Source organism: Aegilops tauschii, chromosome 6 (genome assembly GCF_002575655.3).
Source record: "Aegilops tauschii subsp. strangulata cultivar AL8/78 chromosome 6, Aet v6.0, whole genome shotgun sequence".
Lineage (NCBI taxonomy): Eukaryota > Viridiplantae > Streptophyta > Magnoliopsida > Poales > Poaceae > Aegilops > Aegilops tauschii.
Genome location: NC_053040.3, coordinates 32,363,880 through 32,435,968, shown reverse-complemented (window position 1 = coordinate 32,435,968; position 72,089 = coordinate 32,363,880). Strand labels below are relative to the sequence as shown.

At 45.0% G+C, this 72,089-nt stretch overlaps 3 protein-coding genes across 3 annotated transcripts; all 3 read right to left on the bottom strand.

Moving 5' to 3' along the window:
* Positions 1 to 19,864: 19,864 nt before the first annotated feature.
* LOC141025745 (secreted RxLR effector protein 161-like) lies at positions 19,865 to 20,617 on the bottom strand. The gene has a single exon (XM_073501663.1). The coding sequence runs from the start codon at positions 20,615 to 20,617 to the stop codon at positions 19,865 to 19,867; it is 753 nt and encodes a 250-aa protein (XP_073357764.1).
* A 23,047-nt stretch (positions 20,618 to 43,664) lies between these two features.
* LOC141025744 (putative F-box protein At3g16210) lies at positions 43,665 to 44,651 on the bottom strand. The gene has a single exon (XM_073501662.1). It carries the CDS (start codon positions 44,649 to 44,651, stop codon positions 43,665 to 43,667), a length of 987 nt encoding a protein of 328 aa, XP_073357763.1.
* A 15,430-nt stretch (positions 44,652 to 60,081) lies between these two features.
* Positions 60,082 to 60,663, bottom strand: LOC109733814 (putative F-box protein At3g25460). The gene has a single exon (XM_020293028.1). It carries the CDS (start codon positions 60,661 to 60,663, stop codon positions 60,082 to 60,084), a length of 582 nt encoding a protein of 193 aa, XP_020148617.1.
* Positions 60,664 to 72,089: the final 11,426 nt, after the last annotated feature.

Sequence of the window (72,089 nt, the reverse complement as noted above, 5' to 3'; positions counted from 1 at the left end):
CACCATGTCCCTAGTAAGCCTCTAGTTGACTAGCTCGTTGATCAATAGATGGTTACGGTTTCCTGACCATGGACATTGGATGTCGTTGATAACGGGATCACATCATTAGGAGAATGATGTGATGGACAAGACCCAATTCTAAGCCTAGCACAAGATCGTGTAGTTCGTATGCTAAGAGCTTTTCTAATGTCAAGTATCATTTCCTTAGACCATGAGATTGTGCAACTCCCGGATACCGTAGGAATGCTTTGGGTGTACCAAATGTCACAACGTAACTAGGTGGATATAAAGGTGCACTACAGGTATCTCCGAAAGTGTCTGTTGGGTTGGCATGAATCGAGACTGGGATTTGTCACTCCGTGTAAACGGAGAGGTATCTCCGGGCCCACTCGGTAGGACATCATCATAATGTGCACAATGTGACCAAGGAGTTGATCACGGGATGATGTGTTACGGAACGAGTAAAGAGACTTTCTGGTAACGAGATTGAACAAGGTATCGGGATACCGACGATCGAATCTCGGGCAAGTAACATACCGATTGACAAAGGGAATTGTATACGGGATTGATAGAATCCCCGACATCGTGGTTCATCCGATGAGATCATCGTGGAACATGTGGGAGCCAACATGGGTATCCATATCCCGCTGTTGGTTATTGACCGGAGAACGTCTCGGTCATGTCTGCATGGTTCCCGAACCTGCAGGGTCTACACACTTAAGGTTCGATGACGCTAGGGTTATAGGGAATAGATATACGTGGTTACTGAATGTTGTTCGGAGTCCCGGATGAGATCCCGGATGTCACGAGGAGTTCCGGAATGGTCCGGAGGTAAAGATTTATATATGGGAAGTCCCGTTTTGGCCACCGGAAGAGTTTCGGGCGTCACCGGTAATGTATCGGGACCACCGGAGGGTTCCGGGGGTCCATCGGGAGGGGCCACCAGCCCCGGAGGGCCCTATGGGCTGTATGTGGAGAGGGACCAGCCCCTTAGTGGGCTGGGTGCCTTCCCCCCCAAGGCCCATGCGCCTAAGGGTTTGGGGGAACCCTAAGGGGAGGCGCCCCCCTTGCCTTGGGGGGGCAAGGCAACCCCCCTGGCCGCCGCCCCCTCCTCGGATTGGATCTGAGGGGGCCGGCCCCCCTCTCCCTTGCCCCTATATATATGTGGGGGGTGGGAGGGCAGCAGCAACCAAAAGTTCTGGCGCAGCCCTCCCCCTCTTCCATGTCCTCCTCCTCTCCCGGGGTGCTTGGCGAAGCCCTGCGGGATTGCCACGCTCCTCCATCACCACCACGCCGTCGTGCTGCTGCTGGACGGAGTCTTCCCCAACCTCTCCCTCTCTCCTTGCTGGATCAAGGCGTGGGAGACGTTACCGGGCTGCACGTGTGTTGAACGCGGAGGCGCCATGGTTCGGCGCTTAGATCGGAATCAACCGCGATCTGAATCGCTACGAGTACGACTCCTTCATCCGCGTTCTTGCAACGCTTCCGCATTGCGATCTACAAGGGTATGTAGATGCACTCCTCTCTCTCGTTGCTAGATGACTCCATAGATTGATCTTGGTGATGCGTAGAAAATTTTGAATTATTGCTACGTTACCCAACACTTGGCCCTCGGCCTGGCACCCCACCGCAGCAGGCGATGTACGCCGCTCCCTACGTGCCGCCGCCTGGTGGCTACGGCGCCCCGCCCGCGTACGCCCCTGCGCCAGCTGGGCTGCCTCATCAGCCGTGGGACATGGCTTCGCTCCAAGCCGCCCTGCACAGTGCCACCGCCGGCCCCTCGTCGTCCGGCAGCACCTCCGACTGGTACTTGGACTCCGGCGCAGCAACTCACATGTCCAACTCCTCTGGTAACCTCCACTCCCTTCTTCCTTCTTCTTCTCATTCGCACATCATCGTGGGGAGTGGTGAGCACCTGCCAATCACACACACCGGCATGGCGTCCCTGATCCAGGGCACCTCCCCCGTTCAACTCCGCAATGTGCTCGTTGGTCCCTCTCTCATGAAAACCTTCTTTCTGTTAGACAAATCTGTAGAGACAACCCGCTTTCTGTTGAATTTGATCTCTTTGGTTTCTCTGTTAAGGATCTCAGGACCAGGGCGGTGATCCTGCGCTGTGATTCCACCGGCGATCTGTACTCGGTGGCCGCTCCAGCACCGTCGCGCGCGCGTCCGTTCGCGGGCGCGGTCACCACCGATCTGCTTCACCAGCGTCTCGGTCACCCCGGCGTCGCCGCAGTTCAACACCTCGCCTCTCTACAACAGTTTAGTTTTAGCAAGTCTGCTCCGCATAGCTGTCATGCTGCCGCTTAGGGAAGCATGCACGCTATGCCATTTCAGCATTCTCAAAGTTGTACCTACTTTCCCTTTCAGTTACTACATCTTGATGTATGGACGTCTCCCATTACAAGCATCTCTGGTTATCAGTACTATCTCGTCGTGCTCGATGATTACACCCATTACGTGTGGACTTTTCCACTTAAGAACAAATCAGATGTGCTGCCTATTTTGCGCGAATTCTATGCATATGCTCGCACTCAGTTTCAGCTTCCCATCTTCTCTCTGCAAACTGACAATGGTCGTGAATTCGACAGTCACTCTGTGCGCTCTCTTCTCTCTGAACACGACTCTGTCCTTCGCCTCTCCTGCCCCTACACAAGTCAGCAAAACGGCAAGGCCGAGCGTGTGCTGCGCACTCTGAACAACAGCGTTCGCGCTCTCTTGCTTCACGCCTCCATGCCGCCTCGCTTCTGGGCCGGGGCTCTCAACACTGCCACCTACCTGCTGAACCGGAGGCCCTGCCATACCAGCACACCGCGCACGCCGCATGAGCTGCTTCTAGGCGTCGCTCCTGACTACAGCGTGCTTCGTGTCTTCGGGTGCCTCTGCTACCCAAACATGGCCGCTACTGCTCGCCATAAGCTCGACGCCCGCTCTGCCGCCTGCGTCTTCCTTGGATATCCGTCAGACCATCGCGGCTATCGCTGCTTCGATCTAGCCTCTTGCCGGGTTCTCACCTCGCGCCATGTCCTCTTCAATGAGGGCACGTTTCCTTTCGCTCGCCCCGCCGTCGCTGACGGCACGCCGCCTGCACCACTGCCTGCCGCGCCGCTTGTTTTGCAGGTGCCTGCTCCGCCTCACGCCGTCAACACCTCCCCCGCGCGCTCTGGTGGTTCAAGCGTAGGCGTCCGATCCCGATCGGATGCGCCTGCGCCCTCCTCGCCTGCCGCGCACTCGCTGGATTCAAGCGTGGGCGTTCGATCCTGATCGGACGCGCCTGCATCTTCCCCGCCTGCCGCGCACTCACTGGATTCAAGCGCCCGCGTAGGATCTGGGATCGATGGCTCGCGCAGCGCTGGTGCTTGCAGCAAGCTCTCCACTGGCTCCAGCACCGTTGCGTCGTCCTCGTCGCACGGCTCTGGTGGCTCGCCGTCCGGCGCGCCGTCCGCTCCTTCGAGCTCGTCCACCGCTGCTCTCGCGCCCCTTGCGGCGCCGCCCCGGCCGATGGTCACGCGGTCTCAGTCCGGCATCGTCCGGCCCAACCCGCACTACTATGATGCAGCAAAGGCTACTTCCACGATGGCGGTCTCGCCCGTGCCCAGCTCTTTTCGTGTGGCCGTGCACGACCCCAACTAGCTCGCGGCCATGCGCGAGGAGTACACAACTCTGGTCAGCAACCGGACAAGGGACCTGGTGCCGCGTCCGCCCGGCGCCAACTTGATCACTGGTAAGTGGATTTTCAAGCACAAGTACCGGGCGGATGGCTCCCTCGAGCGTTACAAGGCCCGCTGGGTTGTGCGTGGCTTCCGCCAGCGCGCCGGCGGTTACTACGGCGAGACCTTCGCGCCCGTCGTCAAGCCGGCCACGATTCGCACCGTCCTCACCATCGTTGCGTCGCGCTGCTGGCCTGTGCACCAACTGGACGTCAAGAACGCGTTCCTCCACGGCACGCTCGAGGAGGAGGTCTACAGCTGGCAGCCCACCGGCTTCGTAGACACCAGCAAGCCCGATCATGTCTGTCGGCTGGCCAAGTCGCTCTACGGTCTCAAACAGGCGCCCCGCGCCTGGTTCCTGCGCTTCGCCGGGCACCTCAAGACCATCGGCTTCGTCGCCGCGCGCTCTGACTCATCTCTGTTCACGCTGGCCCGAGGTGCGGACGCCGTGTTCCTACTACTCTACGTCGACGACGTTGTGCTCACGACGTCTTCCCCGGCTCTCCTCCAACACATCGTGCGCCAGCTCCCAGTGAGTTTGCCATCAAGGACCTAGGAGCTCTGCACTTCTTCCTCGGTATCCGGGTCACCCGCACTGCTGCTGGTTTCTTCCTCTGCCAGCAGCAATACGCCGAGGACGTGCTCGAGCGCGCCGGGATGGACAACTGCCGGCCCTCCCCCACGCCTGTTGACACCAAGGGCAAGCTGCCACAGGCTGACGGGCCTACCGTCGACGACGCCTCTGCCTACCGCAGTCTCGCCGGAGCACTGCAGTATCTCACCATCACGCGCCCCGAGCTCGCGTATGCAGTCCAGCAGATCTGCCTCCACATGCACGACCCCCGTGCTTGTCACCAGAACCAGATCAAGCGGGTGCTCCGCTACGTCCGTGGCACGCTGTCCCTCGGGCTTCATCTTCGCGCTTCACCAACGCTCGAGCTCCGTGCCTACACCGACGCCGACTGGGCCGGCTGCCCCGACACGCGCCGATCGACGTCCGGGTTCTGCGTCTTCCTTGGTGATGCTCTGGTGTCATGGTCTTCCAAGCGACAGGCCACCGTGTCCCGGTCCAGCGCTGAGGCAGAGTACCGCGGCGTCGCCAATGCCGTCACGGAATGCGTGTGGCTCCGGCAGCTCCTTGGTGAACTGCTCGCTCCGGTGACCACGGCCACGCTCGTGTTCTGCGACAATGTGTCGGCATCTACTTGTCGGCCAACCCCATCCATCATCGCCGCACCAAGCACGTGGAGCTGGACATCCATTTTGTGCGCGAGCGCGTGGCTCTTGGCCAATTTCGCGTCCTTCACATCCCCACGTCGCAGCAGCTCGCTGATGTGATGACCAAAGGTCTGCCCCGGGACGTGTTTCTTCAGTTTCGGTCCGCAAAGCTGACGACACGACTGGGGGGGGGGGGGGGTGATAGACTATACGTAGATAGCCTTGAGCATATGCTGTGTATGTATGCCACGATGCCCATGTAGTGGAGCACGATGGCATGAGTAGTGGCGCACGATCACCACCACGAGTGGCCCTCTGTAACTGTATATATACGGCCTCATCGATGAATGGAAGGTGCGCGTTGAGTCTCCAATTCCCTCTCCCTCAAACACTTGCTCACAAGAAAAGGTTCTGATTAAGACGTAAACCAAAGGCGAGACAATATTAGCACCTCTTACACATCGATGACTGCATCTTTGCTTTAAGACTAGCAAACTTTGACTTCAGCGATGTGATGAAGATAGATACAATGCATTTTATACCTAATGCTGCCCGTTTAACATCCTAATCCTATAGCCTAACAAAGCCTTCTAGATCTGACATTGTATCCTGCGGCTCGGAAGCCGTGCTAAGGTCCAACTAGACCAGCGCCATGGAGAATATGCCGCCATCGTAGAAGCCTTGGGTAGGTCGGAGATCCCAGTGCCAAACTATCTCCATAACAAACTTCGGCCAGCTTCCCACAGCAATAGAGAAAACAAAAAGAACAAAACCACCAGAGGCCGATCTATCACTCGGGGAGACACCCAATGGGAGATTAAAGGCCATAGTATCATTGTTGACCCAAAGACTGGAAACAAAGCAAAAACCCCAAAGGACTGCCTTCTGCCGTCGAAGCTATTGGTTGTCCGCAATACCAGCCTGATACGCGTCGGTGCTATACAAACTGTTTTTAACACCTTTCTGCGACGGCATTTGGAACCTTCGCCAAGTGAGTGCGGGCGATAGGGGGGTCCTTCCCACATGACCCATAAACCGGGGGGGATAGGCCCTCCTGGCATACAAGTTGAGGCAAAATGAGCTCGTGTGCGATCGGGCGAGGCATCGAAACCCAATCGTTTCCGTTCGTATGTACATCCCACACGATGAATCCCTGAAAAACATTTCCGTTCATATGTATATCACACACAGTCAATCCAAGGAATATGTTTCCGTTTTTATGTACATCCCACACAGTCAATATGGGGAAAACGTTTCCGTTCATATGTACATCCCACACAGTTTTATGTATAGGCTCGTGTGTGAAAGGTCTAACTATCACACATGCTCTGCCTTGGTTAACCGTTTGCTTTTATCAACTACATCATACACGATTTGATGAAGAAAACTGTGTGGCATTGGGCTATCTATAACAAGCGCTTTTACTGCTAGAACCGTTTACAAAGTTCCATGACCCATTTAGCAGCTTTATTAGTTTACAATTAATAATTCCAGTATTGCGCAAATCCACATTTCATATCGAACAGCTGTTTGCCAATTTCATATCAGGCACATAAATATATTTTAACATAACAGTACGATAGCTACTTGAAAACAGTACAATACAGCATATAGCTAGTTCAACTTCATAAGAACAATATTAGAACAATATATACATTTCCCTAATCGAGATATTATCCAGGCACGTCTTATCCACCTTTGCTTTCAGTTCAGTTAGAACCTGTTTTGCACTGTGCAACTGGGAAAGTGCCTCCTCCTTCGCCAACACCATCTTAGCAAAGTCTGATTTAAAAAATTTGAGCTCATTCTCCACCTTCCTCTTTTTATCCCGCATCTTCAAATATTCTTCAGCGTTGACAACACTTTCTCTAAGGCTACATCTGTTCTCTTCCTCATACATGCTCCAGAGCTTTGCTAGGCACATCTTCAAAGACGATGGCCACTCTTGATCAACCCACTCCAAGTAAGAACACTTTCGTTCATCCTATAATATTTAAAACTAGACCAGTAACAATTATAGGGGTAATGGGTTTAAAGCAAAATAGAAAATCACCAATACTTATTTTGAAAAACTGAAGAAACAGGTTAATTATGACATATCTTCTCAAAAAAATCAATGTGCAAATGAATTAATTGCTACTGAGACAACAACCAAATTCTGAAACATCAGAAGTTAAAATTAACTAGAATAACGCTACAAGTTCTTACTCATGTACTATAAATAACAAATTGAACATTTTATGAGGAAGGTAAATATAACTGCAATAGCATAGCGACAGTGCTTGGATGACAGCAAATTGATACTAACAGGTGTGTACATGCACAAACTTAGTAACATAGAACTAATAGCACTAAGGCCGTCTACTATGTATGCCAAAACTGGTGTAAGGACAATTGTTGCTACATCTCGCACCGGTTCCCTGCACTGGCGAGCTGATGCAGCGGAAAAAAATCAGGGACCCGGACTCCGGAGCACCTAGTTGCTCCGATGCCCAGTTGCTTCGTGCCATAAAGATGTAGTATTTTACTGTTTGGATGCTCGGATGTGTGGACCAAAGTTGGTTGCACAAACTACTGAAGCGGTGCCAAATAATTTTCTAATGGCACCGCTGATGAGATGGCAACATTTTTAGATACTAGGTACAAACTGTGACACTGTCTTAGGATGCGTTTGGTTCAAGGTGTGGTATGAATGGGTTGGGACCGTGACAGTGTCTAAATCACATCTAACAAATGATTTGTAACAACGAAAGAGGGTCTAACCTTCTCTGCACATGCCAGAAACTTCCTCCCACTGTCCACAGATTCAAACGCAACTAGCTTCACGCATGGAGATTGATGGTGACAACGAGCAGACAGATCTTCAGCCACCCCGCTCCATTCGTTGCAATTGATGGTCCTAGGGAGCTACAAGAGGAAGAAATGACTCAAATCGACCGCCGGGTTAAAATCCTTCATGCCAAGTCATAGCCCGAGAGTGAGAAGAGAGGCATACCTGGGTGGTGAAGGAGTCGTCGGAGGAGGAGAAACCGCTGGAGAGGTCATTGAAGAAGACCATGGCGACACTGGCGGTAGGATGTGAGACGGCAAGAGCGAGGAAGCGGCTATAGCTTAGGAAGGAAGGAAGGAAGGAGGAAGCAGGGGAAATGTGACTTGTGGTCGGGGAGAAAAGGGGGTGGGGAAGGGGGAGGGGCGCGGGGTAGATATTTTGGCAGTAGGCCAAAAAATGGAAATGTGGAGGGAAACTTTGCGCGCGGTGCCGCCGGACACCATTCACTTAGAACGATTGTGTGCATCGCAAATGATTCTTGTGCTTTACGCGCATGGGATGAGTTTGATAATTTAAATTTTGGTGGAAATTTCCCCGGGTATGTCATTGCATAATTTAACATCGCTTGCTAATTTGGGCACACAAAAGAGCGTACAACACACAAACCACACTTACTGAATCGAGCAATTTTAGTAATTAAACAGAGCCAGTTAACCTAAACATTGCTCTAACAAAAGACTAGCATTAAATACAAAGCCTAAGTACGCATAATTTTAACAAATCCACCGCTGCGCCGGCCTATGCATCGCCGGTGTGAGATGAGATGTCGATGACTTGTCCTGGCGAAATGCCGCCGTTGGTGGACTCCGCGTTCCCCTGCTGAAGTCGACCGCTTCCTCATCCTCGTCCTCGGGGCCGTCCTCAAGGTTGTAGTACTCGTAGTAGTGGCTGCGCCAGAGCTCACGTTGGTACTCCACCGCCGATTCCTCGATGGACAGACTCTTCTCTACCTCGGCCACGTGCAACTCCTCCTCCCGGCGCTCCTCGATCTCCGCCGCCTTCTGCATCTCAAGCTCCCGCTCGGCGATCTCATGAGGAAGAAGGTGCTCCATGGCCACAGCCGCCTTTTCGTACGTGGGTTGCTTGCTGGATTCCGAGGTGGCATGGAATATCTTGGCGTGTGCGTCCTCGATCTTGGCGTGGATGGCCTCGACCCGGGCCAGGGCGACATCGGTGGCACGGACGGCAGCTCAAGGCTCTCGGCGTTTGCAGCCGCCGTCACAGCAGCAGCAGCTGCAGCCGTCTTGGCTGCCGCAGCTGCCCTGTCGGCTGCCGCAGACACCCTCTCGGCGGATGCGTCCGCGTTCAATGCGGATGTGGCGGCACTCTCGGCGTAGGCGGCCGCGCTCTTGGCGCAGGCGGCAGCGCTCAGGGAGGACGCGGCCATCGTACGGGCCTTCATGAAGCGTTTCCATGGCGTCATCATTGCAAGAAGGGGGTGCGGGAATGGGGATCGGGATTCGTGGATCTGGGAGTTGCCGGCACTGGAGCAGACGAGCCGGCGAAGCTTAAGGAGGAAGACTTAAATAGACCCAGAAATTTTCATCGCAAACGGTTCCTACAAAAAAATTGTGACTGATATTGTGAGTATTTTTTATTAGCTATGAAAGATGAATTTGGATTAAAGTGGCAACGGATGGTGTTTTAAATGTATGAGAAAATTTGTATTACTAATGCAAATGTCATGTCAAATTTTGTAAAATTTCAGGGGGCATTTGACCTTTTAAGACATTTAAGTGATTTTCTAGCCATTTAATGACTGTAATTCAAATTTGAACTACATGTACATGCAACAGCTAACCATAACGGTTTGAAAAGTCATATTTTGTGTACTTGTGTTCGATTTAATTCCATGTGCAATAAATTGGAAGGAATTTTCAAACATATTGGTCTAACGGCTATGACACAATTCCAAAAAATAAAAAGAATGATCAGAAAAACATGAAACCTTGCTTGATGTGATGTCATGCCACCAAGATGATGTGATAAAAAATTGGCCTATTTGACAAAAGTTTGGAGACACACCCCTCACAAACCGGAGCAACTCACTAGAAGGCTCGTGGTTCCGAGAGGAACAATGCATGTTTGATGACGAACGGGAGATAACTTCCTCTTACGGCCTTCAAATATTTTCTACGTTTAACGTGCACTAATACAACTGTCATGTGAAAACTTAGAAAAATTTCAGGGGTCATTTGACCTTTTAAAGACATTTAAGTGATTTTCTAGCCATTTAATGATCGTAATTCAAATTTGAACTACATCTACATGCAACGGCTAACCATAACGGTATGAAAAATCATATTTGTGCACTTGTGTTCGAGTTAATTCCATGTGTAGTAAATTAGAATGAATTTTCAAACATATTGGTCCCACGGCATGGACACATGCATGGAGTGCCATGGCATTTTAGTTCCAAAAAATTAAAAAATGATCAGAAAAACATGAAATCTTGATTGATGTAAAGTCATGCCACCAAGATGATGTGGTAAAAAAATTGGCCTGCTTGACAAAAGTTTGGACACACGCCCCTCACAAACCAGAGCAACTCACTTGAAGGCTCGTGGTTCCGAGAGGAAACAATGCATGTTTGATGACGAACGGGAAATAGCTTCCTCTTACGGCCTTCAAATTTTTTCTATGTTTATTAACGTGCACTACTACAACTGTCATGTGAAAATTTAGAAAATTTCTGAGTCATTTGACCTTTTTAAGACATTTAAGTGATTTTCTAGCCATTTAATGACCGTAATTCAAACTTGAACTACATCTACATGCAATGGCTAACCACAACGGTTTGAAACATCATATTTGTGTACTTGTGTGCGAGTTAATTCCTTGTGTAGTAAATTAGAAGGAATTTTCAAACATACTGGTCTCATGGCATGGGAACATGCAGGGAGTGCCATGGCATTTTAATTCCAAAAATTTAAAAAAATGATCACACATGACACCTTGCTTGATGTAATGTCATGCCACCAAGATGACGTGGTAAAAAAATTGGCATGTTTGACGAAAGTTTGGACACATACCCCTCACAAACCGAAGCAACTCACTAGAAGGCTCGTGTTTCCGAGAGGGAACAATGCATGTTTGATGACGAACCGGAGATAGCTTCCCCTTACGGCCTTTAAATTTTTCCAACATTTAACGTGCACTAATACATCTGTCATGTGAAAATTTGGAAAATTTCAGGGGTCATTTGACCATTTAAAGATATTTAAGTGATTTTCTAGCCATTTAATGACCATAATTCAAATTTGAACTACATCTACACGCAACAGCTAACCATAATGGTTTAAAAAAAATCATATTTGTGTACTTGTCTGCGAGTTAATTCCATGTGCAGTAAATTAGAAAGAATATTCAAAGATATTGGTTTCACGGCATGGACACATGCATGGAGTGCCATGGCATTTAAATTCCAAAAAAATGATCAGAAAAACATGAAACCTTGCTTGATGTAATGTCATGCCATCAAGATGATGTGGTAAAAAAATTGGCCTGTTTGATGAATGTTTTGACACTCCCTCACAAACGGGAGCAACTCACTAGAAGGCTCGTGGTTCCGAGATGGAACAATGCATGTTTCATGACGAACGGGAGATATCTTCCTCTTACGGCCTTCAAATTTTTATCTACGTTTAACGTGCACTAATACAACTCTCATGTGAAAATTTGGAAAATTTCACGGGTCATTTGACCTTTTAAAGATATTTAAGTGATTTTCTAGCCATTTAATGACCGTAATTCAAATTTGAACTACATCTACATGCAACAACTAACAATAACGGTTTGAAAAATCATATTTGTGTACTTGTGTGCGAGTTAATGCCATGTGCAGTAAATTAGAAGGGATTTTCAAACATATTGGTCTTACGACATGGACACATGCATGGAGTGCATGGCATGTTAATTGCAAAAAACTAAAAATGATCAGAAAAACATGAAACCTTGCTTGATATAATGTCATGCCGCCAAGATGATGTGGTAAAAAATTGGCCAGTTTGACGAAAGTTTGGACAGACACCCCTCACAAACCGGAGCAACTCACTATAAGGCTCTTGGTTCCAAGAGGGAATATTGTATATTTGAGCACGAACGGGAGATATCTTCATCTTGCGGTCTTCAATTTTTTTCTATGTTTATTAACGTGCACTACTACAACTGTCATGTGAAAATTTAGAAAATTTGAGAGTCATTTGACCTTTTTAAGATATTTAGTGATTTTCTAGACATTTAATGACCGTAATTCAAATTTGAACTACATCTACATGCAACGGCTAACCATAACGGTTTGAAACATCATATTTGTGTACTTGTGTGCGAGTTAATTCCTTGTGCAGTAAATTAGAAGGAATTTTCAAACATATTGGTCTCATGGCATGGGAACATGCATGGAGTGCCATGGCATTTTAATTCCCAAAATTAAAAAAATGATCAGAAACACATGACACCTTGCTTGATGTAATGTCATGCCATCAAGATGATGTGGTAAAAAAATTGGCCTGTTTGACGAAAGTTTGGACACCCCCCTCACAAACCGGAGCAACTCACTAGAAGGCTCGTGGTTCCGAGATGGAACAATGCATGTTTCATGACGAACGGGAGATATCTTCCTGTTACGGCCTTCAAATTTTTTTCTACGTTTAACGTGCACTAATACAACTCTCATGTGAAAATTTGGAAAATTTCACGGGTCATTTGACCTTTTAAAGACATTTAAGTGATTTTCTAGCCATTTAATGACCGTAATTCAAATTTGAACTACATTTACATGGAACAGCTAACCATATCGGTTTGAAAAATCATATTTGTGTACTTGTGTGTGAGTTAATGCCATGTGCAGTAAATTAGAAAGAATTTTCAAACATATTTGTCTTATGACATGGACACATGCATGGAGTGCCATGAAATTTTAATTCCAAAAAATTAAAAATGATCAGAAAAACATGAAACCTTGCTTGATATAATGTCATGCCACCAAGATGATGTGGTAAAAAATTGGCCAGTTTGACGAAAGTTTGGACACACACCCCTCACAAACCGGAGCAACTCACTAGAAGGCCCGTGGTTCCAAGAGGGAATAATGCATATTTGAGGACGAACGGGAGATATCTTCCTCTTACGGCCTTCAATTTTTTCTATGTTTAACGTGCACTACTACAACTGTCATGTGAAAATTCGGAAAATTCTAGGTGTCATTGACCTTTTAAAGACACTTAAGTGATTTTCTAGCCATTTAATGATCGTAATTCAAATTTGAACTACATCTACATGCAACGGCTAACCATAATGGTTTGAAAAATCATATTTTTTGTACTTGTGTGCGAGTTAAATAATCATCAGACGATGTAAATATCAGGTGTTCAAAAAAGAAAATGTAAAGATCTAGCAAGACAACCGGCCCACACACGATTGGCACTCTAGTGATTAAACAAGAAACTAAAAGATTCGATTGCAAGATCTAAAGATTTATACCTTCAAGCTCTCACCTCCCCGGCAACGGCGCCAGAAAAGAGCTTGACGTCTACTACGCAACCTTCTCCTTGTAGATGTTGTTGGGCCTCCAAGTGCAGAGGTTTGTAGGACATTAGCAAATTTCCCTCAAGTGGATGGCCTAAGGTTTATCAATCCGTGGGAGGCATAGGATGAAGATGGTCTCTCTCAAACAACCCTGCAACCAAATAACAAAGAGTCTCTTGTGTCCCCAACACACCCAATACAATGGTAAATTGTATAGGTGCACTAGTTCGGCGAAGAGATGGCGATACAAGTGCAATATGGATGATAGATATGAGTATTTGTAATCTGAAAATATAAAAACGGCAAGGTAACAAGTGGTAAAAGTGAGCGTAAACGGTATTGCAATGCTTCGAAACAAGGTCTAAGGTTCATACTTTCACTAGTGCAAGTTCTCTCAACAATAATAACATAACTGGATCATATAACTACCCCTCAACATGCAACAAAGAGTCACTCCAAAGTCACTAATAGCGGAGAACAAACGAAGAGATTATTGTAGGGTACCAAACCACCTCAAAGTTATCCTTTCTGATCGATCTATTCAAGAGTCCGTAGTAATATAACACGAAGCTATTCTTTCCGTTCGATCTATCATAGAGTTCGTACTAGAATAACACCTTAAGACACAAATCAACCAAAACCCTAATGTCACCTAGATACTCCAATGTCACCTCAAGTATCCGTGGGTATGATTATACGATATGCATCACACAATCTCAGATTCATCTATTCAACCAACACAAAGAACTTCAAAGAGTGCCCCAAAGTTTCTACCGGAGAGTCAAGACGAAAATGTGTGCCAACCCCTATGCATAAGTTCATTGAGCCTGCAGGTTGATCACCAAAACATACATCAAGTAGATCACGTGACATCCCATTATCACCACAGATAAGCACATGCAAGACATACATCAAGTGTTCTCAAATCCTTAAAGACTCAATCCGATAAGATAACTTCAAAGGGAAAACTCAATCCATTACAAGAGAGTAGAGGGGGAGAAACATCATATGATCCAACTATAATAGCAAAGCTCGCGATACATCAAGATCGTGCCAAATGAAGAACACGAGAGAGAGATCAAACACATAGCTACTGGTACATACCCTCAGCCCCGAGGGTGAACTACTCCCTCCTCGTCATGGAGAGCGCCGGGATGATGAAGATGGCCACCGGTGAGGGATCCCCCTCCGGCAGGGTGCCGGAACAGGGTCCCGATTGGTTTTTCGTGGCTCTGGAGGCTTGCGGCGGCGGAACTCCCGATCTATTGTGCTCCTCAATGTTTTTAGGGTATATGGACATATATAGGCGAAAGAAGTCGGTCAGGGGAGCCACGAGGGGCCGACGAGGGTGGTGGGCGTGCCCAGGGGGGTAGGGCACGCCTCCCTGCCTCGTGGCTTCCTCGAAGCTTCCCTGACGTCTACTCCAAGTCTCATGGATTGCTTCCGTTCCAAAAATGACTCTCCCGAAGGTTTCATTCCATTTGGACTCCGTCTGATATTCCTTTTCTTCGAAACACTGAAATAGGCAAGAAAACAACAATTTTGGCTGGGCCTCCGGTTAATAGGTTAGTCCCAAAAATAATATAAAAGTGCATATTAAAGCCCATTAAACATCCAAAACAGATAATATAATAGCATGGAACAATCAAAAAATATAGATACGTTGGAGACGTATCAACTATTAAGTTCACACACGGATCTTGCTGCGGGAATCCTGTGTAATTCAAGCTACAGTAAATTCCGGCGACCGGCGTGTGTACTATTCCCGTCGATCTAGATTCCGGCCGCCAATAAATACTACCTTGCTCACGTCGTCCCGCCTGCATTCTCATCTACATCCTCCCCTCGCTCGCCCCCCCCTCTCTCTCTCATATATCTGCCATGACGCTGCCGATCTGCCCACGTGCCGACGAGGAGTCGCTGCCCCCCGAGGACGCTCACTCGAATAGCAGCGACGAGGACCCTACGCGCCGCAGGACGAGGTTGCGCCGGACCCTCCAACTTTGGATTGGTTTTGGGGCCAGTACAATCTTTGTCTTTGGAAGTCGCTGCCGCCGGCTGTGAAAGCCAGGCAAGTGGCTTTCAAGAAGGAGATGGCAGATGAGGAAGCCAGGTACCAGGCGGCATGTGTAGCCCGTGATGTCTCCTGGAAAAAGAAGGCGGCGGAGCTTTGGGGGTGGGCGCGTCGTCGTGCGGAGGAGGTGTACGAGGACGGTACTTCGCGAGGAAGGTCAAAAGCGCTGGGCGCCTCATCGCTGCATGGAGGTGGGCCGATAAGCTCCAGCGTGCCACCGACGAGGAGCTCCGGTGGGCTCCCAACGAACTAGGAAGATCGTTCGCGCTCGTCCGCCAGCAAGAGGCAGATTGGTACGTCAAGCGCTGCGAGGCGGAGGGGGCGGAGTACTGCCTCCGCACTGGGAAGACGCCGCGCACCAGGGAGCTGCTGGCGAGGGGCTGCAGGAATACTGGCTCCAGGAGGGATTATTAGTTTTAGTATTGTTCGTTTTCAATTTTATGCATTGTACCTAGTAGTTAAATATGATCACGTATATGTGATGAACTAATGAATAATATAAATATATATATATATATTATGAATTCCATTTTCTATCTATTTTTGTATACTAATTTGAATCTAGTTGTTATCATCCACATATACAGAATGGAAAGCGTAATACACACATTGAAACAGAACATATTAGAATGGAAAACAGAGAACACACATTGAAACAGAGCAATACTATGATTGCTGTGAATACATAGCTATCCACATCGAAACGACTCAACAAATAAAACATGTTTATGAGACCATGACCAGCAGCCCTTGCTTACGGTAGCTCTAGACTCTGCATGAACTCGTGCAAGCGTTCGTCCAAGCAGTCGACACGCTCGCGGTTCATCTGGAGCGCGATCTCGAGATCCAAGTTGGCAATTTCATCAGAGATCACCAGCTCGAGGATGCAACGGCCATGTTCCTCTATTGCGCCTAGGTGGACACCTGGGCTAAGGAGGAGATCGAGCCTACCGACCAGCGCGTTCGCATCGAGCGGGCCGCGGACAAGGTGAACGGCGCGACCCATGCGAACGGCGCGGCGGGCGTCCGGTGAAGTACGGCGCAGCCGGCCTCTGGTGCAAGTACGTCACAGAGGGCCTCTGCCCACTCCTGGCGAGGAATCGGGGTACTGACGGGACGTGTACCCAGCTGCGACGCCCTGTCAACAGCAGGCAAGCGCCGATGGATCCGCTCTTGTTGTGCGGCGCGCCACACCTCTCGCTCTGCAGCGCTCCAACGGTCTCGCCGTGCGGTGAGCCGTAGCCTATCGGCGCAAATGCTCCTAGCTTGCTCTACGGCGCCCCATCGATCATATTGTGCGGCGAGCTGCAGCCTCTCGGCACTGACTTGCCTATCTTGATCCGCGGCACTGAAGAGCCATGCGCCAGGGGCCTGCTCAACCCTGGCGATGACGCGCGTCATGGCGTCGTCCATCTCGTTACCGGGGAGCGCCTCGGCCTCGACGGGCCATGGCGCCTGCTCGTTTTTCTCGTCGACGAGGTTGATGGCAGAGGCGGTGATTTGGTGGGTTCGCATGTTTCGAAAAGGTGGATGTGCTACAGGCTCCGCTTGTTGCCTCCGTGGGTTGGCAAGCTTCGAAAAGGTTTATGCGCAATATCGCAGGGTGGCGGGAAACCGGTGAGGAAATGGCGGGAAACGGTGGCATGTTCATAAAATGCCATCAATTAATGTAAACTTAGAATATGAGGAACATTGAGCTAGCACGAGAAGAAGATGATGATCAGATAATCATTTATCCTAGTTAATTATGCATGTAATAGTTTACTTTGGTGTGTGGAAATGTCATGTGTGTACTAGCCACCTATGTAATTGGATGTTTGCCGCGTATTACACACATCTTGTTTATGTGAAACGTTTCTGTTCTCTTGGCTCAACACAAACAGTTTATCGGAATGAACTGTATGCCCTCCATTGCACACACCTTGATCTGATTGAACCGTTTCTGTTGTGTTGCCTAATCGAAAACAGTTCATCCGAGTGAACCTTACGCCGTATATCGCACACACCTTGATCTGGCTGACTGTTTCTGTTGTGTTGCCCAATCACCAACAGTTCATCCGAGTGCACGATAAGCTGTATATCACACACGCCTTTATCTGGTTGCCCGTTTCTTTTGTTCTGCCACATCGCAAACAGTTAATTGAACTGAACAGTATGCCCTACATCGCACACGCAACTAAAATCTAAACCATTTTTATGCATTCGTCATCGCAAACGTTTTGCACCTTTTTTTGATGGTTTTTACACCACCGTTTGCGATTAATGTATCACACACAATTTCGTCAAAGGGTCTCTGATAGTAGTGTCGCATTAGCAGCAACCTGCAGTAGTGCCAGTGTAGGGGAACGCAACAGAAAACGAAAATTTTCGGTATAGCGAGCACGCCCAGGACCACTATGGAGACTGCATACAAGGTTTGATCTGATCCGTACCGACTCGAAGCGCGGCGGAAGAAAAGTCGGTGTAGATCGTCGGTGCAGGTCCCCGCAGCTAGGATTTACAACCTCCCAACCGCGAGGATGTACTCCCTCCCCGGACAGCTCTTGGGGAGGCGGTCGGACAGTCCCCCGGACGATGTCGCGGACAGCCCTTCGGGAGGACCTTCAAAACTCGGACGGAGACTCGGACAGCCTATCGGGAGGACACTCGAACAGCCCCTCGGGCAAAAGATCGAAACTACAATCTCTCTACGGGGTCAGCTATCCGGCAGGGCTTCGTCGTCCAGGACTAGTTCCTGCCGGAACCCAGACAGCCTTACGGCTCTACGAAACTCTTTTCGTGGGAGGGAGAGAAGAAGCCAGATAATGCATGGCATGTGTATGAGAGCAAGGGATGAAGAGATGGCAGCCCTCACCTCCTCTATTTATAGGAAAACGAAGGGGTAGTGTGCCTCCACAAATTACCAAAAACCCCCATGCATTAGGTCACACATGAGGGTGTTAAGGACAAAATGGGATGCCATGTGGAGCTCCAAGGAGCTCCACCACCCATGGCCGGCCACCCCTAGGGGGCCCCCCAAATGGGGTTCCTTCCCTTGTAAGCCACTTCCTTCTAGAACTTTGACCAAGTCCAAAAAGGTGGCTCTCCAAAAATATCCCAAAAAGCACTTTCACTATTCACGACGACATTTTTCAGCGTCCGTTCGAACTGAAAATACTTATGTGGGCTTAGAACATTTCCAGTACCCACTAAAATAATTTTCAACGCGTTCCGAAACAATTCCGGTTTAGTGATTTTCATCTGCGAAACGCATCTGAAGTGGCACCGGCAGCTCCGGAACATTTCCGGTTTTTATCTCAGAAAATTCCAAAAAGCTTCCAGAATGATTCTGGCACCCTCCAAGAATTATCAGGCATGTGCCGAAACCAATTTGACTTAACGGTATATCCCGAAACAACTTTTCGGTATCATCGAAACTTATCCGATGACCTCTCTCTGCGGTACGATTCCGCTGTCCGAAACCATTCCGGTGTCCGAAACTTTTTTCGGTGATTTTCTCTCAGACTCCCTGTCTAGTCTTCAGCAGATAGATGACCCTTAAGCGTGTGACCCTATAGGTTCGGTGAAGTATAGACATGACCCAGAACCCCTTCCGATCAATGATCAACATCGGAGCCGTGGACACCCATATTGACCCCTATACCCACACGAATAAATATTCGAGTGAACCTCCAGTTGCAGTGAGCTATTCCTTTTGCTTCGCGATATGTCACAAACACCCGAGGTGAGACATGTTGGCATTCCCGTGGATCAACAACTTGTCCACTATGCTAGTTACCTCGTTACCGGTATTGTTCTCTTTTCTCGTTATCGTGTTCCGGCATCCCGTGATCAAATCACAAAGTGTCTGGCCAGACGATGATGGATACCGTAACACCGAGAGGGCCCAGAGATATCTCTCCATTGTCGGAGGAGCAAATCCCAATCTTGAGCTATTAAGTTACTTGCCATACTTTTCCATGAACCCGTAAGCCGTCGTAATAGCCACCCATTTACGGATGACGTTTAACAAGCCCCAAAGTTCATGAAGCAAGCATGAAGGAACTCGATACTCTCATGGTCTAAGGAATTATGCAAACATTAACTTCTCTGTGTTATTAACCATTAACTTGTGGCGAATGTATCTCATAGCATAACATCAAATTGGGTCGATTCAACACAAGTGTTCTACCAACATCGTGCCCTCATAATTGCCAGCATAGACATGCCCATGATTAGGAAAACATGATCATCATGCAATACATGAGCCAGTCTTAGAGGCAAGACAAGGAATATATTTTACCGCTTAGTATACCACACGTGCACATGAGTTTTCCTTCGAGCCTCGTGGATATTGTAGACTCGAGAATCATTGCAGTTATAGCATGGAAGCTAAACATTCATTACAAAATTTGGAGATACAAAATAACTATTATTACTGCCTCTAGGGCATATCTCCTACAGACTCCCACTTGCACTAGCACCAATGGCTATCTGGTTACATGGCTTCCCTAACACCAATGGCTATCCGGGCTGCTCATGCTTTGCTCGTGGTAGAGGCTTTGTCATCGGGTCTGACACATTCAGATCCGTGTGAACTTTGCGTACTTTCACTAAACCCTCTTTGACATGATGTCGAATGAGTTTATATTTGCGTTGAATATGTCTTGTCTTATGGTTCGAACTTGGCTCCCTTGCCTGAGCCACGGCGCCACTATTATCACAATAGATCTCCACCGGGTCCTGGGCACTAGGAACCACACCAAGGTCTTCAAGAAATTGCTTGATCCATACCGTCTCCTTGGAGGCTTCTGAAGCAGCAACATATTCCGCCTCCGTCAAAGAATCCGCCACAGTCTTTTGTTTGGAACATTTCCAATCAACTGCGCCGCCGTTCAATATGAAAACATAGCATGATTGAGATTTGAAGTCAACTGGGTCAGTCATGAAGCCTGCATCAGTGTAACCACTTACAATGAGCTCTTCATCACCTCCATACACAAAGAGTAAATCCTTGGTCCTTCTGTGGTACTTAAGAATACCCTTGACTGCGGCCCAGTGTTCCAACCCTGGATCACTTTGGTACCGGCTGCTAACACTTAGCGCGTAGGAAACGTCCGGTCTTGTACATAGCATGGCATACATAATAGAACCAACTCCCGAGGCATATGGAACATCATTCATTTTCACTCGCTCATCGAGAGTCCGAGGACTCTGATTCTTGCAAAGCACTGTGCCAGGTGACATGGGGAGTAGGCCTTTCTTGGAGTTCTCCATGCTGAACCTTTTCAACACCTTGTCAATGTACGTGCTTTGGCTAAGCGCTATCAGGCGTTTTGATCTATATCTACAGATTCTGATGCCCAATACATATGCCGCTTCGCCTAAGTCTTTCATTGAAAAACTTTTCTTCAATGAGTCTTTTATTTCGCTAAGAAAATTCACGTCATTTCCAATCAATAATATGTGATCCACATACAAGATTAGAAATGCTTTTGCGCTCCCACTAAACTTCTTGTAAACACAAGATTCTTCGTCATTCCTGATGAAGCCAAATTCTTTGACCACTTCATCAAAACGAATGTTCCAGCTCCTTGACGCTTGCTTCAGACCATAAATGGCTTTCTGAAGTTTGCATACCTTTCCAGCATCCTTATGAACGACAAAACCTTCTGGCTGTATCATGTATACATCCTCTTTGAGGTTTCCATTTAGGAAAGCCGTTATGACATCCATCTGCCATATTTCATAATCGAAATAAGCAGCAATTGCTAGTAATATCCGAACAGACCTACGCATAGCTACGGGCGAGAAAGTCTCGTCGTAGTCCACTCCTGGAACTTGTGTGAACCCTTTCGCGACAAGTCTAGCTTTGTGGATAGTAATGTTACTCTCCGCGTCCGTCTTTCTTTTGAAAATCCATTTACAACCAATGGGCTTTACGCCTTCTGGAAGTTCTTCCAAGTTCCAAACTTGGTTTTCGTACATGGATTCCATTTCGGATCTCATGGCTTTGTGCCATTATTTTGAGCTGGGCCCCGCCACTGCTTCCTTGTAGTGCGCAGGTTCATCGTCTTCAAGAATGAAGATTTCATTATGAAACCACTTAGGTGGCTGGATAGCCCTACCTGATCTGCGCGGTTCAGTTACAACATTGTCTGAAGTCTCCGCATCACATGCGACAACTTCCGGCTTGGTTGTAGGGATAATTAGCGGAATTTCTTCCAGTTCCTTAGCCATTTCAATGGTTGCCGAAGATTCAATAATCTCATTAAGTTGTACTGTCCTCCCACTCACTTCTTTAGTGAGAAACTCTTTCTCAAGAAAGACTCCATGTTTTGCAACAAACACTTTGTTCTCGGAGGCGTGGTAGAAAGAATACCCAACTTTCTCCTTGGGATAACCTACAAAGTAACATTTGTCTGGTCTGGGATCAAGTTTGCTTGGCTGTAAACACTTTACATAAGCTTCACAAACCCAAATTTTGAAAAACGACAGGTCGGGTTTCTTCCCGTGCCACATCTCATGTGGCGTCGTCTCAACAGATTTAGACGGTGCTTTGTTTAGTGTGTGAGCAGCAGTAAGTGGTGCGTGACCCCAAAAAGATATCGGAAGATTTGTAAGAGACATCATTGACCTTACCATGTCCAACAAGGTTCGGTTACGTCGTTCCGATACTCCATTTCTCTGTTGAGTTCCGGGAGGCGTAAGCTGTGAAACGATTCCACGATCACTCAGATGTTGGCCAAACTCATGACTAAGATATTCGCCTCCGCGATCAGACCGCAGAAACTTAATCTTTTTGTTATGATGATTTTCTACCTCATTCTGAAATTCTTTGAACTTTTCAAAGGTTTCCGATTTATGCTTCATTAAGTAGATATAGACATACCTACTCAAATCATCAGTAAAAGTCACGAAGTAAAAATATCCACCCCGTGCGACTGTGTTCATTGGACCACATACATCACTATGTATTATTTCCAATAATTCACCCGCCCGTTCAGGATGAACCGTGAACGGCGTCTTGGTCATTTTCTCCATCAGGCTAGCTTCACATGTGTCAAATGATTCAAAATCAAGGGACGGTAAAACTCCATTTTTATGGAGTCTTTGCATGCGTTTCTTACCGATGTGGCCAAGCCGACAGTGCCACATGAAAGTGGTGGTGGTATCAGCCTTCTTAAGGCGTTTAGCATTCACGTTAAAGACATCATTTCCACATTCAAGATTTAGTATGAAAAGGCCCCCAACAATGGGTGCAAATCCATAAAACATATACTTACAGTAAAGTGAACAACCATTGTTCTCAGACTTGTACGAATACCCATCATGTACCAAACATGATCCGGAGATAATGTTTCTACACAACAGTGGAACAAAATAACAGTTACTTAGTTCTAAGATAAATCCTGAAGGGAGACGTAGAGGCATAATGCCGATGGCTTGAGCAGCGATCCCAGCGCCGTTCCCGACGCGCATCACGACTTCATTATTTGCTAGCTTGCGCACCTTCCGAAGTCCCTCTATCGAGTTGCAAATGTGAGCAACCGATCCGGTATCAAATACCCAAGACTTAGAGTTTTCGCTAGCAAGCAAAACGTCAATGACATTAACTTGTATTATAACCTTTCTGGTTTTCCCGGTCTTCTTATCTTCCAGATACTTCTTGCAGTTTCTCTTCCAGTGTCCTATGCCCTTGCAGTAGAAGCACTTAGTTTCATTCTTGGCTCCGCCCTTAGAGTTGCTTTGGGAGCAGGTCTTACCGGTGCCCTTGCCCTTCTTTGGCTTGCCTTTCTTCTTTTTGAAACTGGTGGTTTTATTCACAAGCAACACTTGCTTGCGATTTTTCCGCAGTCCTTCTTCTGTAGTTTTCAGCACGGCGAGCACTTCTTCCGGTGTCTTCTCCATCCCTATCATGTTGTAGTTCATGACAAAAACCATCGTAAGACGGGGGGAGTGAAGAAAGCAACATGTCCATCATATGGCCAGGTGGAAGTGGAAATTCCAGGGTTTTAAGCCTTTTAGCATAGCCAATCATTTTGACCACGTGTTCGCCAACTGAAGTACCCTCAGCCATCTTGCAATCCATCAAAGCCTTCATGATATCATATCGTTCAGACTTTGCGGTTTCCCTGTACAGAGCATCCAATTCCCAGATCATACCAAGGGGATTATGGAATTCAAAACATTTTTGAAGCTCTGGACTCATGTAAGCTAGCATGTGGCACTGCACTAAGTTGTGATCATCATCCTTAGTGGCCCAGACATTTTGTACATCTTTCGGGGCCTCTGCCGCGGGTTTAGCTGGAAGATCATACTCTACCACATACAATTTCTTAGCGCTCCTGAGGACAATCCTCAGGTTGCGGACCCAGTCCGCATAGTTGTTTCCAGTTGCAGCTAACTTCTCTTTCTCTAACATTGGGCCTAAGTTGAACGCGGTGTTGCGAGCCATTTGATCTACAACGAAAACACAAGTTTCACTTAGACTTTGTTTATATTGAAATTTGCAATAGTGAATAAACATTTTATTCCAAAATGCACTCCCACTCAAATCAATATCTCTCAAAATTGATTATGAGTGATTCAAGATCCGTGTCTTGATTGTTCGCCATTGGTGTAACACCACTGATGAAGAAAATCTTAACTGGTAGGCCAACTTGCCAATCACATCACTATGTGACTCTTGTTCATCTTTCGATGCGTGTGTTCCGAGCTCATGACGGTCATGCCTGAACGTCAAGACAACCAAGTGATCTCGCTGCGAGGTCTCAACTCACCCGCCTCACACTTCTCTAATCGTTCGTACCCGTGTGACACGGCGCACCCCGAAAAGATAGGTGCCGTGACGGTGCTACACTTGGGAGAACACTATCTACTTGATATCTTTAAGTGAGAGATCACCCTAATAAAAGCGACTACCGCGCAATCAAGAAGGGTGCATCATAGGGGATAAACATCTCAGGCAATTCATAATTAGCATGATATGGTATAGCCCTTTCTGACAGAGAAGTCTTTCAATTCTTCGTCTTCGGCATTTGCGTCGGTGTTCACCTTCGCGAAGATTGCCACCACCTTGTTGATGCACCAGATAATATTGCTATCTCCATAGCTAATAAAATAAGTGCATTACTTAAGGTTGACACGCAGGTCATTAAAGTGCAATCATATGGCTCCAGCCATCATGCAGAATCATGACACGCAGGTCATGTTAGTTACATCATATAGTCATCTCATACATAATCAAATTGAATATGAGCATTGCTATACCACATCACATGCACATCCTGCAAAACCAAGTTAGACGCCTCTAATCGGTTTATGCAAAAATTTATTTTACGTGGCTTCTAAGGTTTTGACTTAAACCGCAGCTACCAACGTTTTATCATCAAGTATGATTATTCAAGTTGCTAGATTAACATCTCGGGGTGTATGAAACACGAGATAATTAAATCTCGAGCCCCATACTAAACTTCGTCATACGCATGACCCCCGTGCAGATCATATCTGCAATGCCCTTTCATTTGCGAATTTCATCTTTCTTTTGACTACGGCAGAACCCAAAGAACTGATAGCACTTCCATGATCAATCAGGATCACGGATTGCCAGAACTTTGTCAAATTCCACCATGCTGTCTCGAGATTGAGCAAACGCAAATTCTAGGGAAGCAACAAGAACTTCGGGTAACAGATTTCATCTGTCACCCGCATAAATAAACTTCAGCAATAGATCTCATCTACTACCTAATTATTTTATGCAATACCCATACATCTCCATGTATTCTAGATCGAAACATGCATCTACGCGTAGCACGACTCTTGATGCCACTGTAGGGGAACGCAACAGAAAACGAAAATTTTCGGTATAGCGAGCACGCCTAGGACCACTATGGAGACTGCATACGAGGTTTGATCTGATCCGTACCGACTCGAAGCGCAGCGGAAGAAAAGTCGGTGTAGATCGTCGGTGCAGATCCCCGCAGCTAGGATTTACAACCTCCCAACCGCGAGGATGTACTCCCTCTCCGGACAGCTCTTGGGGAGGCGGTCGGACAGTCCCCCGGACGATGTCGCGGACAGCCCTTCGGGAGGACCCTCGAAACTCGGATGGAGACTCGGACAGCCCTTCGGGAGGACACTCGAACAGCCCCTCGGGCAAAAGATCGAAACTACAATCTCTCTACGGGGTTGCACACATACGGTGTCAGCTATCCGGCAGGGCTTCGCCGTCCAGAACTAGTTCCTGCCGGAACCCAGACAGCCTTACGGCTCTACGGAACTCTTTTCGCGAGAGGGAGAGAAGAAGCCAGATAATGCATGGCATGTGTATGAGAGTAAGGGATGAAGAGATGGCAGCCCTCACCTCCTCTATTCATAGGAAAACCAAGGGGTAGTGTGCCTCCACAAATTACCAAAAAACCCCATGCATTAGGTCACACATGAGGGTGTTAAGGACAAAATGGGATGCCATGTGGAGCTCCAAGGAGCTCCACCACCCATGGCCGGCCACCCCTAGGCCCCCCCCCAAATGGGGTTCCTTACCTTGTAAGCCACTTCCTTCTAGAACTTTGACCAAGTCCAAAAAGGTGGCTCTCCAAAAATATCCCAAAAAGCACTTTCACTATTCACGACGACATTTTTCAGCGTCCGTTCGAACTGAAAATATTTATGTGGGCTTAGAACATTTCCAGTACCCACTAAAATAATTTTCAACGTGTTCCGAAACAATTCCGGTTTAGTGATTTTCATCTGCGAAACGCATCTGAAGTGGCTCCGGCAGCTCCGGAACATTTCCGGTTTTTATCTCAGAAAATTCCAAAAAGCTTCCAGAATGATTCTGGCACCCTCCAAGAATTATCAGGCATGTGCCGAAACCAATTTGACTTAACGGTATATCCCGAAACAACTTTTCGGTATCATCGAAACTTATCCGATGACCTCTCTCTGCGGTACGATTCCGCTGTCCGAAACCATTCCGGTGTCCAAAATTTTTTTCGGTGATTTTCTCTCAGACTCCCTGTCTAGTCTTCAGCAGATAGATGACCCTTAAGCGTGTGACCCTATAGGTTCGGGGAAGTATAGACATGACCCAGAACCCCTTCCGATCAATGATCAACATCGGAGCCGTGGACACCCATATTGACCCCTATACCCACACGAATAAATATTCGAGTGAACCTCCAGTTGCAGTGAGCTATTCCTTTTGCTTCGCGATATGTCACAAACACCCGAGGTGAGACATGTTGGCATTCCCGTGGATCAACAACTTGTCCACTATGCTAGTTACCTCGTTACCGGTATTGTTCTCTTTTCTCGTTATCGTGTTCCGGCATCCCGTGATCAAATCACAAAGTGTCTGGCCAGACGATGATGGATACCGTAACACCGAGAGGGCCCAGAGATATCTCTGCATTGTCAGAGGAGCAAATCCCAATCTTGAGCTATTAAGTTACTTGCCATACTTTTCCATGAACCCGTAAGCCGTCGTAATAGCCACCCATTTACGGATGACGTTTAACAAGCCCCAAAGTTCATGAAGCAAGCATGAAGGAACTCGATACTCTCATGGTCTAAGGAATTATGCAAACATTAACTTCTCTGTGTTATTAACCATTAACTTGTGGCGAATGTATCTCATAGCATAACATCAAATTGGGTCGATTCAACACAAGTGTTCTACCAACATCGTGCCCTCATAATTGCCAGCATAGACATGCCCATGATTAGGAAAACATGATCATCATGCAATACATGAGCTAGTCTTAGAGGCAAGACTAGGAATATATTTTACCGTTTAGTATACCACACGTGCACATGAGTTTTCCTTCGAGCCTCGTGGATATTGTAGACTCGAGAATCATTGCAGTTATAGCATGGAAGCTAAACATTCATTACAAAATTTGGAGATACAAAATAACTATTATTACTGCCTCTAGGGCATATCTCCTACAGACTGCACCGCGAAGAGCATGATGAAGATGACTATTACCTTAACACCAACACAAACACATATGAAGCGTCTGCCAAGACTGAAGGCGATGTCGACATTGCTTCCTAGATTCATAAACTATTAAACACCATATTGCATAAGTTCATTCCAATTTGAATACAAAGAACTGAATTAAAGAAGTCATAATAACTAATATAGTGATTAAACATCACAATAGCGCATAATTAAACATCAAGTGAACTATAAAAGTTGTAGAACTTAACAGAGTGGTTAAGTTTCATGGGTTTAGGAATGTAAATGAATTTTTTGCATCGGTTTCACGTCAGGGGGCCACGAGGGAGTGACAAGCCTGGCCGGCGCGCCCTGGGGTGGAGGGCATGCCTCCCAGGCTTGTCGCTTCCTCGTGAGGCCTCTGATCCTTCCTCGAAGCTTCGGGGGTCTCTTTTGGTCCATAAAAAATCATCGTAAATTTTTAGCCCATCCCGAGAACCTTTATTTCTGCACAAAAACAACACCACGGTAGTTCTGCTGAAAACAACGTCAATCTGGGTTAGTTCCATTCAAATCATACCAAAACCATACAAAATTGTTGTAAACATGGCATGAATACCTCTTAAATTATAGATATGTTGGAGACATATCTGCGATCTACACCAACAACTTCGCCGCCGACAACACCAACTCTCTCCCCTCTATGCAGGGATGTAACACCTCTTTTGCCCGCTGTAATCTCTACTTAAACAAGGTGATTCATGCTATATATTATTACCCAATGATGTATGGCCATCCTATGGTGTTTGAGTAGATTCGTTTTGTCCTATGGGTTGATTGATGATCGTGATTGGTTCGAGTTGTATGTTTTATTTTGGTGATGTCCTATGGTGCCCTCCATGTCGCGCAACCGTGTGGGATTACCGTTGTAGGGTGTTGCAATACGTTCATAATTCTCTTACGATTGATCGAAACACAAACTTGAGTAAGGGGGTTGTTGCGTATGGGAGAAAAGTTGACTTGTTACTTAATGCTATGGTTGGGTTTTACCTTAATGATTTTTAGTAGTTCCAGAACTTTCTAGAGTTCCAATCACAAGTTCATATGATCCAAGTACGAAAAGTATGTTAGCTCATGCCTCTCCCTCATATTAAATTGCAAAAATGATTATTGGTCTAGTTACCAATTCCCTAGGGAAAAATCTTTCTCTTTGTGTTACAAAAAATCTCGCTACTAAAACAAAATAATTTTTATTATCTCACAAAGTACTTCTAGTTTTATTCTTGCAAACTTACCTTATAACTTCTACAAAGTAGTTTTATTCTTGTTCTAGGTAAAGTGAACATTAAGTATGCATAGAGTTGTATCGGTGGTCGATAGAACTTGAAGGAAATATTAATTCTACCTTTAGCTGCTCGTTGGGTTCGACACTCTTACTTATCAAAAAGGGCTACAATTGATCCCCTATGCTTGTGGGTTATCAGCGGGCGCTTCCCCACTGATACATATGCAACGTATCTATAATTTTTGATTGTTCCATGTTGTTATATTATCAATCTTGGATGTTTTATAATCATTTTATAGTCATTTTATATCATTTTTAGGTACTAACCTATTGACATAGTGCCAAGTGCTTATTGCTACTAAGGATAAAACGATGGGGTCTATCTCTACATAGATAGATCTTGTCTACATCATGTCATCGTTCTTATTGCATTACTCCGTTTTTCCATGAACTTAATACACTAGATGCATGCTGGATAGCGGGCGATGTGTGGAGTAATAGTGGTAGATGCAGGTAGGAGTCGGTCTACTAATCTTGGACGTGATGCCTATGTAATGATCATTGCCTGGATTTCGTCATGATTATTTGAAGTTCTATCAATTGCCCAACAGTAATTTGTTCACCCACCGTTTGCTATTTTCCTCGAGAGAAGCCACTAGTGAAACCTACGGCCCCGGGTCTCTTTATCATATATTTGCCTTTGCGATCTACTTTTCTTTTGCATTTATTTTCAGATCTATTAAACCAAAAATACAAAAATACCTTGCTGCAGTTTATTCTTATTTATTTTATTTGGCGTTCGATCTATCAATCTAATACAATTTATCTCACGTCCGTTTTGCCTATCTTAAGGCGCCGTACCGGAAGGGATTGACAACCCCTTTTACACGTCGGGTTGCGAGGATTTGTTATCTGTGTGTAGAGGATGTTTACGTTGTGTTGCTTGGTTCTCCTACTGGTTCGATTACCTTGGTTTCATATCTGAGGGAAATACCTACCGCCGCTTCAAGCGACATCAGCCACCATCAGGAGAGAGGGGCAGAGAGCCCACCTCCATTTTCTTCTTTCTTGGCCTCCCCCTAGATGGGAGGAGAATTTCCCCTCTGGTCCTTGGCCGACATGGCTCCCAAAGGGCAGGAGCCCCTCCGAGATTGGATCTCTCTCTCTCTCTCTTCGTTTCTCTTCTGTTTCGCTTTTTTGTTTCTGGCCCTTCACCATTTCTTATACTCTTGGAGATCCGTAAGTCCGATTGAGCTGAAATTTTAACATTATTTTTATCCAGATATTAGCTTCCTTGCGGCCGAAGGACACCTCCAACCGACATACGGGGTAGCCATGAGTCTGCTCGGTGCACCCTAGGGTACAGAGAGCGCCGTTTGAGCTTGTAACTCCCTCGAGCATTGTCTCGCGTTGATTCTTTCTCCAAAAAAACACATGCATTCCAAAAAAACTCCGTAAAATTTTATCGCGTTTGGACATCGTTTGATATGAATTTTCTGTGAAAAAAAAACATGCAAAAAACAGGAACCAGCACTTGGCACTGGATCAATATGTTAGTCTAAAAAAATCATATAAATTTTTGCCAAAAGAATGTAAAAGTTATGGAATATTGGCATGAGACTATAAAAAATTATAGATACGACAGAGACGTATTAGCCCCGCACCCTCTTCGCACACGGGACACATCCTAGCTCGAAAGGTAAATCCATGCCAGACAAGGTCTTGTCTGCACTAAGCCTCCATGAAGGCGTATCTGAAATGGCCTTCGATTTTTACCACGGCCTCCAAGGGCCGTGGGAAGACGCCATGCCAGGTCCCGTGAATTTCGGGGAATTTATATGGCAGCAACACGGGCGCTGATGGCACCCCGTGCCCCCTCCCCCCTGAGAGGGGCCCACCCTCTCGGCTGTGTGCGCGCGGCCTTGCTACCTCTTGAGCACAGCGTTGGTTTTCCCTTGAAGAGGAAAGTGTGATGCAGCAAAGTAGCGTAAGTATTTCCCTTAGTTTTGAGAACCAAGGTATCAATCCAGTAGGAGGCCACACACAAGTCCCTCGTACCTACACAAACAAATAAGAACCTTGCAACCAACGGGATAAAGGGGTTGTCAATCCCTTCACGGCCACTTGAAAAAGTGAGATCTGATAGAGATAATAAGATAAATATTTTTGGTATTTTTATTTTATAGATCGGAAAGTAAAGATTGCAAAATGAAGTAGATCAGAAACATATATGATGGAAAATAGACCCAAGGGCCATAGGTTTCACTAGTGTCTTCTCTCAAGATAGCATAAGTATTACGGTGGGTGAACAAATTACTGACGAGCAATTGATAGAAAAGTGCATAATTATGGGAATATCTAGGCATGATCATGTATATGGGCATCACATCTGCAACAAGTAGACCGAAACGATTCTGCATCTACTACTATTAATCCACAGATCGACCGCTATCCAGCATGCATCAAGAGTATTAAGCTCATAAGAACAGAGGAACGCATTAGGCAAGATGACATGATGTAGAGGGATAAACTCAAGCAATATGACATAAACCCCATCTTTTTATCCTCGATGGTAACAATACAATACGTATCGGTTCCCCTTCTGTCACTGGGATCGAACACCGCAAGATTGAACCCAAAGGTAAGCACTTCTCCCATTGCAAGAAAGATCAATCTAGTAGGCCAAACCAAACTGATAATTCGAAGAGACTTGCAAAGATAACAAATCATACATAAAAGAATTCAGAGGAGATTCAAATATTGTTCATAGATAATCTTGATCATAAACCCACAGTTCATCGGATATCGACAAACACACCACAAAAAGAGTTACATCAAATAGATCTCCAAGAGAATCGAGGAGAACTTTGTATTGAGATCCAAAGAGAGAGAAGAAGCCATCTAGCTAATAACTATGGACCCGAAGGTCTGAGGTAAACTACTCACACATCATCGGAGAGGCTATGGTGTTGATGTAGAAGCCCTCCGTGATCGATTCCCCCTCCGGCGGAGCGCCGGAAAAGGCCCCAAGATGGGATCTCATGGGTACAGAAGGTTGCGGCGGTGGAAATAGGATTTCGTGGTGCTCTCAGATGTTTTCAGGGTATATGGGTATATATAGGAGGAAGAAGTAGGTCGGTGGAGCTGCGAGGGGCCCACGAGGGTGGGGGCGCGCCTAGGGGGGCAAGCGCGCCTCCCTGCCTCGTGGCCTCCTCGCTTCTTTCTTGACGTCCACTCCAAGTCCCCTGGATTGCGTTTGCTCCAAAAATAACACTCCCAAAGGTTTCATTCCGTTTGGATTCCGTTTGATATTCCTTTTCTGCGAAACACTAAAATAGGCAAAAAAATAGCAATTTGGACTGGGCCTCCGTTTAGTAGGTTAGTCCCAAAAATAATATAAAAGTGTATAATAAAGCGCATTAAACATCCAAAATAGATAATGTAATAGCATGGAACAATAAAAAATTAGATACGTTGGAGACGTATCAAGCAACCCCAAGCTTAATTCATGCTCGTCCTCGAGTAGGTAAACGATAAAAACAAATTTTTTGATGTGGAATGCTACCTAGCATATTCCTCAATGTAATTTTCTTTATTGTGGCATGAATATTCAGATCTGAAAGATTCAAGATAAAAGTTTAATATTGACATAAAAATAATAGTACTTCAAGCATACTAACTAAGCAAGCATGTCTTCTCAAAATAACATGGCCAAAGAAAGTTCATCCCTACAAAATCATATAGTTTGGCTATGTCCCATCTTCGTCACACAAAATATTCAAATCATGCACAACCCCGGTTATGCTTCATTTTCGTCACACAAAAATGCTCTCATCATGCACAACCCGATGACAAGCCAAGCAATTGTTTCATACTTCAGAATTTTCAAACTTTTTCATCTTTCACGCAATACATGAGCGTGAGCCATGGACATAGCACTATGGGTGGAATAGAATATGATGATGCGGGTTGTGTGGAGAAGACAAAAAAGGAGAAAGTCTCACATTGATGCAGCTAATCAACGGGCTAGGGAGATGCCCATCAATTGATGTCAACGTAAGGAGTAGGGATTGCCATGCAACAGATGCACTAGAGCTATAAATGTATGAAAGCTCAATAAAAGAAACTAAGTGGGTGTGCATCCAACTTGCTTGCTCACGAAGACCTAGGGCATTTGAGGAAGCCCATTGTTGGAATATACAAGCCAAGTTGTATAATGAAAATTCTCACTAGTATATGAAAGTGACAAAACAAGAAACTCCCTATCATAAAGATCATGGTGCTAGTTTGAAGCACAAGTGTAGAAAAATGGATAGTAGCATTGCCCCTTTTTATCTCTTTTCTCTTTTTTTGGCCTTGCTCTTTTTTTGGGACAATGCTCTACGAATGATGATCATCACACTTATTTATTTACAACTCAATGATTACAACTCGATACTAGAACAAAATATGACTCTATATGAATGCCTCCGGCGGTGTACCGGGATGGGCAATGAATCAAGAGTGACATGTATGATAAGTTATGCATGGTGGCTTTGCCACAAATACGATGTCAACTACATGATCATGCATGGCAATATGACAATGATAAAGCGTGTCATAATAAATGAAATGGTGGAAAGTTGCATGGCAATATATCTCGGAATGGCTATGGAAATGCCATAATAGGTAGGTGTGGTGGCTGTTTTGAGGAAGATATAAGGAGGTTTATGTACCGGCGAAGATATAAGAAGATATCACGGGTTTTGGATGCACCGGCGAAGTTTGCACCAACTCTCAAGGTGAGAAAGGGCAATGCATGGTACCGAAGAGGCTAGCAATGATGGAAGGGTGAGAGTGCGTATAATCCATGGACTCAACATTAGTCATAAAAAACTCACATACTTATTGCAAAAATCTACAAGTCATCAAAACCAAGCACTACACGCATGCTCCTAGGGGAAGGGTTGGTAGGAGTTGACCATCGTGCGATCCCGACCTCCACACAAAGGATGACACTCAAAGAACACTTCATGTTTCAAATTTGTTACACAGCGGTTACCGTACGTGCATGCTACGGGACTTGCAAACTTCAACACAAGTATTTCTCAATTTCACAATTACTCAACTAGCACAACTTTAATATCACTATCTCCATATCTCAAAACAATCATCAAGTATCAAACTTCTCATAATATTCAATGCACTTTATATGAAAGTTTTTATTATATCCATCTTGGATGCCTATTATATTAGGACTAATTTCAACCAAAGCAAATTATCATGCTGTTCTAAAGGACTCTCAAAATAATATAAGTTAAGCGTGAGAGATCAATAATTTCTATAAAATAAAACCACCACCGTGCTCTAAAAGATATAAGTGAAGCACTAGAGCAAAATTATCTAGCTCAAAAGATATAAGTGAAGCACGTAGAGTATTCTAATAAATTCTGATTCATGTGTGTCTCTCCCAAAAGGTGTGTACAGCAAGGATGATTGTGGTAAACTAAAAAGCAAAGACTCAAATCATACAAGACACTCCAAGTAAAACACATATCATGTGGTGAATAAAAATATAGCATCAAGTAAAGTTACCGATGGACGAAGACGAAAGAGGGGATGCCTTCCGGGGCATCCCCATGCTTAGGCTTTTGGTTGTTCTTGAATTTTAGCTTGGGGTGCCTTGGGCATCCCCAAGCTTAGGCTCTTGCCACTCCTTATTCCATAATCCATCAAATCTTTACCCAAAAACTTGAAAACTTCACAACACAAAACTCAACAGAAAATCTCATGAGCTCCGTTAGAGAAATAAAACAAACCACCACTTTAAGGTACTGTAATGAACTCATTCTTTATTTATATTGGTGTTAAACCTACTTTATTCCAACTTCTCTATGGTTCATAACCTCCGATACTAGCCATAGATTCATCAAAATAAGCAAACAACACACGAAAAACAGAATCTGTCAAAAACAGAACAGTCTGTAGTAATCTGTATCAAACGCAAACTTCTGGAACCCCAAAAATTCTACGAAATTAGGAAGTCCTGGGTAATTTTTTTATTAATCTACTTCAAAAAGAATCAACTGAAAAGCACGTTCCTGTGATTTGTTAAAACTAATCTCACGCGCGCAAAGTTTATGTTTTTTACAGCAAGATCAAATAACTATCACCGTAGGTTATCCTAAAGGTTTTACTTCGCACAAACACTAACTAAAACACAAAAAACACAATCATAGAAGAGGCTAGAAGAATTATTTATTACTAAACAGGAACAAAAAGCAAGAAACAAAAATAAAATTGGGTTGCCTCCAAACAAGCGCTATCGTTTAACGCCCCTAGCTAGGCATAAAAACAAGGATAGATCTAGGTATCATCATCTTTAGTATGCAATCCATAAGTGGATCTCATAATAGATTCATAAGGTAATTTAATTTTCTTCCTAGGAAAGTGTTCCATGCCTTTCCTTAACGGAAATTGGAATCTAATATTCCCTTCCTTCATATCAATAATTGCACCAATCGTTCCAAGGAAGGGTCTACCAAGAATAATAGGGGAAGTAGGATTGCAATCTATATCAAGAACAATGAAATCTACGGGCACATAATTCCTATTTGCAAAAATAAGAACATCATTAATCCTTCCCATAGGTTTCTTAATGGTGGAATCCGCAAGTTGCAAGTTTAAAGAACAATCATCAAATTCATGGAAACCTAACACATCACACAAAGTTTTTGGAATCGTGGAAACACTAGCACCCAAATCACATAAAGCATAGCACTCATGATCTTTTATTTTAATTTTAATTTTAATAGTAGGTTCCCACTCATCATAAAGTTTTCTAGGGATAGAAACTTCCAATTCAAGCTTGTCTTCATAAGATTGCATTAAAGCATCAATGATATGTTTGGTAAAAGCCTTATTTTGACTATAAGCATGAGGAGAATTTAGCACGGATTGCAACAAGGAAATACAATCTATTAAAGAACAATTATCATAATTAAATTCCTTGAAATCCAAAATAGTGGGTTCATTGCTATGTAAAGTTTTGACCTCTTCAATCCCACTTTTACCAATTTTTGCATCAAGATCTAAAAACTCCGAATTATTGGGACGCCTTCTAACTAAAGTTGACTCATATCCAGTCCCATCATTATCAAGGTTCATATTGGAAAACAAAGATTTAATAGGAGACACATCAATCAATTTTAGATCTTCATCCCTATTATCATGAAAACTAGAAGAACACGCTCTTACAAAGCAATCTTTCTTAGCACGCATCCTAGCGGTTCTTTCTTTGCATTCATCAATGGAAATTATCATGGCTTGGAGAGACTCATTGATATCATGCTTAGGTGGAATACATCTAAGTTTCAAAGAATCAACATCAAGAGAAATTCTATCCACGTTCCTAGCCAATTCATCAACCTTAAGCAATTTTTCTTCAGGCAAAGCATTCAAATTCTTTTGTGAATTCATAAAATCTTTAACACTAGTCTCGAAATCAAAGGGCAACTTATTAAAATTTCCATAAGAATTGTTGTAGGAGTTACCATAATTATTAGAGGAATTACTAGGAAACGGCCTAGGATTAAAGTTTCCTCTATACACGTTGTTACCAAAATTGTTCCTACCAACAAAATTCACATCCATAGATTCATTATTATTCTCAATCAAAGTAGACAAAGGAATATTATTAGGATCAATAGGGGCACTCTTATTAGCAAACAACTTCATAAGTTAATCCATCTTTCCACTCAAAACATTAATTTCTTCTATCGCATGAACCTTTTTACTTGTAGATCTTTTGGTGTGCCATTGAGAATAATTAACCATAATATTTTCTAGGAGTTTAGTAGCTTCTCCTAAAGTGATTTCCATAAAAGTGCCTCCCGCGGCCGAATCTAAAAGATTTCTAGAAGCAAAATTCAATCCGGCATAAATTTTTTGTATGATCATCCATAAATTCAAACCATGTGTAGGGCAATTACGTATCATTAATTTCATTCTCTCCCAAGCTTGTGCAACATGCTCATGATCAAGTTGCTTAAAATTCATAATATAGTTTCTAAGAGAGATGATCTTAGCGGGAGGAAAATACTTAGAGATAAAAGCATCTTTGCACTTATTCCAAGAAACAATACTATTTTTAGGCAAAGAAGAAAACCAAGCTTTAGAACGATCTCTAAGCGAAAACAGAAATAGATTCAATTTAACAATATCATTATCCACATCTTTCTTCTTTTGCATATCACACAAATCAACAAAGTTGTTTAGATGGGAAGCGACATCTTCACTAGGAAGGCCGGAGAATTGATCTTTCATGACAAGATTCAACGAAGCAGCATTAATTTCACAAGATTCAGCATCGGTAAGAGGAGCAATCGCAGTGCTAAGAAAATCATTGTTGTTGGTATTGGAGAAGTCACACAATTTAGTATTGTCTTGAACCATCGTGATAAACAAGCAATCCAACACACAAGCACACAAGAAGCAGGCGAAGAAGAGGCGAACGGAAAAAGAGGGCGAATAAAACGGCAAAGGTGAAGTGGGGGAGAGAAAAACGAGAGGCAAATGGCAAATAATGTAATGCGAGGGATAAGAGTTTGTGATGGGTACTTGGTATGTCTTTACTTGTGCGTATAATCCCCGGCAACGGCGCCAGAAATCTTTCTTGCTACCTCTTGAGCACAGCGTTGGTTTTCCCTTGAAGAGGAAAGGGTGATGCAGCAAAGTAGCGTAAGTATTTCCCTCAGTTTTGAGAACCAAGGTATCAATCCAGTAGGAGGCCACACACAAGTCCCTCGTACCTACACAAACAAATAAGAAGCTTTCAACCAACGCGATAAAGGGGTTGTCAATCCCTTCACAACCACTTGCAAAAGTGAGACCTGATAGATATAATATGATAAATATTTTTGGTATTTTTTTATAGATCGGAAAGTAAAGATTGCAAAATAAAGTGGATTGAAAACTTATATGATGGAAAATAGACCCAGGGGCCATAGGTTTCACTAGTGACTTCTCTTAAGATAGCATACGTATTATGGTGGGTGAACAAATTACTGACGAGCAATTGATAGAAAAGTGCATAATTATGAGAATATCTAGGCAAGATCATGTATATAGGCATCACGTCCGCAACAAGTAGACCGAAACGATTCTGCATCTACTACTATTACTCCGCACATCGACCGCTATCCAGCATGCATCTAGAGTATTAAGTTCATAAGAACAGAGTAACGCATTAGGCAAGATGACATGATGTAGAGGGATAAACTCAAGCAATAGGATATAAACCCCATCTTTTTATCCTCGATGGCAACAATACAATACATATCAGTTCCCCTTCTGTCACTGGGATTGAACACCGCAAGATTGAACCCAAAGCTAAGCACTTCTCCCATTGCAAGAAAGATCAATCTAGTAGGCCAAACCAAACTGATAATTCGAAGAGACTTGCAAAGATAACAAATCATACATAAAAGAATTCAGAGGAGATTCAAATATTGTTCATAGATAATCTTGATCATAAACCCACAATTCATCGAATCTCGACAAACACACCGCAAAAAGAGTTACATCAAATAGATCTCCAAGAGAATCGAGGAGAACTTTGTATTGAGATCCAAAGAGAGAGAACAAGCCATCTAGCTAATAACTATGGCCCCGAAGGTCTGAGGTAAACTACTCACACATCATCAGAGAGGCTATGGTGTTGATGTAGAAGCCCTCCATGATCGATTCCCCCTCCGGCGGAGCGCCGGAAAAGGCCCCAAGATGGGATCTCACGGGTACAGAAGGTTGCGGCGGTGGAAATAGGATTTCGTGGTGCTCTCGGATGTTTTCGGGGTATATGGGTATATAGGAGGAAGAAGTAGGTCGGTGGAGTTGCGAGGGGCCCACGAGGGTGGGGGGCGCGCCCAATGTGGCATGCGCGCCTCCCTGCCTCGTGGCCTCCTCGCTTCTTTCTTGACGTCCAGTCCAAGTCCCCTGGATTGCGTTTGTTCCAAAAATAACTCTCCCGAAGGTTTCATTCCGTTTGGATTCCGTATGATATTCCTTTTCTGCGAAACACTGAAATAGGCAAAAAAACAGCAATTTGGACTAGGCCTCCGGTTAGTAGGTTAGTCCCAAAAATAATATAAAAGTGTATAATAAAGCGAATTAAACATCCAAAACAGATAATATAATAGCATGGAACAATCAAAAATTATAGATACGTTGGAGACGTATCACGCCTCGGCATGGATAGAAGACCGCGTGCGGGGACACCCAGCCCATTCCGTCCATAAACCCTTGGATATGCGGGAAATGCACGGAATATGTCTGGCAGCCCCTGAAAAAGCCTAGGACCTGGCACGTGCCTTGAAACGGAAGCTCGCGAGTGCAGAAAAAGTTTTGCGGTCAACGGAGGAACGGCCCCCGCACCCCCTTCACAAACTGGACGCATCCTGGCTCGAAAGCCTAGATCCTTCACGGACAAAGGCCCGTCTGCACTAAGTATATGAAACGGCCTCGGACTTTTACCACGTCCTCCGGGGGTTGTGGGAAGATGTCGTGCCAGGTCACGTCAATTTCTGGCTCCCAGGAATTTCCGTGGATTGAAACGGCAACAACATTAATTCCAACAACTGCTAATGAGAAATTATCTCTATATACTACTGTAAAGTCGTGTTATTACATGCATCATAAACACTTTCAAATGGATAGTAGTAAGAAACACTTCTAGACCCAGGAAGCTTCTCGAACTGCAACGACTCAAGATGGAGCATGACGATGCCAATTATTGTCCCTAGGAACACCGTATTATTGTCCTCGGCAAATCCTATCACCAAAATATCTGGTCCTTCTTTCTTTGGATCCAAGGGAATTTTCACCGGAGGGGGGAGGAAAGAGGAGGGCGGAGGGAAGGAAGGGGGAGGCAGAATCCCTGCCCTTCCGTCTCTCTTCCCTTCTTTCCTTTCTCCTATGGTGCGGCCCATATGCCCCCTTTCTGCTTACCGGCAAGTCTCTTTACTCGTTCCGTAATACATCATCCCGTGTCTAACTCTTTATTCATTTGCTTGCAAGGCTATTATGATGTGAATTACCGAGAGGGCCCAGAGATACCTCTCCGATACTCGGAGTGACAAATCCTAATCTCAATCTATGCCAATCCAACAAACACCTTCGGAGATACCTATAGAGCATCTTTATAATCACCCAGTTACGTTGTGAGTTTGCTAGCACACAAGGTATTCCTCTGGTATCCGGGAGTTGCATAATCTCATAATCAAAGGAATATCTATTTGACATGAAGAAATCAGTAGCAATAAAATAGAACGATCAACATGCTAAGCTAACGGATGGGTCTTGTCCATCAAATCATTCTTCTAATGATGTGACCCCGTTCATCAAATGACAACACATGTCTATGGTTAGGAAACTTAACCATCTTTGATTAACGAGCTAGTCTAGTAGAGGCTTACTATGGACACGGTGTTTTGTCTATGTATCCACACATGTATCAAGTTTCCGGTTAATACAACTCTAGCATGAATAATAAACATTTATCATGATATAAGGAAATATCAAATAACAACTTTATTATTGCCTCTAGGGCATATTTCCTTCGGCTGAGGGTTTGTACCAGTAGCTATGTGTTTAATCTGTCTCTCTCTCTCTCTCTCTCTCTCTCTCTCTCGTGTTCTTGAGATGTCACGATCTTGATGTATTGCGGGCTTTGTTAATATAGTCGGATCATATGGTGTTTTCCCCTCTCTATCTTGTTGTGATGAATTGAGTTTTCCCTTTGAGATTTCGTTTTATCGGATTGAATACATTTATGGATTATCACTTGATGTATGTCTTGCTATGATACCCGGGGTGACAATGGGGTACCATATTGATTCACTTGATATGTGTTTTGGCACTCAACTCGCGGATTTCCGAGGTGACATTGGGGTAATCTATGCATAGGGGTTGATGCACGTTCTTGTCTTTATTTCTCCGATAGAAATCTTCAGGCACTCTTTGAGGTTCTTTGTGTTGGATTTAGTATTATGAATCTGAAATTGTTTGATGCATATCGTATAATCAACTCACGGATACTCGCGGTGGCATTGGAGTATCTAGGTGACTTTAGAGTTGGTTGATGTGTATCATATGGTGTTATTTCAGTACGACCTCTTGGTTAGATCGATCGGAAAGAATAGCTTGGTGTTATTTTAGTACGAACTCTAGGATAGATTGATCGGAAAGAATAGCTTTGAGGTGGTTTTGTACCCTACAAACAATTTCTTCTTATGTTGTCCGCTAGATAGGATCTTTGGAGTGATTCTTCATCACACGTTGCGGGATGGTTATATGATCCAATTATATTAGCATTGTTGAGAGATTGCACTAGTGAAAGTACGGGCCCTATGCCTCATTTTCAAGCATTGCAATACCGTTTGTGCTCCGTTTTATCAGTTGCTACCTTGCTGTTTTTTATCGTTCCTATCACAAAAACCAATATCTACTATCATTACTACTCTTGTATCACTATCTCTTTGCCGAACTGGTGCACCTATACAATTTGCTATTGTATTTGGTCTGTTGGGGACACAAGAGACTTTTTATTATTTGGTTGAAGGGTTGTTTGAGAGAGACTATCTTCATCCTACGCCTCCCATGGTTGATAAACCTTAGGTAATCCACTTGAGGGAAATTTGCAACTGTCCTACAAAACTCTGCGCTTGGAGGCCCAACACGAGTCTACAAGAAGAAGTTGTGTAGTAGTGATCGGAGGATTTCATGTATTCACTAAGTACTAATGCTTTGCTCCGGTTCTCTATTAAGAGGAGGCCTTAATATCCCTTAGTTTCCTCATGGACCCGCTGCCACGGGAGGGTAGGACAAAAGACGATATCATGCAAGTTATTTTTCATAAGCACGTATGACTATATACGGAATACATGCCTACATTACATTGATGAATTGGAGCTAGTTCTGTGCCACCCTAGGTTATGACTACTACATGATGAATATTATCCAACGCAATTATCATTGCTGATCCAATGCCTACGAGTTTTTCATATATTTATCTTCGCTAAGTTACTTTTGCCACTGCTACTGTTACAATCGCTACAAAACTGTTACTGTTACTATTGCCATTGTTACCGTTACTATCATACTACTTTGCTACTGAATACTTTGCTGCGAATATTAAGTCTTTCAGGTGTGGTTGAATTGACAACTCAACTGCTAATACTGCGAATATTCTTTGGCTCCCCTTGTGTCGAATCAATAAATTTGGGTTGAATACTCTACCCTCTAAAACGGTTGCGACCCCCTATACTTGTGGGTTACCAGGCCACTGCACGGCTCTTGAATTTCGTGCATAAACCCTTGGATATGCGAGAAATGCACAGAATATGTCTGGCGGCCCCCGAAAAAGCCTAGGACCTGGCACGTGCCTTCGAACGAAAGCTCGCGAGCGCAGAAAAAGTTTCAAGATCAACGGAGGAACGGCCCCGCACCCCCTTCACAAACAGGACGCATCCCCGTTGAAAGCCTAGATCCTTCGCTAGACAAAGTCCCGTCTGCACTAAGCCTTCGTGAAGGAGTATCCAAAATGGCCTCGGATTTTTACCACATCCTTCAGGGGTCGTGAGAAGATGCCGCACCAGGTCTCGTCAATTTCTGGCTCCCGTGAATTTCCGAGGACTGAAACGGCTGCAAGAAGGGCGCTGGCGGCCCCCCGGTGCACCTCGCGCTGGACCCACCCTCTCGGATGTGTCGCAGGGCCTGGGCATGGACAGAAGACCGCGGACGGGGACTCCCATCCCTTTCCATCCAAAATTTTGTGTGCCCACTGCCCCGCTCTTGAATTTCCCGCATAAACCCCTGGAAATGCGGGAAATGCATGAAATATGGCAGGCGGCCCCCGAAAAAGCCCTGGACCTGGCACATGCCTTCGAACGGAAGCTCACGAGCACAGAAAAAGTTTCAAGGCCAACAGAGGAACGGGCACCACACCCCCTTGAAAAACTGGACGCATCCCCGCTTGAAATGTAGATCCTTCGCCGGACAAGGTCCTGTTTGCACTAAGTCTCTGTGAAGGCTTATCCGAAATGGCCTCAGATTTTTACAACGGCCTCCATGGGCTGTGGGAAGACGCCGTGCCAGGTCACGTCTATTTTTGAGCTCCGGTGAATTTTCAGGGATTTAAATGCCAGCAAGACGGGCGCCGTTACCTCGTAGAAGTCCGAGTACCTGTTATCAGGGTCTCGGCAAACGTTGCCCACGGTCATGGGGCATCAGCTGCAAATGGCGGTGCCATGTGGCTCCTGTTTGCCGGGTGCATTCCAGCGGGTTCTCGGCATACTATGCATAATCCGAGTTGTTTTATGTTTGCCGAGTTTGTCTAGTACGGGGCTCGGCAGTGCTTCCCATGTTTCGTGTCCTTCTGTTTGCCGAGAGCAGCACTCGGCTTACATGTTTTTACCGTGATCTCATATTCCGGTACTCGGCAAACTGTAATGTACTCGATAACAATGATTTTTTCAGTAGTGAGAGCAACCCTTATAAATGGATTTCGACTCTACTGAGGTGGTACTAAACTTCCCGCCACCTTTTATACACCTACATGGGCCATATAGAGATTAACATGAATTATTGTCTTATATGAGCCAAAGCCCTTCTAACTTCAACAAGTTTTACCACGAGACCACAAATATTCACCGAATAGAATAACATTCTCTTGAAAATATGAATCTTCATACATATAATTAGAGCTGACATGCATTTTCACATATGTACTGAACCAACGAAGATGAAAACAAGAGATGTGACACTACTTATCATCGCTTTCTTGACATGGAAGGATCTGAACAACATTAATTCCAACAACTGCTAATGAGAAATTATCTCTATATACTACTGTAAAGTCGTGTTATTACATGCATCATAGACACTTTCAAATGGATAGTAGTAAGAAGCACTTCTAGACCCAGGAAGCTTCTTGAACAGCAACGACTCAAGATGGAGCATGACGATGCCAATTATTGTCCCTAGGAACACCAAATTATTGTCCTCGGCAAATCCTATCACCAAAATATCTGGTCCTTCTTTCTTTGGATCCAAGGGAATTCTCAGTAGTTTGTCGAGTTTAATAGTTTTTTAATCACCCATGAAGCAGCACCATTATATTCGGTCTTCCTCTGCCATAAGTGGGCGTTGAAGCCTGACAGAGAGAGGAAACCCAGCCCACCATCTTCCGCTTGCACAACCGAGAATCGGTTATTGCTCCCAATCGCACACCCAGTAGGCATACGCACTGGCAATCCTATCAAATCAAGGCTCCGTCTCTCCAAATCATACTCGAGAATTCCAACCGAGGCAGCTCCAAGCAGCCAGTATAGGGAATTCCTAACCAGCACAGCGGGGTCAAAGGATAAACCGTTAAAACACCAGTCGGGTAAAGGGTCTGTAGAAGACATCAGTAGCAACGATGTTGATGTAGAGACGAGATTGCTCCATACGCCGGTATCTGACGAGTAAACACTAGCGACCGCTCGTTTTTGGTCGCCGTTGCCTACCAAGGCCACCTGGAAGTGGTCAACATCTGCTGCAGCCCGAAGCACCGCCCCATTGAAGGGTTTTCCTGTGTCGAACCCCGGGGGAGTGCCTTGGCGATGCTGCTCACCAGTAACAGGGTTCCACACTAGAACATGGCGCTTTAGTGGTTCGGAGTTCCCGATACGAATCAGCACGAGGCCATGGCGGCATCCCAGGGGGGTGAAGTATTGGTCGTCGAGATGGCGCCGCAAGGACAATCGCCCGGGCGAGACACGGTTGGGGGCCTTCAGAGTAGGTACGAATGAGAGGTCTCGAAGATTACTGTCATAGAAACCGATGATCGGAGGGTTGCGATGATGGTGAAGACGGAAGCGGCGGGAGAAGCCCGGGTCGGAGACGAGGAGGCGCCAGTGCCTACACACGGCGGAGGCACGGGGAAGGGATGACGGGTGCGGAGGCAGGCGAAGGAGAATCTCGGAGAGCAAGTCATCAACTACCAGGGGCGCCCTGGGGTGTGAGCGAAGCAAGCTACTGCTCATCTCGCCCTCCTCACGGCTCATGCAGGATGCGGTGGAATCTGCGAAGCAACACCAGCCCAAAGTGAATCGCGGAGCACTGGCGCACCTTCAACTTGTAATATTAGCTGCCGGATGAACTGCTGAGCGGAACTCGCGAGTTTTTTATTGATCGATATACGAATCCCTAGTAGACGCTACAACCTACAATGATTAACTTCTTTGCAAGGAAAGTGACCGTACTGAAGTCAGACTCTATCCCAGAAGAACAATTCTGCACAGGGTTCAAACCGACACGTATACGAAGGAAGCACCGGAATGTATACAACACGAACTCTGATTCTTCTCCCGAAACTGCCTCACATACGATCAATTATCATAAACACAGAAAAAAAACCTGAACACCGATTCTAACTAGGACGCCTGCCGGGTGTACCCCACATAACAAGCTAACATGGTTAAAATCAGCCAAAACAGTGAACCTGTGGTTGGATGGTTAGAGGGACTGTGGTATGCCCATCCCACCAGGATTCAAATCCTGATGCTCACATTTATTCCTCGATTTATACGTTCCCGTCGACGAAAAGGTGCTTACGGTGACTTCGTAAATTTCAAGATGATATGCCAGCTCAGTCTGTTGGAGGTGCTCAGCAGACTACGAAGGAGATGGACTAGTTGATGGGCGCGGATTGTCGGAGCGGACGGAGCGTCGGATCAGGTGCACGCGAGTGGAGCACTCCATGACAGACCAGGAGGGAAATGAGGTGATCGGGAGGCAGGGAGAGAGTGGAGATGGGGGATGCTTTGTTGAGGGGTTGGAGATGGGTGGTCTGGGCTAGGGTAAGATCGGTCTTGGCTGGCTGGCCAAATAGACTGGTTAAGTGGGCCTTGCTGGGCTGGGCAGCTCTCTCGTTCCCTCTCCTAGTTCTTTTTCTATTTTCTATTTCGAATTTCTAATAAACAGAAACTTTGAGAAGATAAAGAGAAGGATAGAGGGAATCTCACAAGGAGACATATGTTTCTGGACTTACAAATTATGTAGGTTTTTATGGAATTGGTTTGAGTATTTTTTGGAAGATGACAAGTTTGAATAAAATTCAAACATGTTTGAATTTAGAAAACCCTTTAGATGGAATCCAAATAGGCTGGAATTTAAGGATGTGGATCAACATAATTAATATGATTTACGGGCACACATATGAAGTTTGTTTGAGCTACTAAAATGTGACTCAAATATCAAGAATTCAAAATAAAGGAAGCTGAAAGTTGCATTGGGGATTTAGAAGGTTCCATGGCCAAGAAGAAAGATGGTCATGGGTTTGGATATGAGTGGAAGTTAGAATAAAACTATGGAAGTTACAAACCAAATAATTGAAGGAAATATGCCCTAGAGGCAATAATAAAGTTGTTATTTATATTTCCTTATATTGTGATAAATGTTTATTATTCATGCTAGAATTGTATTAACGAAAAACTTGATACATGTGTGAATACATAGACAAAACACAGTGTCCCTAGTATGCCTCTACTAGACTAGCTCGTTAATAAAAGATGGCCAAGTTTCATAACCATAGACATGTGTTGTCATTTGATGAACGGGATCACATCATTAGGAGAGTGATGTGATGGACAAGACCCATCCGTTAGCTTAGCATAAGGATCATTAAGTTTTATTGCTATTGCTTTCTTCATGACTTATACATATTCCGTTGACTATGAGATTATGCAACTCTCGAATACCGGAGGAATACCTTATGTGCTATCAAACGTCACAACGTAACTGGGTGATTATAAAGATGCTCTACAGGTATCTCCGAAGGTGTTTGTTGGGTTGGCATAGATCGAGATTAGGATTTGTCACTCCGAGTATCGGAGAGGTATCTCTGGGCCCTCTCGGTAATGCACACCGTGATAAGCCTTGCAAGCAATGTGACTAATGAGTTAATTGCGGGATGATGTATTACGGAATGAGTAAAGAGACTTGCCAGTAACGGGATTGAACTAGGTATGAAGATACCACTCAAATCTCGGGCAAGTAACATACCGATGACAAAGGGAATGACAGATGTTGTCATTACGGTTTGACCGATAAAGATCTTCGCAGAATATGTAAGAACCAATATGAGCATCCAGGTTCCGCTATTGGTTATTGACCGGAGAAGTGTCTCGGTCATGTCTACATAGTTCTCGAACCCGTAGGGTCCACACGCTTAACGTTCGATGATGATTTGTATTATGAGTTATGTGTTTTGGTGACCGAAGATTGTTCGGAGTCCCGGATGAGAGCACGGATATGACGAGGAGTCTCGAAAAGGTCGAGAGGTAAAGATTGATATATTGTATGATAGTATTCGGACACCGGAAGTGTTTCGGAATGTACTGGTTACATATCGGAGTACCGTGGGGGTTACCGGACCCCCCCCCCTAGGGAAGATATGGGCCATATGAGCCATAGGAGGGAGGCAAGGCAGCCCACAAGGGGTGGCGTGCCCCTCCCCCCCTGCCAAGGGAAGGAGTCCGAATTGGACTAGGGGAGGGGGCGGCACCCCCCCTTTCCTTCTCCTCCTCCCTCTCCTTCCCCCTTTCCCCTTCCGATAAAGGAAAGGGGGGTGAATTGGAGTAGGAGCCCAAGTGGGACTCCTCCCACTTGGGGCACGCCTAGGCCGGCCTCCTCCCCTCTCCCTCCTTTATATACGGGGGCGGGGGTGATGTCTACTACGCAACTTTATTCTTGTAGACACGTGTTGGGCCTCCAAGCGCAGAGTTTTATAGGACAGTAGCAATTTTCCCTCAAGTGGATGACATAAGGTTTAACAATCTGTGGGAGGCGTAGGATGAAGATGGTCTCTCTCAAACAACCCTGCAACCAAATAATAAAAAGTATCTTGTGTCCCCAACACACCAAATACAATGGTAATTTGTATAGGTGCACTAGTACGGCGAAGAGATGGTGATACAAGTGTAATATTGATGATAGAAATATATTTTTATAATCTAAATAAATAAAAACAGCAAGGTAGCAAATAGTAAACGGGCACAAAAACGGTATTGCAATGCTTAAAAACAAGGCCTAGGGTCCGTACTTTCACTAGTGCAATCTCTCAACAGTGCTAATAGAATTGGATCATATAACCGTCCCTCAACGTGCAACGAAGAATCACTCCAAAGTTCCTATCTAGCGGAGAACATAAGATGGAATTATTTGTAGGGTACGAAACCACCTCAAAGCTATTCTTTCCGATCGATCTATCCTAGAGTTTGTACTAAAATAACACGAAGATATTCTTTCCGATCGATCTAACCAAGAGTTCGTACTAAAATAACACCAAAGCAAATTCAGATTCATAATATTCAATCCAACACAAAGAACTTCAAAGTGTTCTCCAAGATTTCTACCGGAGAAACAGAGACAAGAATGTGCATCAAACCCTATGCATAGATTACCCCAATGTCACCTCGGGAATCCGCGAGTTGAGTGCCAAAACATATATCAAGTGAATCAATACGATAACCCATTGTCACCACGAGTATTCAATTGCAAGACTTATATCAAGTGTTCTCAAATCCATAAAAGTATTCAATCCGATAACAACGAAATCTCAAAGGGAAAAACTCAATTCATCACAACAAGATAGAGAGGGGAAAACACCATATGATCCGACTATATTAACAAAGCCCGCGATACATCAAGATCGTGACATCTTAAGAACACGAGAGAGAGAGAGAGAGATTAAACACATAGCTACTGGTACAAACCCTCAGCCCTGAGGGTGGACTACTCCCTCCTCATCGTGGTGGCCGCCAGGATGATTAAGATGGCCACCAGAGATGATCCCCCCCTCCGGCAGGGTGCCGGAAAGGGTCTAGATTGGTTTTCGGTGGCTACAGAGGCCTGCGGCGGAGGAACTTCTGATCTAGGTTAACTCCGAGGGTTTTCAGAATATTTGTGAATTTATAGGGTAAAGAGGGGGTGCGGGAGGCCACCGAGGTGGGCACTACCCACCTGGGCGCGCCTGGGCCCCCAGGCGCTCCCTGGTGGGTTGTGCCCACCTCGAGGCACCCCCAGGTGCTGCTCTGGCCCATTGGTGGTCTTCTTGTCCATAAAAAATCCACAGAAAGTTTCGCGGTGTTTGGACTCCGTTTGATATTGATTTCCTGCGATGTAAAAAACATGTAAAAAACAGCAACTGGCACTTGGTACTATGTCAATAGGTTAGTCCGAAAAAATGATATAAAGTTGCTATAAAATGATTGTAAAACATCCAAGAATGATAATATAATAGCATGAATACTTCATAAATTATAGATAGGTTGGAGACGTATCAGGTGGGCGCTTCTAACACACATCAATTGTCCCAAGCCGTGTGCGGCGCCCCCCTCCACAGTTTGCTCCTCCGGTCATATTGTCGTAGTGCTTAGGCGAAGCCCTGCGCGGATCACTTCACCATCAACCGTCGCCACGCCGTCGTGCTGATGAAACTCTGCCTCGACACTTTGCTGGATCAAGAGTTCGAGGGACGTCATCGAGCTGAACGTTTGCAGAACTCGGAAGTGTCGTACGTTTGGTACTTGATCAGTTGAATCGAGAAGACGTTCGACTACATCAACCGAGTTAAGTAAACGCTTCAGCTTTTGGTCTACGAGGGTACGTGGAGACACTCTCCCCCTCTCGTTGCTATGCATCTCCTAGATAGATCTTGCGTGATCATAGAAAATTTCTGAAATTGCATGCTACGTTCCCCAACAATAATGCATACATTTCTTATCCATTTTGTAAATATGGCGCATTGGTAATGGTTAATCAGTCTGCATCTAGCGTGACAATTAGATACCGCGCTAGTCCTTGCTCAAGCCGTTTAGCACCATAGGCCGGTCCAGAGTCATCAGAGTTTCAACCTTGCTTGACGAACGAGGTACATGGGATGTAGCTGTTGTGTGGACTAACTTTTTACCGATTGATGCTAGGCCCATCTTATCCATCTGTACCTCATGGCGTGAACCAGACTTTCTTGCCTAGCGGCCGGAAAAAAAGGTATCTCCTCTATTCGGAGTGCTTATAAGCTTGGCCTCGGCTTGACAGAGCATGCTCGTAATTGATACGTCTCCGTCGTATCTATAAGTTTTTATTGTTCCATGTCAATATTCTATAACTTTTACATATTTTTGGCAACTTTTCATACTATTTTTGGGACTAACATATTGATCCAGTGCCTAGTGCCAGTTCCTGTTTGTTCCATGTTTTTTGTTTCGCAAAAAACCCATATCAAACGGAGTCCAAACGGGATAAAAACTGACGGATATTTTTTTGGAATATTTATGATTTTTGGGAAGAAGAATCAACGCGAGACGGTGCCCGAGGGGGCCACGAGGCAGGGGGCGCGCCCCAGGGGGTCAGGCGCGCCCTGGGCCCTCGTGGACACCCCGTAACGCGGTTCAGCGCTTCTTTCGCCGCAAGAAAGCTAATATCCGGATGGAGATCGTGTCCAAAATTTAGCCCAATCGGAGTTACCAATCTCCGGGAATATAAGAAACGGTGAAAGGCCTGAATCTGGAAGGCAGAAAAACACAGAAACAGAGAGAGACAGAGAGGCAGATCTAATCTCGGAGGGGCTCTCGCCCCTCCCATGCCATGGAAGCCAAGGACCAGAGGGGAAACTCTTCTCCCATTTAGGGAGAAGGTCAAGGAAGAAGAAGAAGAAGGGGGGCCCTCTCGCCCTCTCTCCCGGTGGCGGCGGAACGCCGCCCGGGCCATCATCGTGCGACGGAGATCTACACCAACACCTCCGTCATCTTCACGAACATCTTCATCACCTTCCCCCATCTATCTACAGCGGTCCACTCTCCCGCAACCCGCTGTACCCTCTACTTGAACATGGTGCTTTATGCTTCATATATTATCCAATGATGTGTTGCCATCCTTTGATGTCTGAGTAGATTTTCGTTGTCCTATCGGTAATTGGTGAATTGCTATGATTCGTTTAATTTGCTTGTGGTTATGTTGCTGTCCTTTGGTGCCCATCATATGAGCGCGCGCATGGATCACACCATAGGGTTAGTTGTATGTTGATAGGACTATGTATTGGAGGGCAAGAGTGACAGAACCTTCAACCTAGCATAGAAATTGATGCATACGGGATTGAAGGGGGGCCAATATATCTTAATGCTATGGTTGGGTTTTACCTTAATGAACGTTAGTAGTTGCGGATGCTTGCTAATAGTTCCAATCATAAGTGCATAGAATTCCAAGTCAGGGATGACATGCTAGCAGTGGCCTCTCCCACATAAAACTTGCTATCGGTCTAGTAACGTAGTTAATTGCTTAGGGACAATTTCGCAAATCCTACCACCACTTTTCCACACTCGGTATACTAACTTTATTTCTTCTTTACTTAAACATCCCCTAGTTTTTATTTACATGCTCTTTATATTATTGCAAACTGATACGTCTCCAATGTATCTATAATTTTTGATTGTTCCATGCTATATTATATTCTATTTTGGACATTATTGGGCTTTATTATACACTTTTATATCATTTTGGGGACTAACCTATTAACCGGAGGCCCAGCCCAGAATTGTTGTTTTTTGTCCATTTCAGTGTTTCGTAGAAAAAGAATATCAAACAGAGTCCAAATGGAATGAAACCTTCGTGAACGTGATCCAGAGGACTTGGACCCTATGGCAAGACATCAACCAGGAGGGCATGAGGTAGGGGGGCGCGCCCTCCACCCTCGTGGGCCCCTCGTTGCTCCACCGCCGTACTTCTTCCTCCTATATATACCTACGTACCCCCAAACTACCAGATACGGAGCCAAAAACCTAATTCCACCGCCGCAACTTTCTGTACCCGTGAGATCCCATCTTCGGGCCTTTTCCGGAGCTCCGCCGGAGGGGGCATTGATCACGGAGGGCCTCTACATCATCTCCAGGGCCTCTCCGATGAAGTGTGAGTAGTTTACCTCAGACCTTCGGGTCCATAGTTATTAGCTAGATGGCTTCTTCTCTCTTTTTGGATCTCAACACAATGTTCTCCCCCTCTCTTGTGGAGATCTATTCGATGTAATCTTCTTTTGCGGTGTGTTTGTCGAGATCCGATGAATTGTGGGTTTATGATCAAGATTATCTATGAACAATATTTGAATCTCATCTGAATTCTTTTATGTATGATTGGTTATCTTTGCAAGTCTCTTCGAATTATCTGTTTGGTTTGGCCTACTAGATTGATCTTTCTTGCAATGGGAGAAGTGCTTAGCTTTGGGTTCAATTTTGCGGTGTCCTTTCCCAGTGACAGTAGGGGCCGCAAGGCACGTATTGTATTGTTGCCATCGAGGATAAAAATATGGGGTTTATATCATATTGCATGAGTTTATCCCTCTACATCATGTCATCTTTCTTAATGCATTACTCTGTTCTTCATGAACTTAATACTCTAGATGCATGCTGGATAGCGGTCGATGTGTGGAGTAATAGTAGTACATGCAGGCAGGAGTCGGTCTACTTGTCGCGGACGTGTTGCCTATATACATGATCATACCTAGATATTCTAATAACTATGCTCAATTCTATCAATTGCTCGACAGTAATTTGTTTACCCATCGCAAATACTTGTGCTATCTTGAGAGAAGCCACTAGTGAAACCTATGGCCCCCGGGTCTATTTTCCATCATATTAATCTTCCAACACTTAGCTATTTTTATTGCCTTTTATTTTACTTTGCATCTTTATCACAATAATACCAAAAATATTATCTTCATCTCTATCAGATCTCACTCTCGTAAGTGACCGTGAAGGGATTGACAACCCCTTTATCGTGTTGGTTGCGAGGTTCTTGTTTGTTTGTGTAGGTGCGAGGGACTCGTGCGTGGCCTCCTACTGGATTGATACCTTGGTTCTCAAAAACTGAGGGAAATACTTACGCTGCTTTACTACATCACCCTTTCCTCTTCAAGGGAAAACCAACGCAGTGCTCAAGAGGTAGCAAGAAGGATTTCTGGCGCCGTTGCTGGGGAGGTGTACGCCAAGTCAAGTCAAGATTTACTCTCCCATCAATGAGCCATTTCGGGAGCCATTGCCGGGGAGTCTACGCAAAAGTCAAGCCATACCAAGTACCCATCACAAACTCATCTCCCTCACATTACATTATTTGCCATTTGCCTCTCGTTTTCCTCTCCCCCACTTCACCCTTGCCGTTTTATTCGCCCTCTCTTTTCCGTTCGTCTCCCTCTTACACTTGCTCTTCACATTTTCTGCCGCTTTGTCTGAAGTTGGGGAAATCATCGTCGATATGGACAATAATAATAACATTGAAAATTCTGATGCTCCGGCTGAAGAGCCCCCTACCTTTCATATAAAAAAATTCCGAATCGGTAGTGGTAACATTATTGGAAAAGGGGTTACTCAAGATTTCTTTACCTGTGCCGGTTGATACGTCTCCAACGTATCTATAATTTTTTATTGTTCCGTGCTATATTATATTCTGTTTTGGACATTATTGGGCTTTATTATAATTTTATATCATTTTTTGGGACTAACCTATTAACCGGGGGCCCAGCCCAGAATTGCTATTTTTTGTCCGTTTCAGTGTTACCCAGAAAAAGAATATCAAACAGAGTCCAAACGGAATGAAACCTTTGGGAACGTGATTTTCTGAACGAACGTGATCCAGAGGACTTGGAGTCCATGCAAAGCAACGAACGAGGAAGGCACGAGGTAGGGGGGCGCGCCTACCCCCCAGGCACGCCCTCGACCCTCGTGGGCCCCTCGTTGCTCCACCGACGTACTTCCTCCTCCTATATATACCTACGTACCCCCAAACTACCAGATACGGAGCCAAAAACCTAATTCCACCGCCGCAACTTTCTGTACCCGAGAGATCCCATCTCGGGGCCTTTTCCGGAGCTCCGTCGGAGGGGGCATTGATCAAGGAGGGCCTCTACATCATCTCGAAGGCCTCTCCGATGAGGTGTGAGTAGTTTACCTCAGACCTTCGGGTCCATAGTTATTAGCTAGATGCCTTCCTCTCTCTTTTTGGATCTCAATACAATGTTCTCCCCCTCTCTTGTGGAGATCTATTCGGTGTAATCTTCTTTTGCGGTGTGTTTGTCGAGATCCGATGAATTGTGGGTTTATGATCAAGATTATCTATGAACAATATTTCAATCTCATCTAAATTTTTTTATGTATGATTGGTTATCTTTGCAAGTCTCTTCGAATTATCAGTTTGGTTTGGCCTACTAGATTGATCTTTCTTGTAATGGGAGAAGTGTTAGCTTTGGGTTCAATCTTGAGGTGTCCTTTCCCAGTGACAGTAGGGGCAGCAAGGCACGTATTGTATTGTTGCCATCGAGGATAAAAAGATGGGTTTTATATCATATTGCATGAGTTTATCCCTCTACATCATGTCGTCTTTCTTAATGCGTTACTCTGTTCTTCATGAACTTAATACTCTAGATGCATGCTGGATAGCGGTCGATGTGTGGAGTAATAGTGGTAGATGCAGAATCGTTTCGGTCTACTTATCACGGACGTGATGCCTATATACATGATCATACCTAGATATTCTAATAACTATGCTCAATTCAATCAATTGCTCGACAGTGAAACCTATGGCCCCCGGGTCTATTTTCCATCATATTAATCTTCCAACATTTTGCTATTTCTATTGCCTTTTATTTACTTTGCATCTTTATCAAAAAAATACCAAAAATATTATCTTATCATCTCTATCAGATCTCACTCTCGTAAGTGACCGTGAAGGGATTAACAACCCCTTTATCGCGTTGGTTGCGAGGTTCTTGTTTGTTTGTGTAGGTGCGAGGGACTCGTGCGTGGCCTCCTACTGGATTGATACCTTGGTTCTCGAAAACTGAGGGAAATACTTACGCTGCTTTACTGCATCACCCTTTCCTCTTCAATGGAAAACCAATGCAGTGCTCAAGAGGTAGCAAGAAGGATTTCTGGCGCCGTTGCCGGGGAGTCTACGCAAAAGTCAAGCCATACCAAGTACCCATCACAAACTCATCTCTCTCACATTACATTATTTGCCATTTGCCTCTCATTTTCCTCTCCCCCACTTCACCCTTGCCGTTTTATTCGCCCTCTTTTCCGTTCGCCTCTTTTCGCTCTTTGGTTGTTTGCCTGTGTGTTGGATTGATCGCTTGTCACGATGGCTCAAGATAATACCAAATTGTGTGACTTTACCAATACCAACTATAATGATTTTCTTAGCACTCCGATTGCTCCTCTTAATGATGCGGAATCTTGTGAGATTAATGCTGCTTTGTTGAATCTTGTTATGAAAGATCAATTCGCCGGCCTTCCTAGTGAAGATGCCGCTACCCATCTAAATAGCTTTGTTTATTTGTGTGAGATGCAAAAGAAGAGGGATGTTGATAATGATATTGTTAAATTGAAACTATTCCCTTTTTCGCTTAGGGATCGTGCTAAAGTGTGGTTTTCGTCTTTACCTAAAAATAGTATTGATTCATGGAATAAGTGCAAAGATGCTTTTATCTCTAAGTATTTTCCTCCCGCTAAAATCATCTCTCTTAGAAACGATATTATGAATTTTAAGCAACTTGATCATGAACATGTTGCGCAAGCATGGGAGAGGATGAAATTAATGATACTTAATTTCCCCACTCATGGTTTGAATTTGTGGATGATCATACAAAAATTTTATGCCGGATTGAATTTTGCTTCTAGAAATTTTTTAGATTCGGCCGCGGGAGGCACTTTTATGGAAATCACTTTAGGAGAAGCTACTAAACTCCTAGATAATATTATGGTTAATTATTCTCAATGGCACACCGATAGATCTACTAATAAAAAAGTGCATGCGATAGAAGAAATTAATGTTTTGAGTGGAAAGAGGAGGGTGGAGGGAAGGAAGGGGGAGGCAGAATCCCTGCCCTTCCTTCTCTCTTCCCTTCTTTCCTTTCTCCTATGGTGCGACCCATATGCCCCCCCTTCTGCTTACCGGCAAGTCTCTTTTCTCGTTCCGTAATACATCATCCCGTGACTAAGTCTTTAGTCATTTGCTTGCAAGGCTATTATGATGTGCATTACCGAGAGGGCCCAGAGATACCTCTCCGATAATCGGAGTGAAAAATCCTAATCTCAATCTATGCCAACCCAACAAACACCTTCGGAGATACCTATAGAGCATCTTTATAATCACCCAGTTATGTTGTGAGTTTGATAGCACACAAGGTATTCCTCTAGTATCCGGGAGTTGCATAATCTCATAATCAAAGGAATATGTATTTGACATGAAGAAAGCCGTAGCAATAAAATAGAACGATCAATATGCTAAGCTAACGGATGGGTCTTGTCCATCACATCATTCTACTAATGATGTGACCCCGTTCATCAAATGACAACACACGTCTATGGTTAGGAAACTTAACCATCTTTGATTAACGAGCTAGTCTAGTAGAGGCTTACTAGGGACACGGTGTTTTGTCTATTTATCCACACATGTATCAAGTTTCCGGTTAATACAACTCTAGCATGAATAATAAACATTTATCATGATATAAGGAAATATCAAATAACAACTTTATTATTGCCTCTAGGGCATATTTCCTTCGGCTGAGGGTTTGTACCAGTAGCTATGCGTTTAATCTCTTTCTCTCTCGTGTTCTTGAGATGTCACGATCTTGATGTATCACGGGCTTTGTTAATATAGTCGAATCATATGGTGTTTTCCCCTCTCTATATTGTTGTGAGGAATTGAGTTTTCCCTTTGAGATTTCGTTTTATCGGATTGAATACTTTTATGGATTTGAGAGCACTTGATGTATGTCTTGCTATGAATACCCGGGGTGACAATGGGGTACCATATTGATTCACTTGATATGTGTTTTGGCACTCAACTCGCGGATTTCCGAGGTGACATTGGGGTAATCTATGCATAGGGGTTGATGCACGTTCTTGTCTTTATTTCTCCGATAGAAATCTTCGGGCACTCTTTGAGGTTCTTTGTGTTGGATTTAGTATTATGAATCTGAAATTGTTTGATGCATATCATATAATCAACTCACGGATACTCGCGGTGGCATTGGAGTATCTAGGTGACTTTAGAATTGGTTGATGTGTATCATATGGTGTTATTTCAGTACGACCTCTTGGTTAGATCGATCGGAAAGAATAGCTTGGTGTTATTTTAGTACGAACTCTAGGATAGATTGATCGGAAGGAATAGCTTTGAGGTGGTTTCGTACCCTACAAACAATTTCTCCTTATGTTCTCCGCTAGATAGGACCTTTGGAGTGATTCTTCATCGCACGTTGCGGGATGGTTATATGATCCAATTATATTAGCATTGTTGAGAGATTGCACTAGTGAAAGTACGGGCCCTAGGCCTCATTTTCAAGCATTGCAATACCGTTTGTGCTCCGTTTTATCAATTGCTACCTTGCTGTTTTTTATTGTTCCTATCACAAAAACCAATATCTACTATCATTACTACTCTTGTATCACTATCTCTTTGCCGAACTAGTGCACCTATACAATTTGCCATTATATTTGGTCTGTTGGGGACACAAGAGACTTTTTATTATTTGGTTGAAGGGTTGTTTGAGAGAGACTATCTTCATCCTACGCCTCCCATGGTTGATAAACCTTAGGTAATCCACTTGAGGGAAATTTGCAACTGTCCTACAAAACTCTGCGCTTGGAGGCCCAACACGAGTCTACAAGAACAAGTTGTGTAGTAGTGATCGGAGGATTTCATGTATTCACTAAGTACTAATGCTTTGCTCCGGTTCTCTATTAAGAGGAGGCCTTAATATCCCTTAGTTTCCTCATGGACCCGCTGCCACGGGAGGGTAGGACAAAAGATATCATGCAAGTTATTTTTCATAAGCACGTATGACTATATACGGAATACATGCCTACATTACATTGATGAATTGGAGCTAGTTCAGTGCCACCCTAGGTTATGACTACTACATGATGAATATTATCCAACACAATTATCATTGCCGATCCAATGCCTACGAGTTTTTCACATATTTATCTTTGCTAAGTTACTTTTGCCACTGCTACTGTTACAATCGCTACAAAACTGTTACTGTTACTATTGCCATAATTACCGTTACTATCATACAACTTTGCTACTGAATACTTTGCTGCGGATATTAAGTCTTTCAGGTGTGGTTGAATTGACAACTCAACTGCTAATACTGCGAATATTCTTTGGCTCCCCTTGTGTCGAATCAATAAATTTGGGTTGAATACTCTACCCTCTAAAACGGTTGCAACCCCCTATACTTGTGGGTTATCAGGCCGCTGCACGGCTCTTGAGTTTCGTGCATAAACCCTTGGATATGCGAGAAATGCACAAAATATGTCTGGCGGCCCCCGAAAAAGCCCAGGACCTGGCACGTGCCTTCAAACGAGAGCTCGCGAGCGCAGAAAAAGTTTCAAGGTCAACGGAGGAACGGGCCCCGCACCCCCTTCACAAACAGGACGCATCCCCGCTTGAAAGCCTAGATCCTTCGCTAGACAAAGTCCCGTCCGCACTAAGCCTTCGTGAAGGAGTATCCAAAACGGCCTCGGATTTTTACCGCATCCTTCAGGGGTCGTGAGAAGATGCCGCACCGGGTCTCGTCATTTTCTGGCTCACGTGAATTTCCGGGGACTGAAACGGCTGCAAGAAGGGCGCTGGCGGCCCCCCGGTGCACCTCGCGCTGGACCCACCCTCTCGGATGTGTGTGCAGGGCCTGGGCGTGGACAGAAGACCGCGGACGGGGACTCCCATCCCTTTCCATCCAAAATTTCGTGTGCCCGCTGCCCCGCTCTTGAATTTCCCGCATAAACCCCTGGATATGCGGGAAATGCATGAAATATGGCCGGCGGCCCCCGAAAAAGCCCTGGACCTGGCACATGCCTTCGAACGGAAGCTCACGAGCACAGAAAAAGTTTCGAGGCCAACAGAGGAACGGGCACCACACCCCCTTGAAAAACTGGACGCATCCCCGCTTGAAAGGTAGATCCTTCGCCGGACAAGGTCCTGTTTGCACTAAGTCTCTCTGAAGACTTATCCGAAATGGCCTCAGATTTTTACAACGGCCTCCATGGGCCGTGGGAAGACGCCGTGCCAGGTCACGTCTATTTTTGAGCTCCGGTGAATTTTCAGGGATTTAAATGCCAGCAAGACGGGCGCCTTTACCTCGTAGAAGTCCGAGTACCTGTTATCAGGGTCTCGGCAAACGTTGCCCACGGTCATGGGGCATCAGCTGCAAATGGCGGTGCCATGTGGCTCCTGTTTGCCGGGTGCATTCCAGCGGGTTCTCGGCATACTATGCATAATCCGAGTTGTTTTATGTTTGCCGAGTTTGTCTAGTACGGGGCTCGGCAGTGCTTCCCATGTTTCGTGTCCTTCTGTTTGCCGAGAGCAGCACTCGGCTTACATGTTTTTACCGTGATCTCATATTCCGGTACTCGGCAAACTGTAATGTACTCGATAACAATGATTTTTTCAGTAGTGAGAGCAACCCTTATAAATGGATTTCGACTCTACTGAGGTGGTACTAAACTTCCCGCCACCTTTTATACACCTACATGGGCCTTATAGAGATTAAAATGAATTATTGTCTTATATGAGCCAAAGCCCATCTATCTTCAACAAGTTTTACCACGAGACCACAAATATTCACCGAATAGAATAACATTCTCTTGAAAATATGAATCTTCATACATATAATTACAGCTGACATGCATTTTCACATATGTACTGAACCAACGAAGATGAAAACAAGAGATGTGACACTACTTATCATCGCTTTCTTGACATGAAAGGATCTGAACAACATAATTCCAACAACTGCTAATGAGAAATTATCTCTATATACTACTGTAAAGTCGTGTTATTACATGCATCATAGACACTTTCAAATGGATAGTAGTAAGAAGCACTTCTAGACTGAAGCTTCTCGAACTGCAACGACTCAAAATGGAGCATGACAACGCCAATTATTGTCCCTAGGAACACCGTATTATTGTCCTCGGCAAATCCTATCACCAAAATAAATGGTCCTTCTTTCTTTGGATCCACGGGAATTTTCAGTAGTGTGTCCAGTTTAATAGTTTTTTCAATCACCCATGAAGCAGCACCATTATATTCGGTCTTCCTCTGCCATAAGTGGGCGCTGAAGCCTGACACAGAGAGGAAACCCAGCCCACCACCTTCCGCTTGCACAACCGAGAATCGGTTATTGCTCCCAATCGCACACCCAGTAGGCATACGCACTGGCAATCCTATCACATCAAGGCTCCGTCTCTCCAAATCATACTCGAGAATTCCAACCGAGTCAGCTCCAAGCAGCCAGTATAGGGAATTCCTAACCAGCACAGCGGGGTCAAAGGATAAACCGTTAAAACACCAGTCAGGTAAAGGGTCTGTAGAAGACATCAGTGGCAACGATGTTGATGTAGAGACGAGATTGCTCCATACGCCGGTATCTGACGACTAAACACTAGCGACCGCTCGTTTTTGGTCGCCGTTGCCTACCAAGACCACCTGGAAGTGGTCAACATCTGCTGCAGCCCGAAGCACCGCCCCATTGAAGGGTTTTCCTGTGTCGAACCCCGGGGGAGTGCCTTGGCGATGCTGCTCACCAGTAACAGGGTTCCACACTAGAACATGGCGCTTCAGTGGTTCGGAGTTCCCGATACAAATCAGCACGAGGCCATGGCGGCATCCCAGGGGGGTGAAGTATTGGTCGTCGCGATGGCGCCGCAAGGACAATCGCCCGGGCGAGACACGGTTGGGGGCCTTCAGAGTAGGTACGAATGAGAGGTCTCGAAGATTACTGTCGTAGAAACCGATGATCGGAGGGTTGCGGTGATGGTGACGACGGAAGCGGCGGGAGAAGCCCGGGTCGGAGACGAGGAGGCGCCAGCGCCTACACACGGCGGAGGCACGGGGAAGGGATGACGGGTCCGGAGGCAGGCGAAGGAGAATCTCGGAGAGCAAGTCATCAACTTCCAGGGGCGCCCTGGGGTGTGGGCGAAGCAAGCTACTGCTCATCTCGCCCTCCTCACGGCTCATGCAGGATGCGGTGGAATCGGCGAAGGAACACCAGCCCAAAGTGAATCGCGGAGCACTGGCGCACCTTCAACTTGTAATATTAGCTGCCGGATGAACTGCTGAGCGGAACTTGCGAGTTTTTTATTGATCGATATATGAATCCCTAGTAGACGCTACAACCTACAGCTCATTATATAGGTGGACAATGATCAACTTCTTTGCAAGGAAAGTGACCGTACTGAAGTCAGACTCTATCCCAGAGGAACAATTTCGCACAGGGTTCAAACCGACACGTATACGAAGGAAGCACCGGAACGTATACAACACGAACTCTGATTCTTCTCCCGAATGCCTCACATACGATCAATTATCATAAACACAGAAAAAAAAACCTGAACACCGATTCTAACTAGGACGCGTGCCGGGGTGTACCCCACATAACAAGCTATCATGGTTAAAATCAGCCAAAACAGCGAACCAGCCTGTGGTTGGATGGTTAGAGGGACTGTGGTATCCCCATCCCACCAGGATTCAAATCCTGGTGCTCGCATTTATTCCTCGATTTATACGTTCCCGTCGACGACAAGGTGCTTACGGTGACTTCGTAAATTTCAAGATGATATGCCAGCTCAGTCTTTCGGAGGTGCTCATAGGGGTAGTGTGTGCGTGTGTGCGTTCGTATGAGTGAGTCTATGCGCGTGTATATGAGCGCTCGCGTCTGTACTGTATTCAAAAAAAAATCAGCCAAAACAGAGTAGTGCTAGGGCGAAGTTTTTGGTTTAGTCAGCGTAAAGTCGAGGGTTACGTCCACCTCCACTGCATACATACAAAAGAACTCGTGCAAGGTGATCTAGGTCAGCGGCTGCCACCGGCCACCACTTCGGCGGTGGTGGTGCCACTGCTGCTCCTTCCGACCCTTTGCGTTGTGGCTATGCTTGCAACTGCAGCATGAGGTGATTGTATTGGCAATTGAGAGTTGGATGCTAGCTTGGTGTCCTCTAGTGTTATAACTAGGGTTTGCTGTCCTCCGGCATCTCCTGCTGTCTGAGAGTTTTTCTTTCATCGTTCGTCATCGTCTTCGCCGACCGGACACAGTGAATCTAATCAGTTAGAACTGTCATGGTATGCTTTAGCCCACGGCAGTTCGCAAGCTCTTGGATCTTCAAGGGCGTGTGAATGCATATGTAATTTTTCTTGTCTGAATCCCATCTGGATATAGCTAAGGCAATTGAGCTAAGGGTGAAGCGGTGTCCCGAGTTTAAAAGCTTTATGAGGTTAAAACTTGTTGTTTGTTATAAAATCACTGGCATGCACTACTAGAACTTTGTCCCGAGTTTCAAGATTTCGCCGAGTTTATTCTGTTGGGAACTCGGCAAAATTCTGTCTGCCCAGTTTGATCCAAAATTCGACTCGGCAGTATTAAGCAATTTGGCAGTTGCAGAGCTCTGGCTTTGCCAAGTTCTGATGAAAAAGGACTTGGCAAACAAAAAAAACTCGGCAGAATATCAAGTTCATCGAGTTCCCGACGGAAGGAACTCGACAAAGTTTGACATGCGGGCCACACCTTGCAGCAGGCAAAAGAGCCGTGACGGCGGCCTTTGTTTGCCGAGTTTCATCTAACGGAAACTCGGAAATTTTTTAAGATTTTCATTTTAAAATTAGAAAACCAATGTGCCCATCTTTGCCGAGTTCCAGATAGATTTTTCATATTTTAAAATTAGAAATCCAGTGTGTCCATCTGTGTTATGTCTAACTATGTTTGTACTTAGATAATATTTGTTTTCATGACTGATGTATTATGGGTCCTCGTGACGCTGGCTTGTGATATAAGATTTATGTTTAAATTTGTATCGTAGAGTTGTGTTGTGATATTGATGTGAGTCGTAGGTCGTGATCATGCATGATATGTGTATGGTTAGTGCACAATTATAAATAGGGGTGTCACGGCAGGCGAGGAGGAGCCAGAGAGGAGAGGGGCAGCAGACTACAAAGGAGATGGACTAGCTGATGGGCGCGGATTGTCGGAGCGGACGGAGCGTCGGATCAGGTGCACGCGAGTGGAGCACTCCATGACAGACCACGAGGGAAATGAGGGGATCGGGAGGCAGGGAGAGAGTGGACATGGGGGATGCTTTGTTGAGGGGTTGGAGATGCTGGGTGGTCTGGGCTAGGGTAAGATCGGTCTTGGCTGGCTGGCCAAATAGACTGGTTAAGTGGGCCTTGCTGGGCTGGGCAGCTCTCTCTTTCCCTCTCCTAGTTCTTTTTCTATTTTCTATTTCGAATTTCTAATAAACAGAAACTTTGAGAAGATAAAGAGAGGGATGGAGAGGGAATCTCACAAGGAGACATATGTTTCCAGACTTACAAATTATGTAGGTTTTTATGGAATTGGTTTGAGGATATTTTGGAAGACGACAAGTTTGAATAAAATTCAAACATGTTTGAATTTAGAAAACCCTTTAGATGGAATCCAAATAGGCTGGAATTTAAGGATGTGGATCAACATAATTAATATGATTTATGGGCACACATATGACATTTGTTTGAGCTACTAAAATGTGACTCAAATATCAAGAATTCAAAATAAAGGAAGTTGAAAGTTGCATTGGGGATTTAGAAGGTTCCATGGCCAAGAAGAAAGATGGTCATGGGTTTGGATATGAGTGGAAGTTAGAATAAAACTATGGAAGTTACAAACCAAATAATTGAAGGAAATATGCCCTATAGGCAATAATAAATTTGTTATTTATATTTCCTTATATTGTGATAAATGTTTATTATTCATGCTAGAATTGTATTAACGAAAAACTTGATACATGTGTGAATACATAGACAAAACACAGTGTCCCTAGTATGCCTCTACTAGACTAGCTCGTTAATAAAAGATGGCTAAGTTTCCTAACCATAGACATGTGTTGTCATTTGATGAACGGGATCACATCATTAGGAGAATGATGTGATGGACAAGACCCATCCGTTAGCTTAGCATAATGATCGTTAAATTTTATTGCTATTGCTTTCTTCAAGACTTATACATATTCCGTTGACTATGAGATTATGCAACTCTCGAATACCGGAGGAATACCTTGTGTGCTATCAAACGTCACAACGTAACTGGGTGATTATAAAGATGCTCTACAGGTATCTCCGAAGGTGTTTGTTGGGTTGGCATAGATCGAGATTAGGATTTGTCACTCCGAGTATCGGAGAGGTATCTCTGGGCCCTCTCGGTAATGCACACCGTGATAAGCCTTGCAAGCAATGTGACTAATGAGTTAGTTGCGCGATGATGTATTACGGAATGAGTAAAGAGACTTGCTAGTAACGGGATTGCACTAGGTATGAAGATACCACTCGAATCTCGGGCAAGTAACATACCGATGACAAAGGGAATGACAGATGTTGTCATTACGGTTTGACCGATAAAGATCTTCGTAGAATATGTAAGAACCAATATGAGCATCCAGGTTCCTCTATTGGTTATTGACCGGAGAAGTGTCTCGGTCATGTCTACATAGTTCTCGAACCCGTAGGGTCCACACGCTTAACGTTCGATGATGATTTGTATTATGAGTTATGTGTTTTGGGGACCGAAGATTGTTCGGAGTCCCGGATGAGATCACGGACATGACGAGGAGTCTCGAAAAGGTCGATAGGTAAACATTGATATATTGTATGATAGTATTCGGACACCGGAAGTGTTTCGGAATGTACTGGTTACATATCGGAGTACCGTGGGTGTTACCGGAACCCCCCCCCCCCCCCCCTAGGGAAGATATGGGCCATATGAGCCATAGGAGGGAGGCAAGGCAGCCCACAAGGGGTGGCGTGCCCCCCCCCCCCGCCAAGGGAAGGAGTCCGAATTGGACTAGGGGAGGGGGCGGCACCCCCCCTTTCCTTCTCCTCCTCCCTCTCCTTCCCCCTTTCCCCTTCCGATAAAGGAAACGGGGTGAATTGGACTATGAGCCCAAGTGGGACTCCTCCCACTTGGGGCACGCCTAGGTCAGCCTCCTCCCCTCTCCCTCCTTTATATACGGGGGCGGGGGTGATGTCTACTACGCAACTTTATTCTTGTAGACACGTGTTGGGCCTCCAAGCGCAGAGTTTTATAGGACAGTAGCAATTTTCCCTCAAGTGGATGACATAAGGTTTATCAATCTGTGGGAGGCGTAGGATGAAGATGGTATCTCTCAAACAACCCTGCAACCAAATAATAAAAAGTATCTTGTGTCCCCAACACACCAAATACAATGGTAATTTGTATAGGTGCACTAGTACGGCGAAGAGATGGTGATACAAGTGTAATATTGATGATAGACATATATTTTTATAATCTAAATAAATAAAAACAGCAAGGTAGCAAATAGTAAATGGGCACAAAAACGGTATTGCAATGCTTAAAAACAAGGCCTAGGGTCCGTACTTTCACTAGTGCAATCTCTCAACAGTGCTAATAGAATTGGATCATATAACCGTCCCTCAACGTGCAACGAAGAATCACTCCAAAGTTCCTATCTAGCGGAGAACATAAGATGGAATTGTTTGTACGTAGGGTACGAAACCACCTCAAAGCTATTCTTTCCGATTGATCTATCCTAGAGTTTGTACTAAAATAACACGAAGATATTCTTTCCGATCGATCTAACCAAGAGTTCGTACTAAAATAACACCAAAGCAAATTCAGATTCATAATATTCAATCCAACACAAAGAACTTCAAAGTGTTCCCCAAGATTTCTACCGGAGAAACAAAGACAAGAACGTGCATCAACCCCTATGCATAGATTACCCCAATGTCACCTTGGGAATCCGCGAGTTGAGTGCCAAAACATATATCAAGTGAATCAATACGATAACCCATTGTCACCACGAGTATTCAATTGCAAGACATATATCAAGTGTGCTCAAATCCATAAAAGTATTCAATCCGATAACAACGGAATCTCAAAGGGAAAAACACAATTCATCACAACAAGATAGAGAGGGGAAAACACCATATGATCCGACTATATTAACAAAGCCCGCGATACATCAAGATCGTGACATCTTAAGAACACGAGAGAGAGAGAGATAGAGAGAGAGAGATTAAACACATAGCTACTGGTACAAACCCTCAGCCCTGAGGGTGGACTACTCCCTCCTCATCGTGGTGGCCGCCGGGATGATTAAGATGGCCACCAGAGATGATTCCCCCCTCCGGCAGGGTGCCGGAAAGGGTCTAGATTGGTTTTCGGTGGCTACAGAGGCCTGCGGCGGAGGAACTTCTGATCTAGGTTAACCCTGAGGGTTTTCAGAATATTTGTGAATTTATCTGGTAAAGAGGGGGTGCGGGAGGCCACCGAGGTGGGCACAACCCACCTGGGCGCGCCTGGGCCCCCAGGCGCTCCCTGGTGGGTTGTGCCCACCTCGAGGCACCCCCAGGTGCTGCTCTGGCCCATTGGTGGTCTTCTTGTCCATAAAAAATCCACAAAAAGTTTCGCGGTGTTTGGACTCCGTTTGATATTGATTTCCTGCCATGTAAAAAACATGTAAAAAAACAGCAACTGGCACTTGGTACTATGTCAATAGGTTAGTCCGAAAAAATGATATAAAGTTGCTATAAAGTGATTGTAAAACATCCAAGAATGATAATATAATAGCATGAATACTTCATAAATTATAGATAGGTTGGAGACGTATTGGGGGGCGCTTCTAACGCACATCAATGGTCCCAAGCCGTGTGCGGCGCCCCCCTCCACAGTTTGCTCCTCCGGTCATATTGTCGTAGTGCTTAGGCGAAGCCCTGCGAGGATCACTTCACCATCAACCGTCGCCACGCCGTCGTGCTGACGAAACTCTGCCTCGACACTTTGCTGGATCAAGAATTCGAGGGACGTCATCGAGCTGAACGTTTGCAGAACTCGGAGGTGTCGTACGTTCGGTACTTGATCGGTTGAATCGAGAAGACGTTCGACTACATCAACAGAGTTAAGTAAACGCTTCTGTTTTCGGTCTACGAGGGTAAACACACTCTCCCCCTCTCGTTGCTATGCATCTCCTAGATAGATCTTGCGTGATCATAGAAAATTTCTGAAATTGCATGCTACGTTCCCCAACAATAATGCATACATTTCTTATCAATTTTGTAAATATGGCGCATTGGTAATGGTTAATCAGTCTGCATCTAGCGTGACAATTGGATACCGCGCTAGTCCTTGCTCAAGCCGTTTAGCACCATAGGCCGGTCCAGAGTCATCAGAGTTTCAACCTTGCTTGACGAACGAGGTACATGGGATGTAGCTGTTGTGTGGACTAACTTTTTACCAATTGATGCTAGGCCCATCTTATCCATCTGTACCTCATGGCGTGAACCAGACTTTCTTGCCTAGCGGCCGGAAAAAAAGGTATCTTCTCTATTAGGAGTGCTTATAAGCTTGGCCTCGGCTTGACAGAGCATCGTATCTATAATTTTTTATTGTTCCATGTCAATATTCTATAATTTTTACATACTTTTGGCAACTTTTCATACTATTTTTGGGACTAACATATTGATCCAGTGCCTAGTGCCAGTTCCTGTTTGTTCCATGTTTTTTGTTTCGCAAAAAACCCATATCAAACGGAGTCCAAACGGGATAAAAACTGATGGATATTTTTTTGGAATATTTATGATTTTTGGGAAGAAGAATCAACGCGAGACGATGCCCGAGGGGGCCACGAGGCAGGGGGCGCGCCCTAGGGGGTCAGGCGCACCCTGGGCCCTCGTGGACACCCCGGAACGCGGTTGCAGCTCTTCTTTCGCTGCAAGAAAGCTAATATCCGGATGGAGATCGTGTACAAAATTCAGCCCAATCGGAGTTACGAATCTCCGGCAATATAAGAAACGGTGAAAGGCCAGAATCTGGAAGGCAGAAAAACACAGAAACAGAGAGAGACAGAGAGGCAGATCCAATCTCGGAGGGGCTCTCGCCCCTCCCATGCCATGGAAGCCAAGGACCAGAGGGGAAACTCTTCTCCCATCTAGGGAGAAGGTCAAGGAAGAAGAAGAAGAAGGGGGGCCCTCTCCCCTCTCTCCCGGTGGCGGCGGAACGCCGCCGGGGCCATCATCGTGCGACGGCGATCTACACCAACACCTCCGTCATCTTCACGAACATCTTCATCACCTTTCCCCATCTATCTACAGTGGTCCACTCTCCCGCAACCCGCTGTACCCTCTACTTGAACATGGTGCTTTATGCTTCATATTATTATCCAATGATGTGTTGCCATCCTTTGATGTCTGAGTAGATTTTCGTTGTCCTATCGGTAATTGGTGAATTGCTATGATTCGTTTAATTTGCTTGTGGTTATGTTGTTGTCCTTTGGTGCCCATCATATGAGCGCGCGCATGGATCACACCATAGGGTTAGTTGTATGTTGATAGGACTATGTATTGGAGGGCAAGAGTGACAGAACCTTCAACCTAGCATATAAATTGATGCATACGGAATTGAAGGGGGGCCAATATATCTTAATGCAATGGTTGGGTTTTACCTTAATCAACGTTAGTAGTTGCGGATGCTTGCTAATAGTTCCAATCATAAGTGCATAGAATTCCAAGTCAGGGATGACATGCTAGCAGTGGCCTCTCCCACATAAAACTTGCTATCGGTCTAGTAACGTAGTTAATTGCTTAGGGACAATTTCGCAAATCCTACCACCACTTTTCACACTCGCTATACTAACTTTATTTCTTCTTTACTTAAACATCCCCTTGTTTTTATTTACGTGCTCTTTATATTGTTGCAAACTGATACGTCTCCAACGTATCTATAATTTTTGATTGTTCCATGCTATATTATATTCTATTTTGGACATTATTGGGCTTTATTATACACTTTTATATCATTTTGGGGACTAACCTATTAACCGGAGGCCCAGCCCAGAATTGCTGTTTTTTGTCCGTTTCAGTGTTTCGCAGAAAAAGAATATCAAACAGAGTCCAAATGGAATGAAACCTTTGGGAACGTGATTTTCGGAACGAACGTGATCCAGAGGACTTGGACCCTATGGCAAGACATCAACCAGAAGGGCACGAGGTAGGGGGGCACGCCCTCCACCCTCGTGGGCCCCTCGTTGCTCCACCGCCGTACTTCTTCCTCCTATATATACCTACGTACCCCCAAACTACCAGATACGGAACCAAAAACCTAATTCCACCGCAGCAACTTTCTGTACCCGTGAGATCCCATCTTGGGGCCTTTTCCGAAGCTCCGCCGGAGGGGGCATTGATCAAGGAGGGCCTCTACATCATCTCCAAGGCCTCTCCGACGAAGTGTGAGTAGTTTACCTCAGACCTTCGGGTCCATAGTTATTAGCTAGATGGCTTCTTCTCTCTTTTTGGATCTCAATACAATGTTCTCCCCCTCTCTTGTGGAGATCTATTCGATGTAATCTTCTTTTGCGGTGTGTTTGTCGAGATCCGATGAATTGTGGGTTTATGATCAAGATTATCTATGAACAATATTTGAATCTCATCAAAATTCTTTTATGTATGATTGGTTATCTTTGCAAGTCTCTTCGAATTATCAGTTTGGTTTGGCCTACTAGATTGATCTTTCTTGCAATGGGAGAAGTGCTTAGCTTTAGGTTCAATCTTGCGGTGTCCTTTCCCAGTGACAGTAGGGGCCGCAAGGCACGTATTGTATTGTTGCTATCGAGGATAAAAATATGGGGTTTATATCATATTGCATGAATTTATCCCTCTACATCATGTCATCTTTCTTAATGCATTACTCTGTTCTTCATGAACTTAATACTCTAGATGCATGCTGGATAGCGGTCGATGTGTGGAGTAATGGTAGTAGATGCAGGCAGGAGTCGGTCTACTTGTCGTGGATGTGTTGCCTATATACATGAACATACATAGATATTCTCATAACTATGCTCAATTCTATCAATTGCTCGACAGTAATTTGTTTACCCATCGCAAATACTTATGCTATCTTGAGAGAAGCCACTAGTGAAACCTATGGCCCCCGGGTCTATTTTCCATCATATTAATCTTCCAACACTTAGCTATTTTTATTGCCTTTTATTTTACTTTGCATCTTTATCACAAAAATACCAAAAATATTATCTTATCATCTCTATCAGATCTCACTCTCGTAAGTGACCGTGAAGGGATTGACAACCCCTTTATCGCGTTGGTTGCGAGGTTCTTGTTTGTTTGTGTAGGTGCGAGGGACTCGTGCGTGGCCTCCTACTGGATTTATAGCTTGGTTCTCAAAAACTGAGGGAACTACTTACGCTGCTTTATTACATCACCCTTTCCTCTTCAAGGGAAAACCAACGCAGTGCTCAAGAGGTAGCAAGAAGGATTTCTGGCGCCGTTGCTGGGGAGGTGTACGCCAAGTCAAGTCAAGATTTACTCTCCCGTCAATGAGCCATTTCGGGAGCCATTGCCGGGCAGTCTACGCAAAAGTCAAGCCATACCAAGTACCCATCACAAACTCATCTCCCTCACATTACATTATTTGCCATTTGCCTCTCGTTTTCCTCTCCCCCACTTCACCCTTGCCGTTTTATTCGCCCTCTCTTTTCCGTTCGTCTCCCTCTTACACTTGCTCTTCACATTTTCTGCCGCTTTGTCTGAAGTTGGGGAAATCATCGTCGATATGGACAATAATAATAACGTTGAAAATTCTGATGCTCCGGCTGAAGAGCCCCCTACCTTTCATACAAAAAAATTCCGAATCGGTAGTGGTAACATCATTGGAAAAGGGGTTATTCAAGATTTCTTTACTTGTGCCGGTTGATACGTCTCTAACGTATCTATAATTTTTTGTTGTTCCGTGCTATATTATATTCTGTTTTGGACATTATTAGGCTTTATTATAACTTTTATATCATTTTTTGGGACTAACCTATTAACCGGGGGCCAAGACCAGAATTGTTGTTTTTTGTCCGTTTCAGTGTTTCGCAGAAAAAGAATATCAAACGGAGTCCAAACGGAATGAAACCTTTCGGAACGTGATTTTCTGAACGAACGTGATCCAGAGGACTTGGAGTCCACGCAAAGCAACGAACGAGGAAGGCACGAGGTAGGGGGCGCGCCTACCCCCCAGGCACACCCTCGACCCTCGTGGGCCCCTCGTTGCTCCACCGACGTACTTCTTCCTCCTATATATACCTACGTACCCCCAAACTACCAGATACGGAGCCAAAAACCTAATTCCACCGCCGCAACTTTCTGTACCCGAGAGATCCCATCTCGGGGCCTTTTCCGGAGCTCCGCCGGAGGGGCCATTGATCAAGGAGGGCCTCTACATCATCTCCAAGGCCTCTCCGATGAAGTGTGAGTAGTTTACCTCAGACCTTCGGGTCCATAGTTATTAGCTAGATGCCTTCTTCTCTCTTTTTGGATCTCAATACAATGTTCTCCCCCTCTCTTGTGGAGATCTATTCGATGTAATCTTCTTTTGCGGTGTGTTTGTCGAGATCCGATGAATTGTGGGTTTATGATCAAGATTATCTATGAACAATATTTGAATCTCATCAAAATTCTTTTATGTATGATTGGTTATCTTTGCAAGTCTCTTCAAATTATCAGTTTGGTCTGGCCTACTAGATTGATATTTATTGTAATGGGAGAAGTGTTAGCTTTGGGTTCAATCTTGCGGTGTCCTTTCCCAGTGACAGTAGGGGCAGCAAGGCACGTATTGTATTGTTGCCATCGAGGATAAAAAGATGGGGTTTATATCATATTGCATGAGTTTATCCCTCTACATCATGTCGTCTTTCTTAATGCATTACTCTGTTCTTCATGAACTTAATACTCTAGATGCATGCTGGATAGCGGTCGATGTGTGGAGTAATAGTGGTAGATGCAGAATCGTTTCGGTCTACTTATCACGGATGTGATGCCTATATACATGATCATACCTAGATATTCTAATAACTATGCTCAATTCAATCAATTGCTCGACAGTGAAACCTATGGCCCCCGCGTCTATTTTCCATCATATTAATCTTCCAACATTTTGCTATTTCTATTGCCTTTTATTTACTTTGCATCTTTATCAAAAAAATACCAAAAATATTATCTTATCAGATCTCACTCTCGTAAGTGACTGTGAAGGGATTGACAACCCCTTTATCGCGTTGGTTGCGCGGTTCTTGTTTGTTTGTGTAGGTGCGAGGGACTCGTGCGTGGCCTCCTACTGGATTGATACCTTGGTTCTCAAAAACTGAGGGAAATACTTACACTGCTTTACTGCATCACCCTTTCCTCTTCAATGGAAAACCAACGCAGTGCTCAAGAGGTAGCAAGAAGGATTTCTGGCGCCGTTGCCGGGGAGTCTACGCAAAAGTCAAGCCATACCAAGTACCCATCACAAACTCATCTCCCTCACATTACATTATTTGCAATTTGCCTCTCGTTTTCCTCTCCCCCACTTCACCCTTGCCGTTTTATTCGCCCTCTTTTCCGTT

Coding starts and splice junctions, on each gene's coding strand:
- LOC141025744 (XM_073501662.1), bottom strand. CDS start 44,651: ATGAGCCGTGAGGAGGGCGAGATGAGCAGTAGCTTGCTTCGCTCACAC.
- LOC109733814 (XM_020293028.1), bottom strand. CDS start 60,663: ATGAGCCGTGAGGAGGGCGAGATGAGCAGTAGCTTGCTTCGCCCACAC.
- LOC141025745 (XM_073501663.1), bottom strand. CDS start 20,617: ATGGAGAACTCCAAGAAAGGCCTACTCCCCATGTCACCTGGCACAGTG.